We start from the raw sequence: 71465 nt of genomic DNA, 5'->3' as shown, positions 1-71465 counted from the left end.
GAAGCATTCCAAAGTACCCCATCCACTGTCTCTGCTTCTAGAACACCTGCTGGAATAAGGAAAAGTTCAGCCAAATACCTCCACCCATTCAGTACTCAACATCTGAGGGTTTGTAGAAGCCTCCAAGGCTGGTCCGCAGGTTCAAGGAGAAGAATTTTGATTTATTAGATCAGTGTGTTTGGGCACTCTGGATGGGTCTCTAGGCAGCCAAAGCAGGATCCTTGATCCCCCAGGGATACGTGGCCTAGGTTCTGCCTCCATCATTCCAACTTTGTTCTGGAGTAAAGAAAAATCCTCTCAAAAGGGAAATAGCTTTTATTTGCTCCCTCATTCTTCCTTAAGATGTGAGAAACAATGACAGAAGGAAATGTAAATAAAATTAAATATCCTTATAATCTTGCAACCCATTGACAAATACTTGAGAGAGTCAGATTATAACATTCTCCCAGGAAACTCCCACCGGTCTTAACGTTAATACTTTGCTGGAGAGAAAAACACCCTTAGCTTGACAATAGCCAGGCCTCCAGGATCCTGTGAGTCTTCTTTAACATATTAAAGTCCTTTTGGAGCTTCTCTTATCTTTACTTCCCCCAACACCCCCAAAGTACAGAATCAGTGTGGCTCCTTACGATTCCTGAGCAGCAGGCAGCAGGCAGCAAGAAGCAGTAGCAGCTCTTTCTGCCCACCGGTCCTCTCTCTTTGCTTTAATAAAATTACCTTTTTGCACAGAAGATGTCTTAAGAATTCTTTCTTGGCCATTGGCTCCGGACTGCACCACCATCAACAACTACTCCAAAAAACACATCATCTTATATATAACCCCTGACTTTTTCAGAGCTTAGATACTTGTCCAACAAAATTACAAGTTCCTTGGGTCGGGGAATGATGTTTTAAGTTTTTCTGTGCCTAACACTCCAGACTGAGCAAATGCTTGAGGATGGTGTTGTTTGTTGACTCATGTATGTTTGACCAGAACACTATAGGATATTGATTAGCAACCAGGGCTCTTACATCCTGGATACTGGTCAGGGATGTGAGGAGGGGGACTTGCAGACCCCAGATTAGCCCTTCCTCAAATACCTGGCTCACTATTTATTTCTCTTTCAGTGGCTTTCTCTCTCAACTTGTTCCAAAAAATATTTGAGTCTTCACAGAAATACTCGAATAATTTAACAAGATTTAAAAATTAACAAGATGAGGAAATCTGACCATCATTCTAGAAGGAACCCTGGCCGGCAGAGCCACTGGAAGGGAGCTTCATTCCTGTGGCTGCTGACAGTCTTGCCTCTGCTCTGGATTCCAGATGAGGATGTTTGGGAGTTGGTTCTTGTGCCTCTGTGGAAATAGCAGCCGGTGTGGGTGGGACATGTGCCAGGTGTGCTGCAACCATGCACCAGAGCATGGAAATGGCTGCAGTTCTTGAGGTGTGAAAGAACTGGTGTCTTTTTCTTGATGGAAACAGATTTAATAGGTGCAGTTGTTCCCCGAATTGCATTGCCAACCACATCATGATGGGATTTGGAGTTCAAATGCCAGCCATGACACTCAATTCCTGTATGGCCTTGCTAAGTATATCACCTCTCTGAACCTCAGTTTTTTGGTCTGTAAAATGGGGATAAGGACCATTATCTTACAGAGTTTTGTAAAGAATTTATATCAATCTCTTGGTGATGTGCCTGGCTAATTTCTCTCATCAATTTGGAAACTACAAAAAATTGAAGCTATGCATTTCCTGTCAGACAGCCCTTGTTACTTCTCTGCCTGCCTTACTGCCTCCTCCCTGGCTAGAGTAGAAGCCCCCTGAGGCCAGGGACCGAGTGGAATGCTCCCCACCTCTCTCACTGGAGATGATGGGTGTTTGTTGAATGAGAGCTGAGGCACTGGGGAGACCAAAGGGAGAAGTCTCCCAGAAGTTCCAGGGGATGCTATGCAAATTATTTAGAAATAGTGACCATGTGATTAATCATCAAAACCAGGACACTTTTCATAGTAAAGGGGGATGCTACTAATAATCACACTGGAACAATGGGCATAAACCAGACTCTCCTCTCTCCAAGCCTTGTGAAGTACACTTGTCACCTCCTCAGACTAAGTTTGCTAAGGTCTGGGAGGGGGTGGTTAGTCGCCACAGGGGTAGGACTCAGCGAGGTCATCACCAAGGTCTTGATAGACACAATCAAGAAGCTCCCAGACCCAGCACCTGCTGAGGGAGGCACATTTCTTGCCTTCATGAAGCCTCAGTCTGATAGGGGAGATGATAACCTTGAGCTTAATGAGTCCCTAGTCTAATGGGGGCAACACTGACCTTTGCTTTGGGGAGTTTACATTTGTCCTGAGTCTGCACAGACCCTGAAAGACCTTCTATCCTGTTAGCCCCTTCCCCAGGTATAACCACTGGAATCCGTTTCTTACGCATCTTTTTCTAAGTGGGCATTGCAAATACAAGATGACCCAGTTCTATACTTGTTTTTTTTTTTGGTAGAATCTCCTGCAGTATGGTCGGCTGCTGGCCCTGAGCACTCCTGCTGGTGTCCATTGAGATTGGCCAGCCCCACAAAGTCCTGCCACCCTTGTCACTGTGCTCAAAGACCACCAATGCCTTCAGAATCAAGATTCTACCCCCTGGCTTTTTGTCTTAAACCCAAGCATTTCTCAGTGTCCAAGTCTGGTCTACTGGTGCCTCCATAGCTCCTCGTGGTCCTGTGAGTGCTTTCTCCACAGCACACTGGGATCTGTGGGATCTGAGGACTGCTCTCAGGTTTACATACTTTTCAGATGGGGCCCCTGGTCACTCCCAAGTCAGGGGAGACGTGACGTATGCTAAAGCCTTGTCATCTTCATAGCCCTATCCCGGAAAAGCAGATCAAGAGCCCCAAGATGATCGGACTCCCCTATCTTATCTTCATGCTCTCTGGATGGGGAGCCAGACTAGCTCCTCTGAATACTCACTCTACCCAGCTACTTCCCTCTCTTCTCCAGTGCCTCTTTGCTGACTGCTTCTTGCACTAGGCAAGTGTCACCCCGCAGTCATTCATTATATGTCATTTTATTGTCTTTCATTTTGTGGCCTATCCCCCCAACCCTGGTTCCGAAAATAGGAAAATCCAGCTCTGAGAATTGTGAGAAATCCCTTTTCTATTTTAGGAGATGGCGAACTTTCAAGATCATGGCTTCTCCCTGAACCTTATTAAGGTCCAGAAATCAAAGCTGAAAAATGACTTCTGTGCTCTAGGCTGCATCAGCCTTCCCTACCCCGAGGCAGTATGAGCACCTCTCACAAACCTGGATCTCCAGGCCTCACCTTAATGGCCCAGGCACAGAGAAGGAAAAAAGGAAAAGAAAAGAAAAAAAAAAAAAAAGGAAGCAGGAAAATAAATACACTGGGTGATATTTCAAAATCATTATTATGCTACAGTAGGCTCCACTGTAGAAATGGATCATAATTTATTTAACTGGTTCCCTAATGAGGGACGTTCAGGTTCTTTTCAGGCTTTTGCTTACAAATACTTTCTGTGACTATCCTTGTACATATGTGCAAGAATATCTGTAAAATAAATATTAGAAGTGGAATTACTGAGTCAAAACAGAGCTATCTTGACGGACAGTGCCAATTTGCTCCTCAGAGAAAGTGCAACGATTTACACTCCAGTCAATTTTGCGTGAGAGTGACAATAATGACAGTACTTTTGACAATAATGTTTTGTCAGATTTATTGATGTTTTCCAATCTGCCACTTAAAAAATGGAAATCTGACTTGCATTGTCATTTATGACTCATTTTGCACCCTTTAAAATGCTTGTTCATGTGCTTCTTCCATTTGTCTCTTAGGATTTTTTAATTTATTTGTAGACTCTTTACATATTCAGGAAATTAGCTCTTTGTGAAATGTGTTTTAAATATTTTTTTTTCTTGGCTTTATCCTTTTATTTTTATTTTTTAAAAAGATTTTATTTATCCATACATGAGAGACAGAGAGAGAGACAGAGAAAGAGAGGCAGAGACACAGGCAGAGGGAGAAGCAGGCTCCATGCTGGGAACCTGACATAGGACTCGATCCCTGGTCTCCAGGATCACTCCCTAGCTGAAGGAAGTGCTAAACCATTGAGCCACCCCAGCTGCCCTTGCCTTTATCCTTTTAAGATGAAAACAATTTTTTATGGTATGTCTCCCCCTATAGCTAATTATAACTTTGATATGGTGAAACTGCCCCTGTGCTTTGGTTTTGCTTGAAAAGTTTTTCACTATTTAAAGAATGTTAAAAGTATACTACAACAGATCAGTCTTCCTTCTGGGACTGTCAGTTTTTAAAATAGTTTTTACACTTACATCTTTGATTTATCAGCATTTAGTTTTTTATTTTATTTATTTATTTATTTTATAAGATGTTATTTATTGAGGCACACAGAGAGAGAGAGAGGCAGAGACACAACACAGGCAGAGGGAGAAGCAGGCTCCATGCAGGGAGCTTGATGTGGGACTCGATCCCAGGTATCTGGAATCAGGCCCTGAGCCAAAGGCAGATGCTCAACTGCTGAGCCACCCAGGTGTCCAAACCTATTTTTTTTTTCTTATATGAAATATACTCTTTTTTGGGATGCCTGGTTGGTTCAGTGGTTGGGCATCTGCTTTTGGTTCAGGGCATGATCCCCGTCTTGGGATCAAGTGCTGCATCAGGCTGCCTGCGAGGAACCTGCTTCTCCCTCTAGCTGTCTCTCTGCCTCTCTCTCTGTGTCTCTCATGAATAAATAAATAAATAAAATCTTTAAAAAAAAAGAAAGAAAGAAAAGAAATATACCCTCCCCCCCCTTTTTTTTAAGATTTTATTTTTTTATTCATGAAAGACACACAGAGAGAGAGAGAGAGAGGCAGAGACACAGGCAGAGGGAGAAGCAGGCCCCATGCTGGGAGCCTGATGTGGGACTTGATCCCAGATCTCCAGGATCACACCCCGGGGCCAAAGGCAGACACCAAACCGCTGAGCCACCCAGGGATCCCCTAAGTAAACCCCTTTTTGTACCCTGAATTTCAAGGTACATTTTCAGTATTTGTGGACTCTTTTCTCTTCCACGGCTATTGCTTAGTCATAGGGAGACAAGGACAAACTCAATTATTACACTTTCATGATACTTTGTGATAAAGATGAGTCCTCCCTTGTAACTCTTAATTTTCATTTTTCTGGCAACTCTTGCCTCTTTATTTTGCACATAAACTTTAGGAACAACTTGTCTTAATTTCCCATGCTTAAGAAAAATCCTGTTCATATTTTTATTGAGCTTGCATCAGATTTATAGATTCATTTAGGGACAATTGAACATTGTCATAACATTGAATTTCTTATCCAAGGCATTTATTCAAGTCTCCTAAAAATATACTTCAGTAGAATTTGAAAGTATTTTTCACATAAAGCCTTAATATTTTTAAAAATATTCCTAAGCATTTCATCCTTTTGTTTGCCATATGTATGAGATATTTTCCTATGTTTATTATATTTTCTAACTGATAGTAGTTTATATAAGGAAAACTACGATTGCATGTTAATTTTGCCATCAGCCACCTTAGTGTCTTTATTATTTTGTTTGATTGTTTTGAGTTTTCCTGATATATAATCACAAATCTGCAAATAATAGTCATTTCTATGGAAAATTTTAATTTTTTTCAGATATAGGACATTACCCAAACTGTGTTGTCCCCATCCCTAAATCCATCTGTAATGGACACTGATGTTGCCTCAACATGCCCCTTTTTTCTAAAAGTTACCTCAATTTATACTTCACCTTCCCTAGCTGGTGTGCACAGTCCATGCACATTTAGGGAAGTGGTTGTCCCTTGCCTCTGGTGGTAAAGCATGTGGCTCATACTTACAATAATCATAATTGCTTCCTAACTGCTGTCTACTGCTGTACACTCAGAGTTAGACATGTGGTCCAATTTGGGATTTGATAGGGGCTTCTAGCCAGCAATCCCCCTTTCTCACTGAGCTCTGAAAAGGTGAAGGAAATCTTCATGTGAGCCAAGAAGCATGCAAATCAGGAAGCATCTGACAGCAGAGAATCTGACCTTGGTGGCATCACTGAGCTGCTGAACTAAACCAAACTGGTAACCTACCTAACTTTAAGCTTGAAGTTGATAAACCAACAGTTACTCTTATTGATTAAGTCAGTTAAAGATGTTATTCTGATACTCCCAACTGAACACATTGTAGTCTACACACAACCATCAACAATCACTCAAGCTCATTGAGCTAAAAAGTAAGTTGTCTTGGCTGTGAGATCAAGATCACTTGAAAGGGACATAGGCTTCTCAGTTTCTCCAAATGTATTATAGACTTTAATTCAAGATCTTAAAGCTATAAAACTTCTGGAAGAAAACAGGGGAAAATCTTTGTGACCCTAGGTTTGGCAAAAATTTCTTAGACATGATGCACTAGCACTATCTATAAGAGAAAAATATATATATAGATTGGCCTTGGTCAAAACTAAAATTTGTGCTCATCAAAAGACACTCTCAAGAAACTGAAAAGTCGTAGGCTAGAAAAAGAAAAAAATTGGACATCAAGTATCTGATAAAGGACTTGTATCCAGAGTATAAAAGAACTCTCAAAACTCAATAATAAAATAAGCAAAAGATTTGAACAAGCATTTTGTTAAATTGCAAACCTAGCACTGTCTTGATTGCTGTAACTTTAAGATTAAGATGAGTCAAAGTCAGATAGTGTACATCTTCCAACTTTGTTTCTTTCTTCAAGCATTTTTACCTAATTTAGGTCTTTTACATTTCCATATACATTTTAGAATCAGCTTATCAATTTTGACTGAGATTGCACTGAATCAATAGACCAAAAGAATTTAAGAAGAAATTTCTTTAAACTTAAGAAGATATAGGGCTGCCTGGCTGGCTCAGTGGTTTAGCACCACCTTTGGCCCAGGGCATGATCCTGGGGACCCGGGTTCAAGTCCCACATCAGGCTCCCTGCAGGGAGCCTACTTCTCCCTCTACCTGTGTCTCTGCCTCTCTCTGTGTGTGTCTCTAATGAATAATTTTTTTAAAAAAGTATAGGTTTTACTCTATAGGTCTTACACAAATGTCAGATAACGCTGTTACCCTTTGTATAATTTATTTTTTTAAAGGTTTTATTTATTTTTTCAACCAGGTATCCTTTCTCATTGTATAATTTAAAAATTTTAGTTCCTGATTGTTAGTTTCCAGCATACAAAAATGTGATTTCATCTTTATCTTATAATCTGCACCCTTGCTAAATTCATTTTTTAGTTCTTTTTTTTTGTATATTTTTATTGGAGTTCGATTTGCCAACATATAGCATAATACACAGTGCTCATCCTGTCAAGTGCCCCCCTCAGTACCCGTCACCCAGTCACCCCATCCCCCCCACCCACCACCTTTTCCACTACCCCTTGTTCGTTCACCAGAGTTAGGTGTCTCTCACATTCTGTCACCCTCTCTGATTTTTCCCACTCATTTTCTCTCCTTTCCCCTTTATTCCCTTTCATCATCTTTTATATTCCTCAAATGAATGAGACCATATAATGTTTGTCATTCTCCGACTGACTTACTTCCCTCAGCATATTACCCTCCAGTTCTATCCACATTGAAGCAAATGCTGAGTATTTGTTGTTTCTAATGCTGAGTAATATTCCATTGTATATATAGGCCACAGCTTCTTTATCCATTCATCTGTTGATGGAAGGCTCCTTCCACAGTTTGCGTATTTTGGACTTTGCTGCTATAAACATTTGGGTGCAGGTGACCCAGCATTTCACTGCATCTGTATCTTTGGGGTAAATCCCCAGCAGTGCAATTGCTGGGTCATAGGGTAACTCTATTTTTTAACTCTTTGAGGATCCTCCACACAGTTTTCCAGAGTGGCTGTACCAGTTCACATTCCCACCAACAGTGTGGGAGGGTTCCCCTTTCTTCACATCCTCTCCAACATTTGTTGTTTCCTGTCTTGTTAATTTTCCCCCTTCTCACTGGTGTGAGGTGGTATCTCATTGTGGTTTTGATTTGTGTTTCCCTGATGGCCAGTGATGCAGAGCATTTTCTCACGTGCTTTTTGGCCATGTCTATGTCTTCTTTGGTGAAATTTCTGTTCATGTCTTTTGCCCATTCATGATTGGATTTTTTGTTTCTTGAGTGTTGAGTTTAATAAGTTCTTTATAGATCTTGAATACTTGCTCTTTATCTGATAGGTCATTTGCAAATATCCTCTCCCATTCTGTAGGTTGTCTTTTAGTTTTGTTGACTGTTTATTTTGCTGTGCAGAAGCTTTTTATCTTGATGAAGTCCCAATAATTCATTTTTGCTTTTGTTTCCCTTGGCTTCATAGATGTCTTTCAAGAAGTTGCTGAGGCCAAGTTCAAAAAAGGGTGTTGCCTGTGTTCTCCTCTAGGATTCTGATGAATCCATGTCTCACATTTAGATCTTTCATCCATTTTGAGTTTATCTTTGTGTATGATGTAAGGGAATGATCTAGTTTCATTCTTCTGCACGTGGCTGTCCAATTTTCTCAGCACCATTTATTGAAGAGACTGTCCTTTTTCCAGTGGATAGTCTTTCCTGCTTTGTAAAATATTATATGACCATAGAGTTGATGGCCCATTTCTGAGTTCTCTACTCTGTTCCATTGATCTATGTGTCTGTTTTTGTGCCAGTACCATACTGTCTTGATGATTACAGCTTTGTAGTACAACTTGAAATCCAGCATTGTGATGCCCCCGGCTCTGGTTTTCTTTTTAAATTTGGGGTCTTTTCTGATTCCACACAAATCTTAAGATGATTTGTTCCAACTCTCTGAAGAAAGTCCATGGTATTTTGATAGGGATTGCATTGAATGTGTAAATTGCCCTGGGTAACATTGACATTTTATATTAATTCTTCCAATCCATGAGCATGGAATATTTTTTCATCTCTTTGTGTCTTCCTCAATTTCTTTCAGAAGTGTTCTGTAGTCTTTAGGGTATAGATCCTTTACTTCTTTGGTTAGGTTTATTCCTAGCTATCTTATGCTTTTGGGTGCAATTGTAAATGGGATTGACTCCTTAATTTCTCTTTCTTCAATTTCATTGTTAGTGTATAGAAATGCCATTGATTTCTGGGCATTGATTTTGTATCCTGCCATGCTGCTGAATCTCTGTATGAGTTCTAGCAATCTTGGAGTGTAGTCTTTTGGGTTTTCTATGTATAGTATCATGTCATCTGCAAAGAGGGAGAGTTTGACTTCTTCTTCTCCAATCTGAATGCCTTTTATTTCTTTTTGTTGCCTGATTGCTGAGGCTAGGACTTCTAGTACTATGCTGAATAGCAGTGGTGAGAGTGGACACCCCTGTCGTGTTCCTGATCTTAGGGGAAAGGCTCCCAGTGTTTCCCCATTGAGAATGATATTTGCTGTGGGCTTTCCAGATATGGCTTTTAAGATGCTGAGGAATGTTCCCTCTATCCCTACACTCTGAAGAATTTTAATCAGGAATGGATGCCATGTTTTGTCAAATGCTTTCTCTGCATCTATTGAGAGGATCATAGGTTCTTGTTTTTTCTCTTGTTGATATGATCTATCACGTTGACTGCTTTTCGAGTGTTGAACCAGCCTTGCATCCCGGGTATGAATCCCACTTGGTCGTGGTGAATAATCTTCTTAATGTACTATTGGATCCTATTGGCTAGTATCTTGTTGAGAATTTTTGCATCTGCGTTCATCAGGGATATTGATCTATAATTCTTTTTGATGGGGTCTTTGTCTGTTTTTGGAATTAAGGTGATGCTAGCCTTATAAAACCAGTTTGGAAGTATTCCATCCCTTTCTATCTTTCGGAACAGCTCTAGTAGAATAGGTATTGTTTCTTCTTTAAACATTTGATAGAATTCCTTGGGGAAGCCATCCAGCCCTGGACTTTTGTGCCTTCGGAGGTATTTGATGACTGCTTCAATATCCTCCCTGGTTATTGGCCTGTTCGGGTTTTCTATTTCTTCCTGTTTCAGTTTTGGTAGTTTGTGGTTTTCCAGAGATGCGTCCATTTCTTCTAGATTGCCTAATTTTTTGGTGTATAACTGCTCATAATATGTTTTTAAAATCGTTTGTATTTCCTTGGTATTAGTTGTGATCTCTCCTTTTTCATTTGTGATTTTATTAATTTGAGTCTTTTCTCTTTTGTTTTTAATAAGGCTGGCTAATGGTTTATCTATCTTATTAATTCTTTCAAAGAACCAACCCCTGATTTTATTGATCTGTTCTAAACTTCTTCTGGTCTCTATTTCATTGAGTTCTGCTCGAATCTTTATTAACTCTCTTCTTCTGCTTGGTGTAGGTTTTATTTGGTGTTCTTTCTCTGGTTCCTTTAGGTGCAAGGTTATCTTGTGTATTTGAGTTTTTTTCCAATTTTTTGAGGGATGCTTGTATTGCAATGTATGCAATGTATTTCCCTCTTAGGACTGCTTTTGCTGTATCCCAAAGATTTTTAATGGTTGTATCTTCATTTTCATTAGTTTCCATGAATCTTTTAAATTCTTTTCTAATTTCCTGGTTGACCCTTTCATCTTTTAGCAGAATGCTCTTTAACCTCCACATGTTTGAGTTTCTTCCAAATTTCTTCTTGTGATTGAGTTCAAGTTTTAAAGCATTATGGTCTGAAAATATGCAGACCATATTAGACAATCCCAATCTTTTAGTATCAGTTGAGACCTGATTTGTGACCCAGTGTGTGGTCTATTCTGGAGAAAGTTCCATGAGCACTTGAAAAGAATGTGTATTTAGTTGCATTCAGATGCAAAGTTCTGTATATATCTGTGAAATCCATCTGGTCCAATGTATCATTTAAGGCTCTTTTTTCTTTGAAGATGTTGTGCTTAGAAGATCTGTCATTTGCAGAAAGTGTTGTGTTGCAGTCTCCCAGGATTAGTGTATTATTATCTAAGTATGTCTTTACTTTGGTTATTAATTGATTGATACATTTGGCAGCTCCCACATTAGGGGCATACATATTCATGATTATTAGGTCCTCTTGTTGGATAGATCCTTTAAGTATGATATAGTGTCCCTCTTCATCTCTTACTATAGTCTTTGGGATCATCTTTAATTTATCTGATATGAGGATTGCTACCCCTGCTTTCTTTTGAGGACCATTTGAATGGCAAATGGTTCTCTAACCTTTCATTTTCAGGCTGGAGGTGTTCTTAGGTCTAAAATGAGTCTCTTGTAGACAGCAAATAGATGGGTCTTCCTTTTTTATCCAGTCTGAAACCCTGCGTCTTTTGATAGGATCATTAAGCCCATTCACGTTCAGAGTTACTATTGAAAGATATGAATTTAGTGTCATTGTAATACCTATTCAGTCCCTGTTTATGTGGATTATTTCTTTGGACTTCCTCTTTCTTTTACAGAGTCCCCCTTAATATTTCTTGCAGAGCTGGTTTGGTGGTCACATACTCTTTCAGTTCCTGCCTATCTTGGAAGCTCTTTATCTCTCCTTCTATTCTGAATGAGAGCCTTGCTGGATAAAGTATTCTTGGCTGCATGTTCTTCTCATTTAGGACCCTGAATATATCCTGCCAGGCCTTCCTGGCCTGCCAGGTCTCTGTGGAGAGTTCTGCTAATAGAGTTCTGTTCTAATAGTTCTCCCCATATATGTTAGGGATCTCTTGTCTCTTGCTGCTTTAAGGATTTTCTCTTTATCTTTCATTATCTTATAGTGAATTTGTAAGTTTCACTATTAAATGTCTAGAAGTTGAACAGTTTTTATTGATTTTAGGGGGGGAACCTCTCTATCTCCTAGATCTGAATGCCTGTTCCCTCCCCAAATTCGGGAAGCTTTCAGCTATGATTTACTCAAATATGTTTTCTGGTCCTCTGTCCCTCTCGGTGCCCTCTGCAACCCCAATTATATGTAGATTTTTCCTTCTGAGGCTGTCATTTATTTCCCTTAACCTTTTCTCATGGTCTTTTGTGTTTTCCTCTTTTTTCTTCAGCTTTCTTCCTTGCCATCAACTTGTCTTCTATGTCACTCACTCGTTCTTCTACTTCATTAACCTTCGTTGTTAGAACCTCCAGTTTGGATTGCATCTCCTTTAATTGATTTTTAATTTCGGCCTGATTAGAACTAAATTCCGCAGTCATGAAGTCTCTTTAATCCTTTATACTTTTTTCCAGAGCCACCAGTAGCTTTATAATTGTGCTTCTGAATTGGCTTTCTGACATTGAATTGTAATTCAAATTCTGTAACTCTGTGACAGAGTGTACTGTTTCTGATTCTTTCTTTTGTGGTGAGTTCTTCTTTCTAGTCATTTTGCTCAGTGCAAAGTGGCTGTATGAGTGGGCTGCATCAAGAATATCAACCACGACCTATGTAAATTTCTCGCTAGATGATTCTGCCAAGGTCAGATACCAGAAATTGAAAACAAAGATCAGAATGAAATAAAACAAAAGGAGCACTAAAGTGAAAAACAAATTTTATTTATTTTATTTAAAAAAAAACAAATTTTAAAACAAAGTAGTAAAAAATAAATGCTAGGAATTCTAAAGAAGAAGAGAAAAAGAAAAAGAAAAAGAAAAAAAGGAGAAGAAAAAAGGGGGGTACTGCGAGATAGTGGTGGTGAAGAAGTTGTAGTGGAGGCATAATGTAGTCTACCTGAGGGGTTCTAGAGGGTGGTCCTCTTCTTTCTAAGTATATTAAATTCTGTATGTTAGAAGATGCTCAGTCCCAAATTTATATAAACCAGAAATACTTGTAGAGGGCCGCAACATTGACCACCAAAACATAAATGAGATAAAAGAGGGGGGCAGAATGGGAATGAGGAATCTCACAGAATGAACCAGCATGATATACTGCTTGGTTCTGGGTGCATACGGGTCATGTTTTAGTAGGTATTAACTTCCCCCATTGTAGAACAAAATGAGGCAGAGAAAACAAAAAAACAGAAAACAAAACGAAACAAAAAAAGCATATCTTGTATATCTCCCAAAATTAAGTTGCGTACGTTGAAGGGAATCTAGAGGTGGAAAGTATATCTAGGACCTGTAATTGTAGAAATATGAAAGTCAAAAAGGAAGAATCTTAAAAATGAAGAGGTGGTAAAATATTGTAGTTAAGGTGAGAAAAGATTAAAAGAAATGGAAATTTACAGTCTGATATGAAAATGAGTTGTACTGGAAAAAGGAAGGAAAAAAAAAGGAAGGGTACCCTCTGGTTCTATATGCTATAAATCCCTCGATTTCCAGCACTGGAGCTTTCCAGGGCTGCTCCTCCAAGAACTTGCTCTTCCCTTGTCCTTCTAGCTGGTCTTCTGGGGGAGGGGCCTGCTGTGCTGATTCTCAGGTGTGTGCACCTGGGGGAGCTGCCCCGCATCCCGCCGGGGGCTGGGCTCAGTGGGAGCTGCTTACCCCGTGAGGCCCCTGCTCCCTGGCGGCCCTGCTCCGTCCCAGGCACAGGGTGACACCAGGAGGAACACCACTGGCGGGGCCAGCTCTCCAGCCCTGGAGTCAGCTCCCGCAGTAACTCCCGCAGCTCCCAGTCCGCTCGGGCCTGGATGCTCCAGGGGCGGGTGCGCCGATCTGCGCAGCTCGGGGGCGCCCGGGGCAGGAGGGTCCTCGCTGTCCTGGGCCCTCCCGGCCTCCGCCTGTCCCGGGGGAGCTCAGGATCGGGGGCTGTGTCCCCCTGCGCCCTGGGCTCCCGCCCCGCAGCCCCCTCCATGCGGAGCCGCCGCCCGAGCTGCTCCCGGGGCCCCGCCCGGCGCTCCAGCCCTTTACCCGCTGGGCCCGCGGGGTGCGGGGCGCCCTCCCCCGGGCTCACCTCCTCTGGTAGTGACCCTGGGAACCTGGGGGCTCCACCGCGCCTCCTGCGGTGCTGCCCGAGTTCCCTGCCAGCGCCTTTCTGTCCAGGAGGAATCCAGTGCGGATTTTTCAAGTCCCTGCCTCTCCGGGGCTGGGCTCTCCTGTCCCGAGGCTCCCGCCGCCCCCCTTAGCCCGGCTCCTCGCGGGCCCCTCCCCCACTGGATTCTTTTTTATTTTTTTCTGCCTTCTTACCTTGTTAGAAGCCTTGTTAGAAGATGGAACGCTTCTCTTTGTAGCGTTCCAGCTGTTGTCTCTTTAAATCTCAGGTCAAAAAAAAAAAAAAAAATCTCAGGTCAAATTTGTAGGTTTTTCAGGATGATTTGAAAGTTATCTAGGTAAGTTGATGGGGACGGGTGACTTGGGGACCCTACTCCTCTGCCATCTTGCCCCGCCCCCTCATTTTTTAGTTCTAATAACATTTACATAGATACTAGTGGATTTTCTGTATAAGTGATCATGTTGTTTGTGAATAAAGACAATATTACTTTTTCCTTTTCAATTGAGATTTTTTTTTTAACTTTTTTCTTAATAAATGGCTAGACCCTCAAGTACAGTGTTGGATAGAAGCAGTGAGGACAGATACACTTGCCTCATTCCCGATGTTAGGAGGAAAACTTTTGTCTTTTATCATTAAATATGGTATTTAATTTAGGAATTTTATAGGTGCTTTTCCTTAGGTTAAAGAAGTTCCCTTATATTCCAAATTGGTGGTGGGAGGGTGTTTCTTAGTAATTGATGTTGGATTATTTTAAGTGCTTTTTTTTTTTTTTTTTTGTATCTGAGATAACCATGTTTTGTTTTGGGTTTTTTGTTTTTTGTTTTTTGTTTTTTTTTTTTATAGTTTTCCTTTTTCTAACTCTTAAAAGAGTGAAAAACAAGCCAAGTCTGGGAGAAAATCCTTGCAAGCCAGGTATCTGATAAAGAACTTGTGGTAAGAAAATATAAAGAACTCTCAAAACTCAACAATAAGAAAACAAACCACTCAAATTAAAACCATACAGAAATTTGAGCAGACCGTTTATCAAAGATCTCTGGATAGCAAATAAGCACTTAAAAGATACTCAGTATTGGGACACCTGGGTGGCTCAGCGGTTGAGTGCCTGCCTTTGGCCCAGGGCGTGATCCTTGAGTCCCAGGATCGAACCCTGCATCAGGCTCCCTTCATGGAGCCTGCTTTTCTCTCTGCCTCCCTCTCTCTCTCTTTCTCTGTATCTCTCATGAATAGGTAAATAAAATCTTAAAAAAAAAAAAGATACTCAATATTATTAATCATTAGGGCAATGCAAATTTTTTTATTAAAGATTTTATTTGACATAGAGAGAGAGAGTGCATAAGCAGGGGGGAGGGGCAAAGGGAAAGGGAGAAGCAGATTCCTCACTGAGCAGGGAGCCCAACGTAGGACTCAAACCCAGGACCCTGGGATCATGACCTGATCCAAAGGCAGATGCTTTGACTGAGCCACCAAGGCACCCCAAGGAAATGCAAATTTAAACTACAATGAAATATTATTATTATATTAGAATAATATAGCTATTAGAATGGCTAAAATTAATGAGTGACCATGAGTGACCATAGCAAGTATGTTGGTGTATTAGTTAGAGTTCCCCAGGGAAACAAGACCAATCAGGTGTATATATGACATATGGGAGGATATTTCTTATGGGAATTGGATTGTGCAGTTCTGAAACCTGAAAAGTTCCACAATCCACCATCTACAAGCTAGTGAAGGAGGAAAGTCTGTGGTCTAATTCAGTCCTAGTCTAAAGGCCTGAGAACCAGGAATATCTAAGGGCTCAAGAAGATGCATGTCCCAGCTCAAGAAAAGAGAGAGGGAATTTGCCCTTCCTTTACCCTTTTATTCATCCCCACCATCAGTGGATTGGATGATTCCTGTCCACTTTGGTGAGGCTAGGGAAGATCTTCTTTACTCAGTCTACTGAATCAAATACTAATGTCCTCCAGAAACACTTTCACAGACACACCCAGAATTTGTTTTACCAGCTCTCTGGGCAGCTCTTAGCTCTGTCAAATTGACACATAAAATTAACCATCCCAGTTGACAACGACATGAAGGAACTGAAACTCTCATATATTGCTGATGGGAACGTAAAATGGTATAATTATTTTGGAAAATTGTTTTTTTTTTAAATGTTAAACATGCACCTACCATACGATCCAGGCACTCCACTCCTAGATACTTATCCGTAGGAAAGGAAGTATGTGTTCATACAAAGACTCACATGCAAATGTTTATAACAGTTTTACTTATAATAGCCCCAAACTGAAAACAACCCAAATGACTGTCAAAAGATGAATAGATAAACAAATTATGATGTATCTATGCAATGGAAAAGTACAAAGTAAAGAAGAAGAAGAGGAACAACAAGAAGAAATTATTGATATATGCAATAATGTGGATGACTTTCAAAATAGTTATGCCAAATGAAAGAAGTCAAACAAATGAAGGACATGCTGTATGATTCCATTTATAGAAACTCTAGAAAATACAAACAAATCTATAGTGATAGAAAGTAGATCAGTGGTTGCTTGGGGATGTGGGCTATGAAGATAAGCAGGATGGCTGTCAAAGGGGCCCAAGAAGACTTTCTGGGGTAACAGACATCTTGATTGTGGTAATTGTTTCACAGATGTATACATATGCCAAATGTCTCACATTGCACACTTTAAATATGTGCAGTTAATCACATGCCCATTACACCTCAATAAACTTGCTTTAAACCCTTATTTAGTATTGTTAATGCAGTATTAGCACATGACAAAAAATTCAAACAGTATATAAAATTAATTTAATTTAATTAAAAACTTCAAGAGAGAGTTCTCTCAGAAAAATAGACTTCCTAGAATATTGAATATATATGGTTGCTTGAAAACTAATATTTACTGTTTTTAAACAGATCTGATTGAACATTTAGAAAAATATGAGGATGGATTCATAGGAAGTTTAACAAATGAAAAAAATAAGCCAACTATTAAGAAAGACAAAAAAAGGCAAGGCAATTATAGCTGATGGCTTGGCTAAACTGTGAAAATATGTACATGGTCATGGAAATTCAAGCATTCAGTTAAATCTGGGGGAAGGCAGCATTGGAGGAAGTAAGGAATAGCAGTAGAAGAGAGCTAAGTCCTTATCTTCCATAACATGACATCAATAGATTATTCTAGAATTGGTAAATCAAAAACAGCAACATACACATATAAAAATAGGGAGATAATAATCAGAAGAGATAGCTAGAAAAATTTGAAAATTTTGTCCCTCAGGAGGTAATGTGGGGGTCAGTGGACTACTCCTCCTTAGGTTTATCCTTTTATCAATATTTCCTTTGTAATTTCTGAACATGTATTATATTATTCTGGAAGGCAGTGTATTATAGTGGTTATAAGCCTCAACTCAGGAGCCTCAGTGCCTGAGCTCAAACCCCCCTACTCTGTCAGTTAACAGCTAGGAGGCTTTCTTTAGGGAAGTTTTTTTAAGATTTTATTTATGTATTTATTTATTTATTTATTTATTTATTTATTTATTTATTTATTTATTCATTCATGAGAGACATAGAGAGAGAGAGAGAGACAGAGACACAGGCAGAGGGGGAAGCAGGCTCCATGCAGGGAGCCTGATATGGGACTCGGTCCCAGGACTCCAGGATCACACCCTGGGCCGAAGGCAGGGGCTAAACTGCTGAGCCACCCAGGGATCACCATTGGGGGAAGTTATTATTTTTTTTCCATTGGGCAAGTTATTTAACTTCTCTGAACTAGCTTTCCCTATGTACAAAATGGACCTAATAATACCAATTTCATAGTGATAGTATCATGTGGATCAAATACATTAAAATATACGAAAAGCTTGGGACAGTGCAAAGATGATATAAACATAGCATAAATGTTAAGAATTTTTATTATGAGGGATGCTTGAGTGGCTCAGTGGTTGAGCATCTACCTTTGGCTCAGGGCATGATCCTGGGGTCCTGGGATCGAGTCCTGTGTCAGGCTCCCTGTGGGGAGCCTGCTTCTCCCTCTGTCTATGTCTTTGCCTCTCTCAGTCTCTTATGAATAAATAAACAAAGTCTTTAAAAAAAAAGAATTTTTATTATGAAATGATGATTAACAATGATTTAAAAATTATAGCCTTTCCACTTCTGATCTCTTATTGCAAAGATAGCCACTGGTGAAAGATCTCTGTGCACTATTCTACGTCTTAAAACTTTTATAGGGAACCCTGGGTGGCGCAGCGGTTTGGCGCCTGCCTTTGGCCCAGGGCGCGATCCTGGAGACCCGGGATCGAATCCCACGTCGGGCTCCCGGTGCATGGAGCCTGCTTCTCCCTCTGCCTGTGTCTCTGCCTCATTCTCTCTCTCTCTCTGTGACTATCACAAATAAATAAAAATTAAAAAAAAAAAAATAAAAACTTTTATAAATGACTTATCATGTAGTGTGCCTATGCTTATGCTTCTTAATTTGTATCATTGGAATCAAACTATTCATTTATTCTGCCCTTTTTTCCCCCTCCTTAATGATAACTCTTGTAATTCTCTCCTAATTAACATAATCAGATCTATCTTGTTCTTGTTGATGGCTGCATAATATTCTCAGTGTTCCCTCCTCAAGGCCATTCAGATGATCTCCAGTTCTTTGCTATGATAGACGATGTGGCAGTGTGTTTGGATCCAGTGCATTCTGCAAGCATGTCCTTAGGGTTAGTTTCAGCTGAGGACACAATCTCTTTTAGAGGGACAGCCAGAACCTCAAGGAGGGGAGAGGGCATCCTGTGTTATTTTCCTGTAGGCTCACCAGCTTTTTTTTTTTTTTTTTTTTTTTTTTTGCAGTGAGTGACATCAGCTCCACTGCTTCAGGCAAAAATTCTCTAACGAATGCATCGTTTAAACAACTCTGGCCCTCTTCAGTGCCCGGGAGTCCAGGATTCAGGGGACATGTAATGGTCACTTTTGGCTCTAGAGTCAGACAGACTTGATTGTATGACCTTCAATATACACTTTGACTGGTCTTGGGTCTCAGTTTCTTCATCTGCAGAAAAAGAAAAATGACATTTATACTTAAAGATGATCGTTGTGAAGAATAGCCTATGTAATTGCCTAACTGTGCCAGGCCCAGAGTGGGAACTAAAATGTAAACATTCTGGGTACATCTTGGGGAAGTGATTCTATGAAATCGACCATTCTAGAAGTCAGTCTACGGAAATGCAATCAATTCAGCTCCTCTCCACCCAGCCCTTAAAACCTCTGCATCAGGACTTTGCTTCCCTTCCTCTTCGTATCCAGTTTGTACAATCACCGCTAGTTAACTCTTATCTGTAATCAGAAATGACACAAGTGAAATAATAATAGCCTGGGAATTTTATAGACTAATAGTAGAACTACTTGCATTTGTATTTTTAGATAGTTTTACCCCACCCAGCACGGTGCTTAGACTTGAGTTCCCAGATGGCAGCTTCTTTTAGGGGAAAGGGCAGAGTCAGACCAAATGATGAAGGAGTCAGCACTGTGTTGCATATTGCACATCTTCCTACTAAAAAAATGATTAAAAGGAGGGAGGGGTAGAGTTTGGCTAAAAATGCCCTCATGTGAACACTTTATTTCCCAGCCAGGACAGGGCAGAGAAGAGGTATAGCTTCAGCAAAAGCCCCCAGTGTCTCTCCTCTGCAGAAAAAAGCCCCCAGTGTCTCCCTTCTGCAGAAATTTCACCAGTGGATAGTGTAGATTCCTTGTTAAGTTGTCCCATGCTGGGCAAGATAAATACCAAGGGTCAGTAGTTAACATCTAGGCACCGAGGTTAAGGACCCTAAAGAATAAATCTCAGATGGAATTGGCCATAAAATTTACAGTTTTTGCAAACAAGCTTTGTGCCAGATTAAAATAGCCATAGAAGGATGCTTGGGTGGCTCAGTGGTTGAACGTCTGCCTTCGGCTCAGGTCATGATCCCAGGATTCCGAGATCAGATCCCACATCAGGCTCCTGCAGGGAGCCTGCTTCTCCCTCTGCCTATATCTCTGCCTCTCTCTCTGTGTCTCTCATGAATAAATGAATATAAATAAATAAATAAATAAATAAATAAATAAATAAATAACATACCCATAGATTCCCACAGTATTTCTTCATCACCATTCTTTGAGATCCGATCTAACAGAGCCCATAAGAAAAGAAAAGGGGTTCAGGCCTGTACTTTTCTCTCCTTTTTCCACATATCACTGGGCAATGCACAATTCCCGGTGCGGCTGGCATGCTGCGTGGGGTTTGCTCCTCAGTGTCTGGATAATTCCCACTCATCCTTTCACTTCTTTATTCCTGCTTGAACTGAGGTTTAAGCAATGTAATGTGTGGTTCCTGCTCTTGGGGAACTCACAGTCGGGAAGAGACCAATAAAAGCAACCACTGGGGCACCTCGGTGGCTCATTCAGTTAACCATCTGCCTTCTGTTCAGGTCATGGTCTCAGGGTACTAAGACTGAGCCCCGCTTTGAGCTCCCTGTTCAGCAGGGAATCTGTTTTTTCCTCTCTTGCTGCCTCTCCCTCCCTCTTGTGTTCTCTCTCTCCCTTTCTTAAATAAAATCTCTAAAAAAAGAAAGAAAAAACAACCACTTGTAGAGTTATTTGTGCTATTGAGGAATCTCTGTGCAGAATATACATTGAAAAGATGGATTGGGAGTGTGAGGGGTCAGTTCTACTTGGCAGTAGGATTCATTGAAAAGGTGCCCTTAGGATGAGTGATAGTCATTCACCAGAAGGGATTTGGGAGTGAGAAAGTCTTCAACTGAAGGAACAGCATTGATAAACTGTAGGAATTCAAGATGACCAGAGAAAGGTGAGTGAGTGGGTGGAAGAGAGGGCAGCACCAGCCTAGACGAGGCATTGGCACAATCACAGAGGCTCTTCTTTGCCAAGCAATAAGATACTTGGACTTTATTTTTCTCCAAAAGTCTTAGACTTGAGCCTCCCAAAGGTCTGGATTGCTGATCACATCTTTTGCTGTCTGTACCAGTCTGCATTATCCATTGCAAGCAACCGAGATGAAAATCTGACTCATTTAAGCCGAGAAGAAAATCACCGGAGGGCTGCTGGGAGCTCACAGAATTGCCGATGAGACAGCAGAATCAGACCAGGACAAAGGTCATTTCAGGGATATGAGGCTGCAGCCCAGATCATCCCACAGAACTCATCCCGTGAGGACCCATCTGCTGCTGCCACCTTCCTGCTGCCTCTGCTGCTCCTTGGCATTGCTGGAGCTGCTGCCCCTTCCCTGCTGTGCAGGGATTCCTTGCTTCTCCTTTGAAGGAATGTGGAAGGTATGGTTGGCCACATGCCTATGCCTGGCTGCAAGCAAGGCTGGGAACTCATGCAACTTGACTCTCTGCTGTCTCTAGTTGGCATGGTTTCTTCCATTAAATCACCAAAGGTGGGGATGTCTGGGTGACTCAGTGGTTGAGCATCTGCCTTTGGCTCAGGATGTGATCCCAGAGTCCCAGGATCAAGTCCCGCTTCGGGCTTCCTGCGTGGAGCCTGCTTCTCCCTCTGCTGTGTCTCTGCCTCTCTCTGTCTCTCATGAATAAATAAATAAAATCTTTAAAAAATAAAAATAAAAATAAATCACCAAAGGTGGGAAAGACCTTAAACATTGAAAGGGGCTCAAATGCAGGTCAATTGTAACTAAATGCCTCAGTAAATGCCTCATCCAGGGCCTTTGGAGCATTCTCAACTCCATACCAAGTCATGAGCTATATAAGAAGGAGAAGAGCTGCCTCTAGGCCTTTTCTTGGGGACTTTTGGAGAGGGATGCTCTATTCACTGACGGTTGATTGTTTCTGGGTTGTTCTGTTTTTTTTTTTTTTTAAATCTGTTTGCTATTTTGTTGTTGAAGATATTGTTTCTTCCAGAAATAGGTAAAATTGAGAACTGGATAAAAAGGATCAATAATTATTGAATTTAAATCTGAACATAAGAGAGGAAAAATGAGAGGCAAACCAGAAAACAGATGGTTAATCCTAGAGAACAAACTGATGGTTTGTTCAGAGGGGAGGTTGGCAGGCAGTTGGGTGAAATAGATGATGGGGTAAAGAGGGAACTTGTGATGAGCAACGGGTGTTATATGAAACCATCGAATCACTATATTGCACATCTGAAACTAATATACAACTCTATGCTAACTAACCGGAATCTAAATAAAAGCTTGAAACAAGAAAAAAAAAATCAGAGAGTGAATTAGTGGGGAATGAATCAACGGTGTTATTTCTGATAGCTGTGAGGCTACCTTTGCCTGGGTTGTGTTCCAACGAGTTGGGTCCCACAAAGCTCCAGCTGATGAAGGAAGTAGGGATAAATGGGGCTAGGCAGGGCTAGGTAGGGGGCCAAGAATCAAGCTCACAAAAATCCTCAAAATGTGGAGATGAAAGTAAACCAGAGATAAATAAACCAGACAATCCTGTTCCCGGTGCCAGAGGTGGGGTCTTGTTACAACATCTACTTGTGACCAAAAAAGAATTGCTGGACCCTAAAAAGGAAGTAAGCCATTAAAAAATGTTATCACTAGTCCTAACTATCAACCCAGTGGTGATATCAATAGATATGTTAAAAGGATTTAGGTTCCCTGGTTGGCTTCCAATAAAAGACCAACTCTAAAAGCCCTCAGTGGCAACCCATGTCAGGACCCCTCTCACTTCTGAGAGCTTCCTCTGTGTCTTTACTTAATAAACCTCTGTCCCTTTACTCACTCTCCTGTGTCCGTGAGATGCATTCTTCAACTCTGTGAGACAAGAACCAAGCCCCCCCATCACCAACACAAATGACCATCAATGGGTGAATAGATAAATAAATGGCGGTACATCCATTCAATGGGTTACTAATCAGCAATAGGAAAAAACAAGCACATTTCCCAGAGCACCCCAACGTCCTTTATCAACACAACCTCTTCCTTATTGTCATTCAGTTCACTACAGTTAGAATGAGGAACGTGCAGTAACTCGGCCAAGGGGAAGGCAAGCAAACAGAGCTAAACCAAAGGCATAATCCCTTACTGGTATTTAAATCATAGGCAGAGAGAAAATAGCCTAAAAAGAGTTGGGGCTTTACTCCTTCCTAGTGGTATTGTCCTGAGCAGGCCATTTCTGCTACCTGACCTTAGCCCTGCTCTGTTTCCTTCCCCCATCCCAACTACCTCAGTTTTTCTCTTTTCTAAACCCAATTCTTTCTGTCAAATCTCGAAGTCCTCTACATTCTTCCTCTAAATGTCCTCTAGCCAACCTGGGTAGATGTGGTTTCTACTGCACCAGAGAGCTGAAGAACCCAGGCTCCCCTAACTCTGCACACAGGGCTTCCAGCCCTTCTTCTGACCCTCTTTGCTTGCCTGTCAAGTCTGTGTGCCCCACGATTCTGGATTCCCACTGCCTCGGTTAAGGGAGAGCAGGAATAAGGAGTAGCTTAGGGTGAGAGATAAGCAGACAATGTGCTGAGCCGGGAGCTGGACATTGGGCTTGGTCCCACTGAGTAGGGGACAAACCAGGCTAGGCAGAGCTAGGTAGGGGGCCATGGAAGCAGGCTCACAAAAGTCCCAAAAATGCTGAGGTGTCAGGAAACCAGACATAAGGGAACAAGCCAGACCACGCTGCCCTAGATGTGGGCGGGGAGGATGTCTTTTTATTGCAGTCATCTGTGACCAACAAAGAATAAATAACCAGACCCAAAGAAGAAGTAAGCCATTAAAGATGTTATCAATAGTGATAACATTGATACTTACTCAATGGTGATATCAATAGATGATGTTAAAAGGATTTAGGTTCCCTGATTAGGCTTCTAATAAAAGACCAATCCTGCAAGTCCTCAGTGGCAACCCTGTCAGGATCCCTCTTACTTCTGAGAGCTTTCTCTGTGTCTTTACTTAATAAACTTCTGTTCCTATACTCACTTTCCTGTGTCTGCGAGATTCATTCTTCAACTCCATGAGACAAGAACCAAGCTCTCTCATATCATCACCCTGAGATCATGTCCTGAACCAAAACCAAGAGTCTACACTCAACCAATAGAGCCACCCAGGCACCCGAGAGTTTTAAATTTTTAATATTAATCAGCAGTTGCTAAGCTTCATTGGCTTTCCCACTTGCCTGCTTGCTGATGGGGTTTTGTTTGTTTTGAACACTTGGGTTTGTGCTGGTGATTTTTACATCATGCAAGACATGATTGCCCCAATTTCAGCTGGAACGAGGTTGCTCAGGAGTTCTTGGTCTGCCAGGTGGCCCATTGACTTAAACCAGTTTGAGGTCCATGAGTTCATAGAAAGTCCAGCTCTATGCAAAAAAAAAAAAAAAAAGAAAGAAAGTCCAGCTCTGCAGAGACCATCAGGCTTGGGGTCATATTTGCTTGGGACTCCAGCCTCCTTACCCTGTCTATCTAAAAGAGCACTGCGAGCCACTTGGTTGTCACTCTGGAGAACTTCACATAACTACATCAGAGCCACTCTGAACACACATTTAAATTCTGCAATCCAATGATATGCACTTTGCTAGAAAAATAAAGCCAAACCCTTCATTTCTTGAACAGCATGGTCCCACATGCAAGTTGACCACTTCATCTGGTGCTTGAGAGAAGAAACAGCTAGATCCTTATTACTGGAGATAAAAGTGTCTGAGTGGAAGACACTAAGGAAGAGACTGTACAATATTCCCCAAACTGTGTTTTGTACTTTCTGGGAGATCTAAGGGATTTTTAAGGGTCACATTGACAATGCAGGAGTTTCACATTATGTGCTGGCTTGATAGAAGATGCTATTCTACCGAGAGCCCTTTCATTTATAAACACGCTTACTTACACCTTTATTATTTTGTTTGACCCTCACACCCACCCTATGGGCAAACAGGGGCAACTTCTGGTGTCCTATTTTGCAAATTGGGATGCTGAAACAAGGCCAGGACAAGGGGGAGCAAGTGATGGGTCATTGCAAGTGTACCGTGGATCCCGTCTTTTTTTTTAAGATGTTGACATTTTGTCCTGCATGGATTTTTTTGCATTAGCTTTGATTTTTAAAATAATGTGTTAAAATGTTACCTACCTTGATTTTCGAATCTTTTGCACCTCAAGCTAGTGCCTTTATTGCCTTATTCTAGTCCCAGTCCTACAAACTGGATGGTTTACCTTGGATCCTAGGAAGTATCCATTTATTGCATGTCAAGAAGGGATGAAAATCAGTAATTTCGTGTGGTTCAACCTAATGGATCCTTTCAGGAGGGAGTCCTGAGAGCTCACATGGGTCTCTGTGCTGTATGTGACTGCTTCATTTTTTTGGTATGTGACTGCTTCATTTTTTTGTGCAGAGGTCCTCAGCCTCATTGCACATTTTTTTTTAATTTTTATTTATTTATGATAGTCACAGAGAGAGAAAGAGAGAGAGGCAGAGACACAGGCAGAGGGAGAAGCAGGCTCCATGCACCGGAAGCCCGATGTGGGATTCGATCCCGGGTCTCCAGGATCGCGCCCTGGGCCAAAGACAGGCGCCAAACCGCTGCGCCACCCAAGGATCCCCTCATTGCACATTTTAACCAGCCTTGGGGCTCTTATTAAAACCGGGATCTCAGGCTGAGGGTGGAGAAATGTTATGTGTGTTTTCAAAAAAACTCCGGTGGGAACTCTGGATTACTGCCTCTAGATCAAACTAGGTTTAAACCAGGCTGTAGGCACAGAGTACCCTGGACTCAAATTCTGATGGCATCACTTTCTAACCATAAGATCTGAGGCTGGTTACAAGTTGTTGTGAGTGCCCAGTAATGTGTGTCAGTGCCCAGCACGGTGCTTGCTTGACAATAAATCCTGGATATCGGTTAATGGTTCTATGTGCTATTTGTGCTGAGACCCACAGAAGCGAAGTAAGACACCCCAGGTTCCCCAGGAAATTCCTGAAAGAGTTGGGTTTCTGCTCCAGATAGGTCTGGCCTGCTATCTAGAGTCAAAACAATCACATTTGTGTCCACTAAATCCCCCCTCCAAGGCTGGTGGCACTCGATAACTGGCCCACAGCATTTCCAATGAGCCCGGTCCTCCACCCTCCTGGATGAGAATTGCCCTAGGCCAGAGCTGAGCTGAGCAGGCAGAGTGGAGGCCTAAAGAGCAGGTTCCTCTGTATGTGGAGGGGGAGGGGGGATATTCCCCTCCCATCAGGAAGCCCCCTGCAGCCTCTATTACCTTGAAGGGCCCCCACTTCAGACTAGAGCTGCCAGCAGCTTTCATTTTCTCACTTCCAATTCCTTTAACCTTTTCTGTGCTGGCTCCTGCTCCCAGTATCTCAACCCAAGGCAGGGACTTCATGAATGTTGAAACCGTGGGCGCCACAGTTGGACCTCTGCCGGGGTGGGGAACGGGCGGTGCTGCAAGTAACTCATTTTTCTGAGTCTCTTTCCCTTTTTGCTTCCTGCCATGCCACAGGCCAAACAGAGTGAGTGAGTGGGGCCTAGCTTCTTCTCAGGCCACCTCTCCTCACCTCTCAGGTTCCAAACAACCCAAAGTCTCGTGCCTCCTGAGCCCTGAAGCCACCCTGCCTGTGACCCATCTCCACTCTCCAGGTGAAGCCCTGCTCATCCCTTGAACCCAGAGCTCATCAGCAAGCTTTCTGGGGAGTTCCCACTGGGGCTCTGCTGCCTCCCAGCCACTTCCAGCTCTTCCAATGCTTCAGGTTACTACCTTATGTAACAGCAAGTTTCTAGAGCTCAGTTGTATCCACATCCACCCTGTGTGCCACACTGTGAGCTCTTTTAAGGCAAAAGCTGTTGCCTTCATCTCCCTGGTAATCAAGATGCTTACAAGGTCTCTAGTGATAGTAGCCACATGACCCTAGTGCACGCTGCCCGCCACCAGGCGCCATCCTAACCACAGTACATGATCTAATTCATCAGCTAACACCACATATAACACCATCTTCCTTATTTTACAAAAGAGGAAACCGAGGCACTCAGAGCTTACATGATGTTTCCATGGTCATGGAGCTGCTATGTGGAGCAAGTGGAATTTGAATGCAGGTGTTTGAGCTTGTAGGGTCTGTGTGTTCACCACCACCCTATGCATCCTTTCTGGTATAGGGAATGCTAGACAAGAAGGAGCTGGGGAGCAGGTTTCTCCCCTCAAGGAGCTCAGGTCTTACTGGAGCCAGAGCAAGCACACAGGTGTGCACCCACACAAGGAGAGCAAGGGAAGATACAAAGGGAAGTATAAATAAATGCTACACTGGGTGGTATAGAGCAGTGCTTCTCCATAGTGTACATACATCACCTGGAAATCTAGTGGAACTGTAGATTTGGATTCACATGGGATGGGATTCTGCATTTCCTTTTTTTTTTTTTTTTTAAAGATTTTATTTATTCATGAGAGACACACAGAGATAGGCAGAGACACAGGAAGAGGGAGAAGCAGGCTCCCTGTGGGGAGCCCCATGTGGGACTCAATCCCAGGACCCCGGGATCACAACGTGAGCCAAAGGCAGACGCTCAACCACTGAGCCACCCAGGTGCCCCACTCTGTATTTATAACAAATTCCCAGGTGATGCTGCTGCTGTCCAAGGTCCACATTTTGAAGAGAAAAGATGAACCCTAAAGCCAAAGTAGGTCAGAGGAGAGAGATTTCAGTGTGAACTGCAGAGGTCCTGGGACAGCGTCTTGGGCCTAGGATGATGCCCACTTGGATGGGCAGAAGGCAGAGAGAGAGAGACATTCACACTCTCCCTGGCGCTATCCAACTCCCCACTCTTGGGGGTCTGGGGGAAAGCAGTGGTTCCAAGGACCTGTGACTTATGCTCCAAAGCCACCTCGACCCCCCCTTAACAAACAGCTGGGCCGAACAGGAGCTCCACATGTGAGTAATCTGTTTTTGAGACATGCTCAATTCTGATCATGTCAGGAAACATTTTGCAAATTCAGAAGTCAGAGCCAAAGGGAAGTGCTGTGTGGTCTACAACTAGTGGCCGTGGTTAAATGGGAACAATCTTTCCCCAAGTGGTTCCTCTTAAGGACAGCATTTCTGCTGGCCCCAGGACTTTTGGCCATTTATAAAGCTTCACAATGGAAAATAAGGAAATTCTCAAGGAGGAAGAGTTCTTGGCTAGCACCGGAGAAATAGGGGCCGTCAACCAAACCATGTTCCCTGCAATGGAGGCCTTTGAAATCAACGGTAAAGTACTGCTTCTCCGTAATGACATTGCCTGGTGATATACTTTTTCTGTTGGCAACATAAGAATAGACAAGGCTGTAGAAAGCGTAGATTTGTTCCATAGACTCTCACTAATATATTTCTGGAACACTTCAATCTGGAATTCATGTAATGTTAGTGATAGACACTGTATCCTTAGCAAATAGTTGGATTTCTTTTTTCCTTAGCTTCTCAATAAATTGTATTAAAATATTTGCCCTTAGATTAATGCTAATACTTATCATATGTCCCTCCTTTTTACTAAAGTCATGTGCCACATTTTTATTTAATGTAATTCCTTTAAAATTCTTTAAGGTAAAAAAAATAAATAAATAAAAAAAATAAAATTCTTTAAGGTGACTTCCGTTATAACTCATGTGCCGATCAGGGAGTGCTTTCTCCATTTCATGCTGGCTAGGATATGTTCACGGCTTCCTAATTAGTTTGTCTTAGATTCAATTCGGGTCTTAAAAATTCAGGCAACTCTGTCATCTTTATTTTCTCCCTCATCCTTTTTTTTTTTTAATTTTTTTTATTTATTTATTTGAGACACACAGAGAGAGAGATAGAGAGAGGCAGAGACACAGGGAGAGGGAGAAGCAGGCTCCATGCAGGGAGCCTGACGTGGGACTCGATCCCGGGTCTCCAGGATCACACCCTGGGCTGCATGTGGCGCTAAACCACTGCGCTACCGGGGCTGCCCTCTCCCTCATCCTTAATACAGGTAATGCATTTTTTAAATCTTCTAGAATTTAAAGTCACCCGTGAGTGCTTTCCACAGGGGATCTCTGATTTCCTGTACAGAATATCCTCTAGGAATTGCATTCCAAGTTGATGAGTCATTCCCACTCCCAATCTTTTTTGGAAGTTGTTTGCTCAGAAGAATTGCAGTCCTGTCCCCCAGCCTGACCTGTCCCTCTCACCCAGCATTTGTGTGGGTCACTGGCTGGAACTGAAGGGCATATGAAGATGAAGGGTTGAGTGCTCTGTCTGTAGGAATTTACAGTGTGGTCACAGAGAACGTGTGTGTGCAAATGACTTTAATAATTGCTGGCTATTATGAACCTTGGGAAATGCAACATTCTGGATATATGACTTTTTAAGATACTGAAAATATGCAAGCCAAGTCAACTGATCAAATATTCAGCAACTGCTGGGCACTGCTCTTGGCACCAAGGAAACACATAAGAATAAACGGGGAGTCCTCAGTCATGTTGGTGGTGGGAGGAGGATGGCAGGAGGTGTCAGGGTCAGGCAACCTGGAAACTATCTCTATACAATTTATTGCCGGATGTATGGACAGATCTAACTTGGTCTGACCTGGAGGTCAGAGGTGAGACCTCTTCTAAAGTTTAAATGATAAAGGGAATTAATAAAATAAGATGCTGGCTGGGACAGGAATAGAAAACCATGGGTTTATGATATATCCATAAGGAATATTTAGAGAAATACAAATAGTTCCATGCAATGGGGCCAATATTGAGTGGGGAAACTTCAGTGGGGATTGAGACTAGGACCAATTAATTTAGACTTTTCCTGAATGCAATGAGGAGCTTTGGAAGTTTGGCATTGGGCTAAGAGGCATCGGTTTGCATTTGAGATTACACACTATCATAGATGTGGGATGATCTAGAAAGAGCAACTCTGGGGACAGAAAGAAATGTAGTAGCAAGAGACAGTAAGAGGCAGTGGGTATAAGGAAGGAAAAGAGAATGCTCTGGAAAGATATTAGAAGTCAAGTCAGTAGGACTATAATGGCGGGATGAAGCAACTCTTCACTTGCTGGGAGGCCAGCCTCAAGGGGGATTTGTAGATTTCTGACATGGGTTATTGATGCCACTAACTAAAAATCTAACCAAAAAACAAAACAGCTTGGTTAGAAGGAACATCTTTCTTTTTTTCCTTAGAGATTTTATTTATTTGAGAGAGAGCAAACATGAGGGAGGGGGTCAGAGAGAGAGGGAAAAGGAGAGTAGCCTCCCCACTGAGCAGGAAGGCCCATATACGGCTAGATCCCAGGATCCCAGGATCATAACCTGAGCCAAAGGCAGATGCTTCACTGACTGAGCCATCCAGGTGCCCCGGAAGGAACATTTTTCTAAATGCGTTCACAACTTCCTATCTTCTTATACAAAGATCATGGAACATATAGAACTTTCTAGATGAATGCCGTTACAGACAGTAATCACTGTGAGGCTCTGTAACATAATGACCACCTCAGGACTTACTGAGATGTACAAAACTACTTGCTTCAGCACTAAATGGCTCCAAGTAGCTTTCTTTCTTCCTCCCTTCTTCCCTCCTTTCCCTTATGTCTGCTGAAGATTGCTTTCATATTCTGAAGAGGCTCAACATACCACTGCTTTTGCGCCCTGAAGGCTCAACAAAACCCAGCTCTTTCCTCAGCAACCAGTATCAGCTCCATCTTCCCCCTCAACAGCGGAGCATTTGGACTTGAACAAGAGACTCTACATTTGTCCCAGATGACATTATCCTTCTGGGAAGCACTCCTGTCCACCTGTTTGAAATTTATGAACATTTTTTCTGTCTTGAGCCTTCCCGTCTCTTTCCATGTGTCTGGTTTCTCAAGAATGGGTTCTGTTAGCACATCAGGAAGCCTTTGCGGGTCTGTGGCATGTAATCTGTCTGGACTCCCGCACTCCCACCCCAGAGCCCTCAACTATTTCAGTCTTCATGTCTTGCTTCTTGACATGTCTTCCCACCATTTTCAGTCTGAAGAACATTCTTCTTGACAGCAAAAACCCCCAAAAATACAGATAGAGAAGTTGTTGTTTAATTTAACATTAAGCCCTGGCTCCCAGCTGTGGATCTAGCTGTCTCTTCTTCCTGCTCTAAAGATAATTTGAAACATTCCCCTAATAGACCTTAACCCTGGAATTTATTCACGGTCACCCTTGTTGGCATGACCACTGTCACTTCAGGTCCTTGTTCTGACTTTGTTTTTTTGTCATATTACTATTTCTCAGCATTTTAAAGATATCCAGCTTTACCCTAGAGTTATTTTTCTCACTTTTTATTATGAAATAATTAGTGATTCACAGAAACTTGCAAAAAAAAAAAAAGTATGGGGAAGTCTCTGTGACCCCCACCCAGTTTCTCCTAGTGAGAACATCTTGCGTAGCTATAGTGCCCTATCGCAACCAGGAAATTGATACAGCTACAATTTAAAGCTTATTTAGATTTCATCAGTTTTACATGCACTCATTTGTGTGTGTGAATACAATTCTCTACAACTTTATCATATGTGTATATTTGTGTAACCATCACCAATATCAAAATACCAAACTTTTCCATCACCACAAAACTCTCTCTCATGCTACCTTTATAGCTACACATGCCCGTCATTCCCCCACCACCAATAACTGTCCCCTGACAATCACCAATCAGTGGCGTTTCTATAATTTTGTTATGTGAAGAATGTTATATGAATGGAAAAAAGTATGTAACTTTTTAAAGATTGGCTCTTTTTTTACATAGCATGATGCCCTTGAGATCCAACCAAGTTGTTGTATATATCAATAGTTCTTTTTATTAATGAGCATTTTTCATGAGTATTGTTCCATGATATGAATGCATCACGGTTTGTTTAACCATGTATCCACTGAAAGACATTTGGGTTGTTGCCAGTTTGGGGCTGTTACAAATAAAGTTGCTGAGATCATTTATGTAAAAGTTTTTCTATAAGCCTAAGTTTTCATTTCTCTAGGATAAATGCCCAAAAGTACACTTGCTGGGTTCTAAGTATATGTTTGGTTTTATAAGAAACAGCTGATCTATTTTTCCAGTGTGGTTGTGTCATTTACATTCCCACCAACACTATACAACAGATTCAGTTTTTCTGAGTCCTTGTCAGCAACTAGTATTATCACTATTTTTATTTTAGCTGATTCTGATAAGTGTGTGATTGTGATATATTATTGTAACTTTGATTTTCATTTTCCTAATGGCTAATAATGTTGACTATTTTGTCATGTGCTTTTTCCCCCCATTTGTATATGAAATGCCACTTCATGTCTTTTACCAATGTTTTAATGGGATCATTTGTTTTTCTAGCTATTTAGTTTTGAGAGCACATTATCTATTCAAAATACAAGTCCTTTGCTGGATACATGATTTGCAAGTACTCTCTCTCAGTCTGTAACATGTCTTTTTATCCTCTTAACAGAGTCTTTTACAAAGCAAAAGCATTTAAACCTTTGGAGGCCTATCTAGAAATTTTCCCTTTCATGGATTGTGCTTTTGGTGTCAAGTCACCTGGCCCTAGGTCCCCCAATTTTTCTCTTATGTTTAATTCTAGAAGTTTTATAGTTTCACATTTTATAGTTAAGTCCATGGTTCATTTGAGTTGATAGATGTCTGTATATATATGTTTATATATATAAATAGACAAATCTTGACCTTGTTTATTTATTATTTATTGTTTATTTATTTATTTATTTATTTATTTATTTATTTTGCCTATGGGTGTCCAGTTGCTCCAATACCATTTACTGGAAAGGCTATATTTCCTTCATTAAATTAATTTTGTAACTTGTCAAAAAAAAAAACTAGTTGGTTATATCTGTGTAAGGACTATTTCCGTGTTCTTTATTTTGCTCCATGAGTCCATGTGTCTATCCCTCCACCCATATCACACTGTTTTGATTACTGCAGGTTTAAGTGAGCCTAAACATCAAGCTGTAATTCCTCACATTTTTCCTTCTTTTTTTTTGTTAAGATTTTATTTATTTATTCCTGAGAGACACACAGAGAGAGGCAGAGACATAGGTAGAGGGAGAAGCAGGCTCCCTGTGGGGAGGCCTGATATGGGACTCAATCCCAGAACCCTGGGATCATGACCTGAGCTGAAGACAGAGGCTCTACCACCAAGCCATCCAGATGCCCCTATTCTTTTTTCAGGATCATTTTAGCCATTCTATGGCTTGTACCTTTCCATGTACATTTTAGCATAAGCTTATCAATACCTACAGAAAACCTTGCTGGTATTTTGCTGGAGCTGTGCTATGTTTCCAAATCACTTTCAGAGAACTGACATCTTACTTTCTGTAGTCCTACAACCTACACTCAGTGTGCTTCCACATTTACTTAGGTCTCGGTTTTTGGGGGGATTTTTTGTTGTTGTTTTTTGTTTTTTTTTGGCTTTGTTTTTTATTTTTATTTTTTTATTTTTTTGGCTTTTTTTTTAAATCAGGGTTTTATAAATTTCAGCATACAGATCCTATATACATTTTGTTACTTTTATATCTAAATATTTCATTTCCTTTAGAGAGACTGTAAATGCCATTATGTTTTAGTCGCAATTTCCACTTATTTGCCAGTAGTATATCAAGATGAGATGGAATAAGAGAGTGAGAACAGACATCCTTGCCTCGTTCTCAATCTTCAGAGGAAATGATTCTGTGTCACCATTAAGTATTGTGTTAGCTTTAGATATTTTTTAGATGCTCCTTTTTCTTTAAAGATTTTATTCATTTATTTATTTGAGAAAAAGAGAGAGAGTAGGGGGACGAGCAAAGGGAGAGGGACAGACTCCCTGAGGAGTGCAGAACCTGGCATGGGGACCACCCAAGCCACAATCAAGAGTCATATGCTCAACTGACTGAGCCACCCAAGCATTCTGATGCTCATTTTTTTCAAGTTAAGGAAATTCTCTTTCATTTCTAGTTTGCTGAGAGTTTTTATTATAAATTTATTATTGCATATATGAGTTAGAACTATGAATTTTAATTATGAGAGTTTTATTATGAATTTAATTTTGTCAAGTGCTGTTTCTGCATCAGTTATATGGTTATCTGATTTTCCTTCTTTAGTTCATTGATATGATGGATCATATTGATCAATTTCTGAGTATTGAACCAGCCTTGTATACCTGAAAATATCATTTAGTTATATTATATAAATTCTTTTTATACATTGCTTGGTACAGCTTACTAATATTTTGTTGAAGATTTTTGTGTCAAACTTCATGAGAGATACTGATCTTTAGTTTTCTTCTTTTGTGCTATTTTTGATTTTCATTTCAAGGTGATCCTGACCTCTTAAAATGAGTTAGAAGTGTTCTCTACTCTTCCATTATCTACAAGAAAGTGTGTAAAACTGGTGTTGATTCTCCTAAAGGTTTGATAGAGGACTCCATCTAGGCCTGTATATTTCTTTTTTAGGGGCTTTTTAGTACAAAATAAATTTATTTAATAGCTGTAGATGTAGATATTATCTATTTATTATTGGTTGAGTCTTGGTAGTTTGTAATTTTGGAGAAATCAGTTTATTTCTTGTAAGTTGTGCACATGAAGTCAGTGACAGGATCTTCTTACTCTCTTATTAAGGGCTGCAGGATCTGTGGTAATAGCACCTGTTTCATTCCTGATATTGGATTTGTGTCTTTCTTTTTCTCTTCATCAGTTGTGCTTTATCAATTTTACTGATCTTACTAAATCAGCATTTTGTTCTACTGATCTTCTCTTTTGTTTTCCTATTTTAAATCTCATTAATTTCAGCTCTCATCTCTATTATTTTGTGGGGGGTTTTTGTCCTGGTTGATGAAGGTTTATTTTGTTCTTCTCTTCCAGTTCCTTGAGCTGGGAACCTAGTTTATCAGCTTGAGACCATTTCTCATTTGTAATGTAGCCTTTAGTGTTGCTATACATTTCCCTCCCACTACTACTTTAGCTGAATGTAACAATTCGGTATGCTGTATTCTCATTTTTGATTAGTTCTTTTTCAAAAAATTTTAAGACTTTATAGTCAATGCATTATTTAATTTTAAAAAAATTTCCAAGTGTTTAGAGGTTTTCTTATTGTCTATCTGGTTTTTTAAAAGATTTTATTTATTTATTCCTGAGAGACACACAGAGAGGCAGAGACAGAGGCAGAGACATAGGCAGAGGGAGAAGCAGATTCCTCACAGGGAGCCTGATGCAGGAATCTGTCCCAGGACACCAGAATCATGCCCTGAGCCAGAGGCAGATGCTCAACCACTGAGCCAGCCAGGCATCCTTCCCCTTGTCTATTTGTTATTGACTTCTATTTTGATTCCATTGTCAGGAAACATTCTCTATGCAACTTCATTCCATTTTCATTTTGTTGGGGTTTGTTTTATGACCCATTGATATGATTTTTTTATATGATTTATCTTAGTGAATATCCCACTTGTACATGGAAATAATGTGTATTCTGCTGTTGTTGCTTGGAGTATTCTTTAATTGTTCATTAGATCCTGTTGGTTTATGATGTTATTCATTTCCTCTATACTTTTGCTGATTTTCGCTCAATTTCTGAGAGTAGTTTGTTAAAATCCTCAATATAATTGTGGATATATTGATTTCTCCTTTCAGTTATATCAGTTTTTGCTTCATGCAAATAGAAGCTCTGTTGTTTGGTTTCTTGGAGATAGCATAGAGTTAAGTCATGCTTTTCAATCCACTTTGCCATACTATTTGCCTTCTAGTTGGTATAATTAAACCATTTACATTAAAATGATTATTGATGTGTTAAGAGTTTAATCTATCATGTTATTATGCATTTTCTCTTTGTCCCTCTGTTTCCTGTTACCAGCTTTTCTTTTCTTACTTTCCTATGGGTTACTTGAACATGTTTTAGAATTCCATTTTGATTTATCTATAGTTTTTTGTTCGTTTTTTAGTCCATCATTTGAAATAGTTTTCTTATATTTTTTTCTGGGCATTAAAATATACATGTATAATTTATTGCAATCTACCAACAACATTCTACCACTTTGAGTCAAAAGTTTTATTTTATTAAATTTTAAGAACTTATTTCTGCTTACGTCTTTTGAGCCTTTCCATTTTTGAAATGTAATTATAAATATTTCCTCTATACGCACTGGGTATGACTTCATTATAATTTTTGTTTCAACCATCAAATGTGATTTAAAAAAACTGTGAAGGGGATGGTCTAAATGTATCTCTATGTTTACCCATTCTTTTTTCTTATTATTCTTTCCTTTTGGAAGTGCCATGACTTCTGCTATTATCTTTTCTCTTTTGTTTGAAGAACTTCTTTCAGCCATTCCTTTTTTTTTTTTTTTTGAAAATTTATTTTTAAAGAATCTCTACATCCCATCTTGGCTCAAAATCATGACCCTGAGATCAAAAGTCACATGTCCATTGACTGAGTCAGTCAAGTGCTCCCTTTTTAGCCATTTTTTCAAGACAGGTCTACTAGCAAGAACTTCGCTTAGATTTCCTTCATCTGAGAATCTTTTTATTTCCCATTCATTCTTAAGGGATATTTTTACTGGATATAGTTGATAATTCATTTCTTTGAGCACTTGAAAAATTTCATGTCACTTCCAATTTCAGATAAGAAATCTGTTGTCACTCAAATTGGTATGTCTAAAATTGGTATGTCTATTAATGGTAATGGCTATTTTCAAGATTTTTTCTTTTTTTTAGATTTTTAATTTTCTGGGTATGTAGGGTCTTTTTTAGATTTTTTTTTACTCATGATGTGTCTTGTTATCAATTGCTTGAATTTATGATGTTTGGGGTTTGCTCAACTTCTTGAGTTTGTAGGTTTATGACTTTCACCAAATTTGAGAAGTTTTCAGCCACCATTTTTTCTTAAAATATATTTTTCAGTTCACACTCTTTCTAGGACTTTAACAATATGAATATTATGTATTTTTTTATTGATACATAGATCTCTGAGTCTTTGTTCATTTTTTTTAGTTGATTTTCTCTGTTTTTCAGAAAGGGTAATTTCTATTGTACTATCCTCTAGTTCATTTATTCTTTCTCTTATCACTTTTATTGCACTATTGAGCCCATCTAGTGAGGATTTTTTTAAAGATTTAATTTATTTGAGAGGGAGACAGAGAGAGAATGAGTGAGTGAGAGCACAAGAGGCAGGGGAAGGAGAAGCAGACTCCCCTCTGAGCAGGAAGTCTGACTTGGGGCTTGATCCCAGGATACTCAGATCATGACCTGAACCTAAGGCAGATACTTAACTGACTGAGCCACCCAGATACCCTGGTGAGATTTTTTTAATTGGTGCTTTTAAGTCCTATAATTTCCATTTGTTTCTTCTTTATATTCTCTACTTTTTTTGTAGATTAAAATTGTTTTGTTTTAAGAGTGTTTCTAACTGATCATTAAAGTACTTTTGTTATGACGGTTTCTAAATCCTTATTGAATAATTCTAATGTTTGTGTCATTTCCATGCTGACACCTATTGATTTTTTTTTAGGATTTATTTATGAGAGAGAGAGAGAGCAGGGGGAGTGGCAGAGGGAGAAGGAGAAAGAGAATTCTCAAGCAGACTCCTCTCTGAGTGTGGACTGTGATGCAGGGTTTGATCCCAGGACTCTGAGATCATGACATGAGCCAAAGCCAAGAGCTGGTCACTTAACTGACTGAGCTACTCAGGTGCCCTGTTGTCTTTTTTCATGCAAGTTGTGATTTTCTATGCTCTTGATATGATGACTAATTTTCCATTGTACTGTGGACATTTTGTATAGTATGTTAGAAGACTCTAGATTCTATTAAAATCTTCTACTTTAAATCATACTGTTTAGGTTTATCCCATAAAGTTCTGGCCCACTTTTGTGGGCTGTGTTTTCAAAAACAATTTATTTTTCAGAGCCTTGACTGTCCTGTTCTGGTCTGCTTTGTTCAGCTGATATAATTGGTCTTCCTTGCTCTCTGCTGGTTCTGCCAGCAGGGACAGAAGGTGTTTCTTCAGACTGCCCAGTGATCGTGGGTCAGGGGTGGAACACATCAAGCCAATAGGGCAGAGACCACTTTTCTAGGCCTGCTCACCAGCAGCCCAGTGCCAGGAGCAAGAAGAGGGGGTTTCTGCACCCACCAAGCTACCTGCTGCTACTAGGCAAGGGGCCGGGAGATTGCAGGTCTGGGGGCCCTAGAGTTTGTATGCAGACTGGTTTTCTTCATTGAAATCTTTTATGGAATTGAAATTTTATTTCCCTTTGGAGCCACATTTTCACTGTGAGTCAGACAATAGAGCTGTCATATTTCTGAAAACTGTTTTCCTAAAATCTTCACGTGGACTCACCATAGTTTACTCCAGGGATGCTCATTCTAGTTTACTCAGCTCTAGTTTATTGGATGCTTCATTCATTCTCTCATGTCAGACTACTCTTCCTCATTGGAGAAATCCACTTTGGAGTAAACATTCCTTTACAGGTTCTTCTACCCTCTTAGACATCAACACAGAAGGTAAAATGTTTATCAGATTTTCTGCTTTGTAAGTGAGTTAGATAAATGCTACAGATTCAAAATTCCCAGTTTCTAAAATACCTTGTCTCTATGTTACATGATAGCTCTGGCTTAAAAAAGCATTCTGGGCCTGAGTGGATACCTTCAAACTATTCCCATTCATACTACCAGGATGGCTTTTCCTCTTACTATCCTCATTCAAATGCCTTCCACTTCTCCTACCATCTGGTTTGAAAATATCTATATTTTCCATGCTGGCTCTCATTGCCATCTCTGACCTCTATGTAACTTGTGCCTCTGAAGCATATTATCTTTCTTTTTCCATCATTTCCTCAAGTTTAGTACTGTCTAAAAGATCATATTCATTGTCCACCATCTTCTGTTTAACATGAGGCTTCCCTGTGTGTTACCCATCCTCGCCATGATTGTATGCTTGCCTGAGTTCTGAGGTTGCATTCCTGATGCTTTTCCAACACTTCTAAACTGGCACTGTTCCACTCTGCACGTGTTCAGGACCCAAACCTCTGCAGCCACTCATTCACCCTTCCATTTATCATCTTTCCAGCACATTGTGAGGTAGACACCATGTTAGTGCTGGAAGGCAGCCCTGGAAGCTTCCAAGATATTGGGGGGAACTGAGACATAAACAGACATACTTCAGGATGATGGGTGCCATATCAGGTGGAAACACAGAGCGACGTGGGGAAGCAAAGCAGGGTCCCACCTAACCCAGGGGGGTCAGAGAATGTATCTTGGGGCAGGATAAGCACCATTGTGCTCCCAAAGGATGAGGAGGAATTAGTCATGCAGAAGGGAGGAGGTAGGGCTGTATTTCAGAGAAGATACATGCCCCAGAGTGAGAAGGCTATAACAACAAGTGGTCTGGTCTGTTGGTTGGGGTTCATGTTGGGGGTGTGGTGTGGAAGTACAGCCAAAGGAGAACTGGCAAGCAGCACGTCTTCCTGTGCCAGCAGATGAGTTGTTTGTCCCAAGGACAGTGAATGACCACCAAGGGCTGAAGGCAGGGAAGTGACTTGGCCAGGCTGTGTGTTAGAGAGTTCACTCGGGCTTCTGTGTGAGTCCCAATTTGGGAGGTGCAGTGCAGGGATACTGTGCTAGACTGAGAATAACCAAATGCCACCAAATAAAAAACCATCCAACCAAGAAACCATTCCTCCTGCTGCCTGCCAAAGTCATCTTGAGACCACCATGCATTAGACAATGCTAAAGCAGAGCTTTCTGTTCTGCAGGTGGCTGGAAGGAATTTCAGCAGAATAATGAAGTTTCCACAGCTGATAGAAAACAGACTCAAGGTTCACACACATCTATTATAAGAGTTAACCGAAAACCCACCATCAACTACCACAAAGCCAAAAATGTGTTCACATGCCCCTATTCCCTCCCATGGGATGCTCACCTATGATCACTTTTCCTTTCACGCCTGCTTATTTCAACTGTGTTTTTCCACCTGCTAATGTCAGCATAGGCTAGTGAGGCAAGTTCAGGCCTTGGGGTTAGATGGACCCAGGGACATATGCCTGTTGTGTTGCCTTAACTTCTCTGAACCCCAAGTCTGTCTAAGAGGATGATCACACTTACCTTGCAGGATTGTCAGAAGCATTATAGATAATATCAGACAATGCCTGGCACCGAGTAGGTACTCTGTCAATGTGAGTGGTGGGAACCACAGTACCTTCTGCAGGCTGGCTCCCTGCCTTTGGACACCCCAAAATGGGGACACAGCTGGCATGAATGAAAGACTGGAATGGGAACCACGGTGGCCTCTTTTATAATGCCCCAAACTGGAAACAGCTTGCCAACAGGGAAATGTCAGCATGAATTGTGACTCTTGCCTTTAAGGGACATTAGGCAGCTATTAAAAGAATAGTTAAATCTTTCTCTACAAAATAAAAAGACCAAACAAACAAAAAACTAGAGGAATGTCCACGGGAAATCATCCACTGCAGAACGCAGTGTGCTGTATTATATGTAATATGATATTATTTACATAAAATAAAAAGAAAAAATATATCTAGTAGTGGAAGGGTTCATCAGTTTCTAGAAGCCAACAGTCTAGTAGGAGGGCCACACCCCAGAATGCCATCAGAGCTTCTGTCAGCAGGTTAGGACACCAGGGAGCTGAGGTCCCTTGAAGTCTCTGATTATAAGATTATTAACCCTTGTAATGTTCTCTATATTTTTTGATAAATCATATCAAGCATGTTTTATTTTTATAAGTAAATAATCTGAAGACAAAAGAAAACAAATGTCCAAATCTGAATTCCAGATCTGTGTCTCATAACTGAGTAGGTATTTCAACGTCTCTAAATATCACTCAGAGTTTATCAAGTGCTGACAATCATCCTCCTCCCAAAGTTTTGAAATTTAAGTATGTACATTCATTAATTCACCTGATAAACATCTCTTGAGAGCTCTCTATCACGGGCACTACACGAGGGCTTCGACAGTGCACCTGGTTTAAGAACCACACTCTGCCAGCTAGCGATGCATGACACAGGTGTTTGCCCAGCCACACAGATGAGTGACCAAGAATGTCATTTCTTGGCTTGTGAGAAGATGAGGATCTGAGGGAGGATTCGGGGATAGTGGGACTTTGTGTCTTTACCCTCCACCTCACAGGGAGCCGTCTGCTCATGCAGAGGGGATTCTGACACAGGTTGAGGCACCCTTGGTCTCTCCCTTCTACAAAAGCCACCTTCTGCTGTGGTTATGTTTCAGATCCAAAGCCCAAGAAGAGAAAGGGGGTGAACTGCTTCATGGTCCTAGTGGCCATCTACCTGATTCTGCTCACTGCAGGTGCTGGATTGCTGGTGGTAAAAGGTAAACAAGTCAGGCACCTGTCTGGTGCCTCCTGGGGTGACACAGGGCTCAGGTTGAGTGGAGAGCCTTGGAGTCACAGCTGCCCCCGCCTGCTGAGAGTTCTTAGCTTCTGGATAACCAGGTAGCCACATTGATGGGGTCGGTGTGGGGAGGTGGACAGGGGAGTGTGTGCATGTGTGTGTGTGTGCGTGCACGCGTGAGCACTCATGTGCATGAGAGGGAGAGAGAGACATAGAGACAAACAGAGAGAGGGATAAAGCACATGATCTTGTGTGTGTTAGAGCAGTGAACAATGCAATAATTTCACATGAGTTTGCTGTATGCATCTTTCATCAAGGATCCCCAATGTCTGAGTGGGAGGGGGCTTTATTGATCAGTGTTCATGTTAACATCATTTTACTTCCGAAGTGTTAAGATCATGAAGCAATTCCATCTGCAGACACTGAAGTCACTCAAGAACATCGTGTGGTGCCCAGCTGCCATAAACATATGTCACATGTCTATTAAGGTCACATGTGATTAGATCAGACCAGCATATTCGTCATCATACTCTCATTCCCAGAGCATGCAGGAAGGTTGAAGATTGATCATGATGCTGTGGGTGCATCCCTAGGCCATGAAGGAATAGTCTATGAACATATAACGTCATGCCTAAGTGCAGAGTTTACACATGCAAGATATAGAAAGAGCTCTATGCTCATGCTAGGTCCTCACAGCACATGAAATGTTGCGTCCAGTATTCAGGACCCACAGAAGTTATCCACATATGACACAAGAGTGTTGGGGATATCCTCAAATGCCTGGGGCTCTAATGAGGTTCCTAAAAGAATGCTTTGGGTGGGGGTGGGGTGTCCAGTTCTGAATCTGCAGGAGCGGCTCTGGGCCATAGAGATTCACTTCACCAATGGAACGCTGGCTGCCGAGGACAGCCCATCTTTCTCTTTGCTCCAGTCAATGCCCATCCCGCATCTCACTGGGGGCACCTTGGGGCTGCAAGTCCTGCAGGCCCAGATCATCCAGGTCCGCACCAAGCAGGAGCACCTGCTACGGAAGGTGGATAACTTCACTCGGAGTCCAGGTTTGGCCCTCTCCCCTCTGCACCAGGATTTCTCAGGGGATAGGAAGTAGGAGCTGCTGGTTCATGGGCAAGGGGATCCTTGGGCCTGAATCCCCTTCCCTAGCAAGGAGAACATTCCAGAATGCTGGGCGCAAGGAAAGGGGTGAGAACCATATGGAGTAGGCATGAGATGGATCTAGAATGTTTGGGAGGCTGGGTCGAGTCCTAGGACCACTCCCATGCTGCCGACTAATGCTGGCCCATGGCTGGGGAGACAGAAATGGCAGGCCACGGGGAGACCCTGGGGGGAGGGGGCTTCTGCTGGGGAAGCACGGCAACTTGGAAGATGCGGCCACAGGCAGGAGAAAACAGAGCCAAAAGTGGAGATGCCAGGGCCCCTCCTTCCCTGGGTTTTCTCAGAGCCTTGGAGCTGGGTCACGTGAGATTGTCCTACCACTACCCCCACTACTCTCTCGGTCTGCCGGAACAGGAAGGGCTGACTGGTCCAAAGCAGCTCTGAGGTGCTACCTCATTGTTGCAGAGTTCACACTGTCACATGGAGCTCCAGCCCCAATGGCTGGGGTGAGCTAGGAGTTAAGGGGTGATTCCATGACCGTGGTTCTGTGCCCATGGGACCAAGTGCTGAATGAGAACAAGGTCCAGGTGGGCAAATCCCCCAGAGGCTGCGGTCTTCCCAGTGACCACAGATGAAGGCTGAGCCACCATGTGGGTGAAAGAGGTAATGGCTGTGGCAGAGGGGCAGGGTCCAGGCTCAGACACAGAGACCACCCCTCCCTTCCTTGAGATGTGAAGGAGCTGGCTGTGATCCGCACGAGGGGCCTTGCCCTTAACCCGAGGCTCTTCCTTAATGGGTTTGGCTCCCAGGGATCTCTAACCTCCGGTGTAGACCAGAGATGCAACTAAACATCTGGCTTTTTCCAAAAACTCATTCCTGGAAAACACCTAGGCGTTTGTCTCCCATTAATCCCCCAACTGCCTGAGGCCCTTGCTCTTCAGCCTGGAGGACACAGCCTTGGGACTCAGAGCCAGGTGCTCTAGATGCATGTGCTCACACCAGCCTACAACACTCTCTTCTCCCCTTGCAGAGCTGTTCCGGATCAAGGGAGAAAAAGGCACTACAGGTACGTTCATTTCCACTCTGACCCATGCCTCCCACTGCCTACAGCCTTCTTTCATGGGCTCCTGGGCTTGTGCCTTTCTGGGCCTTGACCCCAGCTTACCTTCCGTGGTCCTCCACAACTCCCCACAAACTCACTGGTCCTCAGTTGGGTCTGCTCTCTGTTCCCTGACCATGTTGGAAGTCCTGGCTTCTGGGCCTTTACCCTGCTCCTCGCCTGAAGTGGGAAATAGCTTCCCCATCCTCCCCTGCCACACACACACACACACTCATCCCCAGCAGCCAAATCTAAACTACCTTCCAAGGCCAGCCCAAGGGCATCCCCCTCAGGTGCTCTCTCCCCCTGGCATCCCAAGTGTAGGACTGTCTGCCATAAGCACTGTTTCCAGATGCCTCTTACCCAATACCTAGCTGGTCACCCCATCTGGCTGTGATCATGTCCAGGGGTGCATTGTTTATGTCTCCTAGAGCACGTAATGGGAGGGGCAGCCTCTATGACCTGAGTTGTTTTTCTTTTATTTTAAATTTTTTTATTTATTTACTCATGAGAGACACACAGAAAGAGAGGCAGAGACACAGGCAGAGGGAGAAGCAGGCTCCGTGCAGGGAGCTCGATGTGGGACTCAATCCCAGGACCCCAGGATCATGACCTGAGCCGAAGGCAGACACTCAACCACTGAGCCACCCAGGCATCCCACAAGTGCCCTCTTTAGTACCCATCACCCACCTAGCTGACGTTTATTTTTTTATTCTTTTTAAAGATTTTATTTATTTATTCATGAGAGACACAGAGAGAGAGGCAGAGACACAGGCAGAGGGGGAAGCAGGCTACATGCAGGGAACCTGATGTGGGACTCAGTCCTGGTACCCCAGGATCACGCCCTGGGCTGAAGGCAGGTGTCAAACTGCTGAGCCACCCAGGCATCCTGTAGCTGACATTTAAAGTCTGCTCCAGTGCCTGCCCCAGGGCCTAGTGCTCCAGGACCAGACACAGAGCCCAGCTCAGCCCTGGGTGGGGAGCAACCTCCCTGAGGTCCCCCTCTCTCTGTCTCTGTTTTTCTGTGTGTGTGTGTGTGTGTGTGTGTGTGTGTGTGTGTGTGTGTGAAGGTACACGGTCCCTGACTTACAGCAGCTCCATTTGTGGTTTTTTGACCTTACAATGCTGTGGAAGTGATACCCGTTTAGCAGATGCTGTACTTGAGGTTTTGAATTTGGATCTTTTCCCAGGCTAGAGACTTGCCGGGGACGATGCTCTCGTGATGCTGGGCAGGGTAGCTCGGGGTCAGCCAGGCAATCGCAAGACCAGGGAACTGTGATACACTGACAAGCACTCTGTCCCCCGACAGCCACTCTGCTCTCACCTTCAGTACAGGGGTCAGTAAGTTACATGACAGTCACCACCGTATCACAAAACAGGGTTTGTGTTACATGAGTTTGCGCACCTGTAGGCTAATGCCAGCGTTCCGAGCATATTTAAGGTAGGTGAGCCTGAGCTATGATGTGTGGTAGGTAAGATGTATTAAATACATTTTCGACTTAAAATATCTTTGATTTCTGTGTGTTTAATTAACAGTATGTAACCCCGTGGTAAGTCGAGGAAGATCTGTGTGTGGAGGGTATATATATAATCTCTAGCTCCATCTCTGTGTCTCTCTCCATCTCTCTCTGTCTCTGCCTTTGTCCTTCTCTCTCTGTCCCTCTGTCTCTCTGTCTCTCTTTCTCTCTCTCATTCTTAAAGCCTAGAAACCAGAGGCAGGAAACTGATTCTAGCAGCAGGGGTTCAGCAACCCCCCAAAACTTTCCCAGGTTCCCCCATCACCCTGGCCTGCCCAGGGGAGGCCTCAATCTCTCTCCCTCTGGACCATGGCCTGCCTTCCCTGGTCAGGGCTCCCCAGAGGCACATTTTCCTGCACAGGCCCCTGGAGACCAGTAGGTGGGTCCCCAAGGTGAGTGGTTTGGCCCCAGGCAACCTCCTGTGAAACTGCACACTGGCCTAGGCTTCCAGAACATTGGAGGGGGAGGGGGAACTTTGTGCCTAAGTCAGGTTTTGGGAGAGGGTAATGTGGAATCCAGCCATACCTCTCTATTCCTCCCCTGTGGGTTCTGGGCTTCTCAACAAATATTTACTGAAAGCCACTCAAGGATCAAGAATCCGCCCCCGTCTCCCACCCCCCTCAAACACTGGGAATGCAGACTTAAGAAGGCAAACAGAATCTTGCCCTCAGGGAAGCATGATTTGGTGACATGATTTGGTGACAGCCCTGGCTTCTGCTCTGAGAGATGGGGGCAGCTCCCTTGGTAAGGAGAGCGTGGGGGAGACCCAACCCTCTCGTGTGCCAGGGAAGGCTCCTGGAGAGACCTTTCAGCCTTGATGTGAGTGTGAGTGGAAGGTGCCAGGGAATATGGATCCCAGGCAGAGACCCACACATGCAAAGGCCCTGAGGTAGGAAGGGGGTTTGGTGAACCCAGGAAGGCAAAGAAGGAAAACTCACATGCTGGAGTACAAGCATGAGAGGAGCGGAGGTGGGAGACAGGCTGGGAGCCGCAAGGATGAGGAAGCCCTGGATCGGGGGACATGAAGGCGCTGCCCCAAGCTCCATGCAAGGCACTTTTATCCATGCCTTGTTGACTCCTTACCCTAAACCCAAGAGGCTGCTATTATCCCCATTTCATGGATGAGGAAACAGCCTCAGAGGGATGCTGACTTGCTCAAGCTAACTCAGGCAAGGCTGGAGGAGCAGAGTCAGACTGTGGAGGCAGCCTGAGTCCCCTCCTTGGCCCGGGGCCAGGCCACCACAGCAGAGCTGGTACAGCCTGTGCAGCCTCGGTGGGAGGGAGCCATGCGATCTTAGGGGCTCACCCTGAAAACCCCTCCGAGGGACTGGACTGCTTCTGTCAACAGTGAGGCACTACTCCTGAAGGCCCAGGGGCAGGAGTCTCTGACCTTGACCCCTGCACCTGGGGGTCTCTAGGGTTCTTGCCTCTTCCCTCTGGCTAATACAGGCAGCGAGAGCGTACTTTCCCTGGGTTTCTATTGTGTCCCATGACCCCATGTGGTCCGAGGCCCCTGTGAGGCAGGTGTTGCTGTTCCCATGCTACACAGGAAATGGGCTGGGCCAAGGGAAGGCTCTCATACAGGCCGCACAGCTGGTGAGTGGGGCCTAGCTGTCAAGCCCTGAACTGATTCTCAGCAATGCCCTTTCCTGAGGCTTGTCTGAGAGGGACTCTAGTTACCCATCCTGCTTCCATCCCTCTGGACCCCAGTCCTGTGCACACAAGATTCATATGACATCATGAATTCCACAGGTTGGACTGGGGTTCTACTCTGAAATAGAAAGCTCGTCACGGGCTTTGTCATCATAGTGTCCTGACACGGGTACAGGATTTGTCACTGGGAGACCTGGACTCTCCAAATGAGTGACCTCAGGCAAAGCCATACCCCTCGGAAAGTCGCTCTCCTCCATGGCCATGTCGGGGAACACGCTATGGTCTTCCCCCAGTTCCTATGCTGCAAATCTAACCCCCAAGGTGACTATATTAGGAGGTGATTCGGCCACCAGACTAGGGCCCTCTTGCAAGGGATTAGTGCCCTTAGAAAAGGGACTCCAATGAGGTCCCTCACCCCACCCCTTCTCCGTGTGAGGACACAGCAAGGAGTCAGAGAGGTCTGCAACCCAGAAGAACTTGACCACACTAGCACCCGAATCTTGAACTCCAGCCTCCAGAGCTGTGAGAAATGAATCTGTTGTTTCTAAGCCACCTGCTGTGTGGTGGTTTGTTATAGCAGCCCCAATGGACTAAGGCAGAGGAGCCCTGTCCTGCCCTCCGGGGTTGCTGAGTCTCAGTCTGCACAGCAGCCCTCGGGAAGGGAGAGAGCTGTATGTAAGTGACAGCAAAACCAGGTGCCATGTATCCAGAGTCGGCCGCTAGGTAAAATGGCCCCATTTTACTGACAAGGAAGCTGAGGCTCAAAACGAAGTAATTTGCCCCAGGTCACCCTGCTGAAGGGGTAAGGCTGCTCCTTGAACCCAGGTCTGCCCGACACAGCCTCCCTCAGAACACATCACCTATGCATCTGTGGCTCACCTGTTAGGCCATGAGCTTCCTGTAGGAAGGGGCTCTGCTTTTTTTTCTTTCCGACCTTCCACACAGTTTGGCTCATTCTCGGGGCTCAGTGACAGTTTGTTGAATAAATAATGGTGTGGTAAGCGTGATAGGTAGCTCGTCTTCTTCAGGTCTTTCAGGTCAAAAGGGACCCAGGTCGGGGCTCCCTGGGTGGCTCAGTCGGTGAAGTGTGTGCCTACGGCTCAGGTCATGATCTCAGGGTCCTGGGATCTCTGGGGATCCAGGCCTGCGTCCTTGAGCCCCCTGCTCAGTGGGGAGCCTGCTTTTCTCTCTCCCTCCACCCTTCCATCCTGCTTGTGCTCTCTCATGTGTGCTATCTCTCTCTCTCTCTCTCTCTTTCTCAAATAAATAAATAAATAAAATTTTTAAAAAGAAGCAGATGGTTAGTGTCTGCCTTCAGCTCAAGTCATGATCTCTGGGTCCTGGGATTGAGCTCCGCATCCTGTTCCTTGCTCATCTGGGAGTCTGCTTCTCCCTCTGCCTCTCTCTCTGCCTCTCTCCCAGCTCGTTCTCCCTCTCTCAAGTGAATAAATAAAATCTTTTAAAAAATTTTTCAAAAAAGGTGCCCAGGGCATGCCTGGCATCCCCTGTCTGCCAAGGCCACCATCTGAGAAGGGGGCCAGGGGGCCGAGGCATGCCACGGAGGCACAGATACTGGCACTTGTCTACTGGCCCTGCAATTCTTTTTCTCCTTCTTGTTCAGGCTTTGTTCTGAATCTCTCTTCCTTTCCAGGCCCTCCAGGACTCCAAGGCCCACCTGGAATCAAGGGAGAGGCAGGTGAGTAGGGGCTGGACGCATGCACACTGGGCACAGGGTCAGGAGGCAGGGGCCTCAGCTCTAAGCCTAAGAAACTCAGCATTTTATTTTCTCTCTTTTTTGTTGTTATGAAGAGTGAAATGTCTCTGTCAGTGCGTGTGTATGGGGGGGGGTGAGACGAGAAAGAGAGAGGCTCCTCTCCTCGTGCCAGGTGCCTTGTCCTCCTACAGAGCTCTAGAATATCAGCTGACCCAGGAGCCAAGAGCACTGTGACTGGTTCTTCTTTCCTTCTCAGGCCTCCAAGGACCCAACGGTGCTCCCGGGAAACAAGGAGCCCCTGGTAATGCGTTCTTCCTCTGCTTGGGCTCAGCTATGTCTTGGCTGAGGTGCTGAGCCAGTCGCTCAGTCCCCCCTCCACGTGGCCCCACATGCAGACCCACTGTTCGGTCACTGTTCGGTGCTGTCACACAGTCCTCTGCTCTGGAGTCTTACTGTGCCTCATCAAGACACCCGAGAGATGACCTAACATCCCCCTGGCTTCCTCTGGGGACCCCTTTCTCCCTGGATGCCCCCTGCCCCGTTGCCTAGGAGTCTATCCCAGGAGGACAGTGGGAGCCTACCTCGTTGGCCATTCTCTGCCCAGGCACACCAGGACAGCGGGGAGAGAAGGGCAGCAAAGGTGATGGGGGTCTCGTTGGCCCGAAAGGGGAACCTGGAGCTAAGGGAGACAAAGGAGACCTGGGCCTCCCAGGTAAGCACCCTGGGGGGGCATCGGTGCTTGTGGGGGGACCTGAGGGCTGGGCCCCAACCCTTTGGAAGAGTGTCTGTTCTGTCCCACTGAGGGCAAGGCTGTGCTCTGCCTGCCAGCCTCCCGAGAGCACACATGAGGTCCCTTCTATCCAGACCAGCAGAGGCCAGGAATGTGAAAGCTGAGCAGTGTGTGTGTGTGTGTGTGTGTGTGTGAGTGTGTGAGTATGTGCAGGGTGGGGGTGGGGGAGCCACAATCTCATGCCAGGCATGACCTGTGATGACAAGGCCATGCCAGGAGCTCAGAGGAGAAGAAGGCAAGGGACAACAGTAGGACCTGACATGGGCAGGGAGGGTAAAGGGAGGGTAAAGGTTGATTCCTGAAGCAGATGCTACCTTAGAACCAGTTGGGACACTTGTTCAAAGTCCAAGAGTCTGTGTTTCAAAGGCCTGGATGCTTCTGAACACCAGCAATCCAGGGGGCACGCTCTGAGAAGGACAGCCCCAGGGGCTCTGGTCATGACTGAGCGCCTTCATGCCCCTTGTCCCTTGGCCTCTTGAGGACCCGTCAGGTGGCTCTGAGGTGTGGTAAGGAGAATGAGGACTGTGCAGTTAGTGGGCTTGTTTGTTTTTTTTTTTTAGATTTATTTATTTATTTATTTATTTATTTTAGAGAAAGAGCATGAGTGGGGTTGGGGAGAGGCAGAAAGAGAGAAAGGGAGAGAGAACATCAAGCAGACTCCCCACTGGGCACAAAGCTTAACGCAGGGCTCAATTTCAGGACCCTAAGATTACAACCTGAGCTGAAACCAAGAGTCTCATGCTCAACTAACTGCACCCCTCAGGCACCCCAGTTCCGTAGGCTTGTTTGCGATCCCTACTATGCACCTGTCCACTTGTGTCTCTAGGCACATTTCTCAAACAGCTGAGATTTGGTGTGTTCATTTCAGAAAAGAATGGCAATTAAAATACCAATAATTAAAGCATGCATACCTTGTAGGACACTTATGAGGGCTAGAGATCATGTTTTCAAACCACCTGCCGCATGGTTAAACACTAAATAAAGGATAACCGTTAGTATTGGTGATATTAGTGATCCTTTAACACAGAAAGGGAAGGATTTCAGTTCTAAGATCATATCAGTCTGGATCCTGATATGTCTCACTAGCTGTGTGACCTGGGGCAAATGATTCAACCTCCCTGATCCTCAATTTACTCACATAGAAAAGGGGCATAATAAGAGTAACCTCTAATAAGGATTAGTTAAAACAGGAATATAAGACATGGGATGGATGGTGAGGTACCTGCGAATAGGAATATTTATGTTATAAGAGACTAGGGTGCTTCGAGAAGAGGGCCCTTAGGGGGATGTGTCAGCCATGCTCCAACATTAGAAAAGCACTTGTGGAAGAGAAAACAGACTCGGGGATGCCCAGCAATGGAACAAGGAGCAATGACCTAGAGTTTCAAGAGAGCCAGCTGTGTGGAGATAAGAGAGGAAGAAGGGCATCAGGACTTAGGGTGGCCCTTCGAGGAAAAGGGCTCGCATGCGCAGGTGTCGGGGCACCTGCCAGCAGGGGATTGGACTGCGGGATTCCCCTTGGCAGAATCGAGGGGCACTTTTGCACCAGGCAGATGGTGAGACAGTTGACCTCCCGGGGCGCCTCCAACAGCGCCAGTCTGCAGTTCCTCTCTCTGTGGCAGGAAAAGGAAGGCCAGACTTTCTCAAGGTGGCCCTGTGAGCCCACAGACTCCGGCCCAGACCACGCTCCAGAATCTTCATGCAGCCAAGCAATTCCCATAATATGATGGTTCTGGCCGGCCTAGAGCCATCTGGCACCAACAGATTCCTCTAGGAAAGTCATTCCTGGTCCCTTCTAACAAATGCTATTTGTCCCTTCGGCGAAAGCGGCCACCCTGAATGACCAAGACCTGAGTTCATTGGTCCTTGCCGCTGAGGCTGGCTCTCAGAGGTCTCATCTGTGACCAAGTTCTCTCTGGTTGTTTTGTTTCCTATCAAGGAAATAATCATCCTTCCGGTATCTAAACCACCTGAAAGAACCTATGTCCCAAACCTTGTCCCTAACATCACCCTAAGCTTAGACCCAGAAAGCTTTGCATGACCGATGATTCTTCCCTCTGCTTCAGATCATTTTTTTAAAAGATTTTATTTATTCATTCATGAAAGACACACACACACACACACAGAGAGAGAGAGGCAGAGACACAGGCAGAGGGAGAAGCAGGCTCCACGAAAGGAGCCCGATGTGGGACTCGATCCCGGGTCTCCAGGATCACAGGCTGGGCTGAAGGCGGGCGCTAAATCGCTGAGCCACCCAGGGATCCCCTGCTTCAGACCATTTTGTCTCCTTTCCTGATTCACTGGAGAGAAGGCTGGTATCCCTCTGAGTCCTCCCAGCTCTGTTATCATGAAAATAATGGAATGGAGCCTTTTAACCAAATTGCATCCCACTAAGCCTGTCCCAGGGCAGAGGGAGCTGCTCCGGGTGGGACTTTGACTTTAACTCCCAGAACACCAGCCAAGCCAGTGGGTTGCTGATGCACAGACCCAGCAGGGGCTTGCAGCTGGCTCCGAAGTCAAACCTGTGGATTGGGAAGGGGTGGCCAGATGCTGCTCTGTGAGGAGCCTCCCTGGATTGATATGCGAGGAGCAGTGGCACAAAGGAAGAGGGAGCAATGGAGGACCGAAGAGAGGACAGGCTGGGACGAGCCTCGAATGCTGATAACAAGTGGAAAATTTGAAACCTCTAGCACCAGGAGACGCCGTGACTGAAGCACTGGCAGGAATCCGAGCTGCTGTAATGTTCTTCTTCCACCCGTGCCTTTGAGTCTCTACTCTCAGCATTTGGAATCGACTTTCTGGAATATTCGGATTCCAGTTCAGGGTGGGGGCTTGAAAAATAATCCCCCAAATGCACACATGAAAATGATGGGGGCAGCGCTGGCTAAGCCTGGGCTGTGGTCCCTCCCCAGGGCAGCATGCTGAGGAAGGAGCTGAAAGTCTGGCTTCTCCCACCTGCCAATGTTCATCAGCCAGGCCAGGGGACCTTGGCCATTTCTCCAAGAGTTCACATCTTGTCTCTGGGGCAAGGTGGTATGCTCCTTGAGGGCAGCTATTGTATCTTCCACTTCTGGGCCCCAGGTAGGAGGAGCTCAAGGAGTTTGAGTTTGGAATTTGGGTGGGACGACAAGTGTCAGTAGGACACGGGAGGGGAGTTTGCCCTTTTCCTGTCCTGACCACGACTCCTTGATTTTTCAGGAAGCAAGGGAGACAGGGGCATGAAAGGAGACACAGGGGTCATGGGACCCCCCGGAGCCCAGGGGAGTAAAGGTGACTCAGGGAAGCCAGGCCCCCCAGGTAAGAGGCTGTTCATTGACCTGTTGGGCATTTTCTTGTCCCCTGGCAGACTGAGCTGCAGGGGAACAAGATCCCTGAAAGTCCTTTTTCCTTGTAGGTGTGGCTGGTTTTCCTGGAACAAAAGGAGATCAAGGTGAGAACTCGGAATCCAGGGATCATTTGGGCTGCTGCTGCTGCTGGGCACAATCAAACCCAGGACATGACTCCACTGTCTTTTATTTCATTGTACCATTAGCCCAGAGTCCTTGAGGCCTCTTAAAACCTGGCCCTGCCTGAGAGGAACAGGCTTTGTTGTTGTTGTTGTTGTTTTTTAAGATTATTTATTTGTTTGTTTGTTTGTTTATTAATAAGAGACCCAGAGAGGGAGGCAGAGACACAGGCAGAGGGAGAAGCAGGCTCCCTGTGGGGACCCCGATGTGGGACTCGATCCCAGGACCCCAGGATCACAACCTGAGCCAAAGGCAGATGCTCAACCACTGAGCCACCCAGGTGCCCTGAGGAACAGGCTTGATTGGTGTTCTGTCTCAGAGCTTCGCCACACTTTGCCACCCAGGGGTGTGGAGCAGACATTCACAACCTGGGGTGCCTGGTGGGTCCTGACACTGCAGAATGGTGGCAGAGATGAACAAACTGCTCAAGTTGTAACTTTTCTCCTGCTGATTGGACTAGTTCATGGCTTCTAAGGGAGTTGGTTAAAGCTGCCCCGGGGAACATATCAGATGGTGGGAGGTACCTGTGTCACTGCTGAGAAGAGGGACCTGTTGAGGGGTGGGCAACGAGGCTCTCTGGCGACCACACCAACCTTGCAGTTGTCACTTGCAGGACAACCTGGAGAGAAGGGTCTTCCCGGGGCCCCCGGCACGGCAGGATCTCCAGGTGCCAAGGGTGAGCCTGGCACCGCTGGCTCCCCTGGCCTAGCAGGTGAGGTCCTCGGGCCTGTGGTGGGCGTGGGGAGGGATGTCTGAAGATCCATGGAGCCCGGCCCTCATGTGCTCCGGGCTTCTGTTGTACAGGACCACCAGGGAGACCCGGGAGTCCTGGAACCAACGGCAAGAATGGAAGCAAGGGGGAGCCAGGTAACAGAGGGTGTGGGTAGGCTCTGGGTGGGGTCCTGGGTGTCAGGGAAGGACAGGGAGGAGGGCTGCCTCCCAGTGGGCCCACCAGAAGGAGGCAGAGCGTCGCTTGTGCTCTGGCCCCTGAGGTACCCTGGTTAAGGAGAATGCTTTCTTCCACCAGGGCCCTTTGAGCTCAAAGCCCTAGGGCTGTCCTCTCCTTGCCAAGGTCCCTGAAAGGCCCCAATGTCATGACCAAACTTCTACCATTAAAGAGAAGTGAAGGGCAGCTGCCTCATATTGTCTCCTGGCCTGCCTTCCAGCTGTGTTCACAGTTTCCGTTCTCTCCAGCTGACTTGCAATGGGGCCCCAAGGGTCAGGGCTCTGGAGATTTGGGCAGGGAGGTCAAGAAACCCCTTCTTGCATATTCTCCCAAAGGGGCTCAGGCTGAGAGGAGTGACCCACAGTAACCAAACTCACAGTGACTACTGTATAAACATTCATGCCAACTTAATCTACATTACAAACCATTGTGCCAACTTAGTTTAGGTTGTAAACCATCAGACCAGTGTGGTCGACTTTATAAACCTCAATGCCTATTTTGTCTAGTCACCAAGTAAGTCTGAGCACCTACAATGGTCTAGAAAGTCTGAGCCACTGTGTGGGTGTTGGGACACCATGATGCATTAGACCCACTGCCTGCCCTCATGCATATAGGTCGGTGCAGAGACAGGCAGGCGGACTTGCCAGACTCTGTCTGGCACACTCTGTTGTGGGCTTTTGCGTGGAGAAGTGCAGAATGCCCTTTAGAAAGTCAAGTGCAGCCCGGAGGTGTCTTAGCAGTGTAAGGTCGAGCTCAAGGGCTGTGCAGCTGCCTAGGATGGCTGTGGATCATCTGCTGCAGCCCCTCCTGCCAGAGCAGAAGGTCGTGTGTGTTAGACAACCTGATGGCCCACGCAGGGCTGTGTGCAGACCCGCACTAGGGGCAGGTCCACTCAGTGCTCATTGATCAAGCAGTTGACTGATGGATGGATTGATTCCTTAAACAAATGTGACTTAATTCAGCTAAATGCTTCAGTTTCACAGTGTCCCCTGTCTGGTAGGGCTGGGCAAAGGCAAACAGCTCAGGAGTGATGATTGAGTCTTATAGAATGAGTGGAGCCTGGCCATGTGGAGGAGGAGAAGGGAAACCTAGAGAGAGAGGGAACAGAGCAGGCGAAGTCAACAGAGGAGTGTGGGAGGGCTCTGCAGCCTGCTGTCCCTGGCGTCTGAGGTTGGGATGTGAGAGAGGGTCAGAACTCTGGTCAGAGGGGTGGGTGGGGCCACCTCCTGGATGACCCTGGACTCTGGGCTCAACCATTGTGGTTTTTCCCAAAATTATTGGGTGCCAAGGCACAGGAAGCTCTAGTACCCTCTCTCCTTCCAGTCCATCCAGCTTCAGAGCTGATTTCTTTCTCATGGACTGTGTGTCAGCGTGAGCCAGGAATCTACTACCTGATACCATGTAGACTCCACCTGAAGGCAGCCGGCAAGGTTTCACATTCTGGGTGTGGTGGTCACATGGCCCTGACTTGTTGGCCACTTCCTGATCTTAAATGTTTTTGCCTTCCTTGGTCCCAGATAAGATCTAGGGGTCTGACTTAGGGCCTGAGGCTGCCCTACCCCCATGTTTTCTGCTTGGCTTCATAGTGATGATGGCTTTCGTCCCTCAGTTATAGACAGTGAGTCTCTCTCCCCACCCTTCCCCAGCCTCCCCCCACTCCCAGACTAATGGTTCTTAACTAAGTAAAGGACATTAGAGGTAAAACACGATTTTACCCACAAGGGACACTGTGTCCACTCCCCAGGCCCTCAGCCTGTGTCTCCCACTGTGTGAGGGTAGGGGATTTTGCCCTCCACTCCACATCCTGGGAGGGTTTGCATAGCAAGAGCCCGCTGCTCCTGATAATGATCATTTCCATGACAACCCAGTGAGATAAGCACTCTTGTTAGTGCTATTTCACAGTGACTTGCCCAGACTTGAGGAACCAGGAGGTGGTACATCCAGAGTTGGAATCCAAGCCTGGCTGACCCAAAGCTGGGGGCCTTATCCATTACCCTCTGTCATGCTCTCTTCCTTCCCAGGCAGCCTGAAAGTGCACCCTACACCCATCAGGCACTCTGATGAGCGACCCCTTTTCTCTCCATCCCAGTCCAGGAAGAATTAGAGCTGAGGCTACAGCTCTAATCCTTCATCCTGAGACAGAAACATGATGTTCTCAGGCCCTGCTATGGCTCTTTGTTATTTATCCCAAAACCCACCTCCCTTATAGCACAGAGACCTTTGGCCCACAGCCTGGGGATCATTTTAAATCCATTATCAAGTTCCTGTATATGTGTTGAGCTTTTTGGGGGATCTCCATCAATCAGGCCTAGCGGTGAATACCAACCAGGCAAATTCTAAGGGTTATTCCTTACTGTCTACCCAAGTAAATATGGTGATCACATTTTCAATTTGGAGCATGTCATGATTACGACTTATGTAAAATTGCATAGGTCTTCCACACAAACCCACAGGCTTGTCTTGATCTAGTAGCTAATGACTCACATGGACATCTCAAGAAGGAATTCCCATAGGTCCATAATCTGGCTGCACATAGGCAGGTCTATATATCATCCCAAAGTCAGAGGTTAATGAACCCTTGGAGAGGTTAGATTTCTTATTTATTTATTTAATTTTCTAAATTTATTTATTTACTTATTCATTCAACAGGCTTTGATTTATTTATTTATTTATTTATTTATTTATTTATTTATTTATTTATGAGAGACACAGAGAGAGAGGCAGAGACACAGGCAGAGGGAGAAGCAGGCTCCATGCAGGAAGCCCAATGTGGGACTTGGTTCCAGATCCCAGGATCATGCCCTGAGCCGAAGGCAGATGCTCAACCACTGAGGCACCAATGCGCCCTCCTTTTATTTATTTATTTATTTTTTGGGAAAGGTTAGATTTCTCAAGTGAGAAAAGGAAGGATGGGTGGTGAGAGTCAGACCTTCTCATCATGGAAGATAATACATACTTTTCAATGTCAGAACATTGGTATTCCCCAAACTAGAGGTACTATGATGTTTGTCCAATTTAGGTTATATCAAATCAGTTTTTCAATCCAATGTACTTCCCATTTTGTAAATAAAGTCATTAATCTCTCAAGAGAATATCCAGCCTCACTGGTGAAAACAGAGAAATTACAGTGCCTTCATTTGACCTGGGTAACAGCCAGATCCCATTATTGAGCATTCATTATTTAAAAAAAAAAAAAAAAGATCAGTCTGTTTAGAGTAATGCCCCTTGGCCGGGCACTGTGCTTGGAATTTATTCCCATGATCTGAGTTCATCTGCTCACACCCCTGAGTTTCATCATCACGATCTTACAGCCGAGGGAGCAAACACTCCCAGAGGGTGAACCCTCCCTTTGGGAGTTTCACAGTTAATATACTCTGAATCTAGGAGTTAACCCCAAAGTCAGATTCCAAAGTGATGCTTTTCCAGATTGTGTGAATAACATAGAATGTAGGACTCTAGAGAAGTTGGAATCGCCTCCAGTTCTTATTCCACAGCAGATGGGTAAATCTTGGCTCAGCCACCACACCCTCCTATTATTGTGAACGGTCACTTACTGCACCCCAATACATTCTGGTGCAATGTTTCACTGTGTTGACACCCCCTTGAGGGAAAGGAGCCATCTCAGATTAAAGATGCTGAAAAGGAAAAAAAAAAAAAAAGATGCTGAAAAGGAAATTTTTTTCATTCTGTCGGGAAGACAAACCACAGTTTATTACATAGGATATTACCACTCAGTAGAGCTTTCTCCAATGGTCATTTCCTTCACCATTCACAAAACAGCATTTTACCAACCTTCTCCCCACCAAATTTAGTTTTTTCTAACCTTTGGTTTTTTCAAAGGATTATGAAATCCTTTGATTTGGGAGGGGGGAAGATTGCAAAAAAAAAAAACCCACAAAAAATTAATTTTAGCTCTGAATCCCTTAGCCATCTCAAAGTTTGTTTGTAAATGAGGAAGGTCTTACTTCCTCTTGTAATCTTGGCATTTCTCTTTCTATCATCCCATCTCATGAAATGACATTAGAAGCTGCCAAACTCTTACATTTCAAAACACCAGATCAGAATTTCTGCATTTCAACAGCCTTCATATCTAAAACATAACAGGAATCGGAATTTTCTGTCCTTTTATTTTCCTCTTGGGCAAAGCCAAAATGAAAATAACCTGAAGTCCATTTTCTCACCTGTATTTTAAGACATTTTACTTTGAAGGTAAGCAACAAAGCATAATTCATAATAGCAATTAAGCCCTATATTGTGAATATAATTTCTCAGTTCGTTCCAGTCCCAGTATCTAAGTACTGAGTTACTTCCACAATTTATTAAATTCTACCAATTTCCATTACTAAGTTGTCACTTATAAAACCTGTTCTCATTTTCCTCTAAATTTCTCAGAGATACCTGCAAACGTCTACAGGCATACCATTTTTGGTCTCTAGCCCACCATCTTACTTTTTGCCCCATAGCTTAATCTGGCAGTTATTAAACTCATCCTCAATTTGCGAGGCTGCACTTAGCCTGTATGTCAAGATGGTATTTAAAGAGTTTCCTAATGTACTGGAAATTTCTACATTAAATCAGAGTTGGAAGACTTGCTCTTCAACTTGCCCTGGGCTGGAGTTTCCTCCCCTGTAGGATATGAGGAATAGTCTAGAATAATATCCAGGTCCTTGCTAGCTTGACAACACTCTGGGTTTGAAATTGGCAATTTCCCCTCAGAGCAAGAACGTTCTAAGATTTTAGGCAAAACACCAGCTCAACACTAACCAATAAGGAAACCTGTGCTTTCTTTCTTTTTAAAGATTTTTATATATTTATTCATGAAAGACACAGAGAGAGAGAGAGGCAGGGACATAGGCAGAGGGAGAAGGCTTCCTCTAGGGAACCCGGATGCAGGACTTGATCCCAGGACCTGGGGATCATGCCCTGAGCCGAAGGCAGACGCTCAATCATTGAGCCACCCAGGAACCTCGGAGATGTGTGCTTTCTAACTAAATGATTTTCTCAGAAGAAAGTCATTTCTCTAAATAAACACCTCACAAATAATTATTTGGGTCCTCTCAGCTTGATACGTGTGTGATATCCAGGAAAACCCAGTTAGCTGTGGTTAAGAGGAGAAATCAGCATTTGTTTGCCTCTAAGACAGGAAGGCTGCTCGAAGTAGGTGGGCTGGGAGTGGGTACTTAAAGTGCCTGTGAGGTTTGTTTAGGGTGGTACCCCTCAAAATGCGGTCCCCAGGGCCAGCTGCATCAACATCACCTGGGAACTTGTTACAAATGCAGAGTCTCAGATCCCTATCCCTGATCCACTGAATCAGCAACTCAGGTGGAGCCTGACAAGCCCATTTATTTCACAAGCCCAGTGTAGATAATTCTGATGCACCCCTTGCTTGACTACTCATTTAGAGGAAATGGATGGCCTAGGGTGGGCTGGGAGTATCTTTGGACAGCCCGAGTGAAACTCCAGGAAGGTGTGAAGCCATGCTAATGGGACACAGGGAACTATAGCATTCAGTGGGAGGCCAAACCGGGGTGACAACCCAACCTCATTGCTCCCTCCCTGTGTGACCTTGAATAAATGACCTAGCATCTGTGACTGTGGACTTCCTTCTCTTCTGTATAAAGGAAAATGGCCCTACCTTGCAGGGCAGGTGAAAGGTGGAACAAGGGTGTATATAAAGTCCCTGGCAGGGTGCCTGGCACAGTGCAGGGAGCAGCAGGTACTGGGTCCCAGGTTGGTGCAGAGTTGGGAAGGAGGCTGTGAAATGAGGTGGGGGAGTGTCAGTCCATGGGGACCACGGACCTAGTGAATAGGTGAGTCTCTATGATTTCTCTCTGTACAAAGTATGATTGTTATTTGGTGCTTTGGGGACAGCTGCAGATGGGCACTTGTTTGGGAGGGGACAATAAAAAGAGGTCACAAGGGCCTGGGGTCCCTGAGCCATGCTTTCAGGGACAGACTCTTAAGGTAGAGTTTCCCGAAATATGGCACTCTCTAGGATGCAGACAGAGGGCCAAGGGTCAAGGTATGGATTGTTTTTTCTATTTACTCACAGCCAAAGACAGATTTCTGAGTGTGGCTTCTCCTCTCTAATCTTGACATGTGCAATTCAGATGCTGATGAGTGGAGGAAACAGGTGCTACTTCTGCTGGGCCACCTCAGGTCACAGCAAACAACGATGGGGCTTGTTGAGCATTAAGCCCAGAGCTCATGTGGGCCAGGGTCTAAGGCGGGCCCCCCAACCCCCTCGCTGCAGAGTGGAGACAGATGCAGGGTCCATGGGGTCCCCGTGACAGCGTTTACTGAGCACTTAACCAGACACGAGTCTTAGCACGTGGCACAGACGACTTCATTTCAGTCTCATGACCACTTCTGAGGCAGCCAGGAGACCTAGAGCAGAAAAGTGAGGCTCCCAGAGGGCAGCACCTTGCTCAAGGTCATAAAGGCAGACGCCAGCCCTTGCTGCCTGACTCTGGCCACTTTGCTGTCTTGGGAGAAAGTACACCATCCATAGGCGAGCCTAGAGAGGGCTTCGCAGTCATGTGACATCAGCCAACTTAGCAGGTTTTATAGACTTGATCTGAGGTCTCCAGGGGACAGAAGCAGGGAGGCATTCTAAAAAGAGGGACTGGAGTGTGTGCAAATGGCCTGTGTAAGCTGGGGCCTGCCTGCTAGGGTCTGACCTCTGAGTTTCCTCCAGCTTTTAGAAGAAGTTTGCTGAGCCTCATGCTGTCCCCTCCTTCACATGAAGGGCTGAACTAGGTATCCTCTCAGATTGTTCCAGTGCTTCCTGGTTTTCTGGTGCCAAGGTCTACAGTAGTAACCCTGAGCTCCTGGTTCTTCTGGCCTACTTCCAGGCAGCTCCTGGCCTGGAAGGAGAGTCATCAGAAGGGCTGCTGGCAGCCAGATTCCCTTGCTTATTATTTCAGAAAGGGGTCCCGAAGAGGCCCCCCAGGCCCCTCGCCTGCCCTCCATTGACCAGCACACAGTAGGTGCTTAGGAAAGTCAGGAATTGAACTGGGAGGCAGGAATTTGCTCGGGTAGGAACTTCCCCCTGGCAGGGGGCAAGGTGGACCCCCTCAGGGTGGGCTGGCACCATGGGAAGCACACCAGTCAAGGGTGTGGTAGTGAGCACAGGGCTCCCCTGGCTGCCCTCTCCTAACTGGTATTTCACAGTCAGTACCGAGCTTTCCTTTCCCCCAGTTTGTGTGTCTTGGAGTCTTGTTTCTCTGAAATAAAATCAGTCTTGGCACTTAAAATTAAGAAGCCACAATGTTGCCAAACCAAGAAAGTATATTACTTCACTGTGACCCAGCACGGTGCTGGGAACGGGGCCTTCCGTGTAGGTCAGTGAATAAGGGGATGAGTGGGTAGAAGGATGGAAGAAAGAGTAGGAGGGAGAGAAGGAGAGAGGAGGGAAGGAGTTTTCATATTAGAACCACGAATAGGATCATCGCCGATGATTTTGGTGATTATTTTTCTACTTTCTGGACATGAGACCCTTTGGCCACACAAATCTTTAGCCATTCTGGGGCCACAGTGAAATGAACCAGCAAATGCTATGGGACATCGGCTGTGGCCAAGGGGCCGCCAACACTCCTGATAGCCAGGGAGTCCCCTCCACAATCTTCTGAAAATAAAGATGACTTTATTTTCAAAACATCTCTTGCTTCTTTTCCAATAACATGCAGCAGGGAGGAATGGGATTGGATTGATACGCCAAGTCAAGCTATAATCGGACAAAGAAGGCCAGCCCATAAATCTGGAGTCCGTCTGTCTGTCTGCCTCCGACTTTTATCCACTACATTTCTACTTCACCCTAAACACGTGTCCCCATTTATCTGCGGTCTGTCTCCTTTTATGCTCTGCTAAGGAGGCTTTAAACAATTGTGGAGAACCGATGTATCTTTCCATCTGCATTAATCAGACAAAAGGTAGAGGTTGTCTAAGATTAAAAGTGTCTAATATCTAAGTTTTATTATCTTCCTCCCCCCCCTTTCCTGTATTTCCATCTTAGGACTTCAAGGACAAAAAGGAACAAAAGGAGAATCAGGAGTTCCAGGTAAAGGGCCGGCTTCATTTTAATTTTTCCAAACGATGTCTGGAAAGGCTCGTGCTCGGAGAACAGGTCTTGCTGACTTTGAACGTGCTCCTGTCACCTTACCCTCAAGTGGCCTGGGCCCACTCTGTCCCTCAGGACTCAGATTCTTCCCCTGGAAAACCCAAAGAGCAACAAAACTCAGTGACTGGAGGCAGTAGAGAGAGAGGCCGAGCTGAGGGTAGAGAAAGGGTGACCACAAAAGCCGATGGTCAGCTGGTGGCCTCAGGCCATGCAGCCTCCACGGAGCTGGGCAACCTTCTGCTCCAGGTGCCAGGTTGGCTGCTAAGCCTCTATCTGCTACCCCATAGCTGGTTGGTCCATCTCTGTCTTGCCTTGGGCTCCTCAAGCTCCTTCTGTCCTCCTCCTGCTGCTTGCCACTGGCTTCTTAGGATCACCTCAGTTTTCCAAGCCCTGGCCTGTGGTCAGTCACTGAGCACACTTCCCACCTAGCACTTCTAGTCTTCTCCACAGCCCTGCCCTCATGAATGCCAACACGAAACATCTCAGACGCATTTCTTGAACTGTCTTTCTCCCTTGTGAGCTGGGTATTCAGTTCCTATTTGAACTTTATACTAAAGGAGATCTCAAGGTCCGGAAACATTCTAGCAGGTTCTCCCAGAATGGCTAGAACTTCTACCCAATTAGGTGGTCTGAGGAGGACCAACAATGTCTGGGGAATCCTGTCAGCTGTTTTTACCTGTGTGCTTTCAACCAGCATCCACAGGAGAGTCAGTAAAGAGATCAGAGCAATACCCACCTCCTACACACCCACCCTCACTACCCCTCCCAGCTGGACCAAAGACACAGGCTGAACATCCAAAAAGCCCCTTCATGATGGTGGGAAAGTTTGGTCATTAAAGACCCAGGCCCTTGGTCCCCCTTGGAAAGCAGAGCAGGGCATCTGACTGAAGTGGTCTCTCTCCTTACCAGGCCCTGCCGGCATGAAGGGAGAAATGGGAAGCCCAGGCCTGGAAGGCCCCAGGGGTGCATCTGGCCTGAAAGGTCAAAAAGGAGAACCAGGAATGAAAGGTAAGGCCTCAGTCTGTGATTTGTGGGTTCCAAGGAGAGGCCCTGTTGTAAGGGGTTTGGGGGTCTTCAGAACCAGAGGTGTAGAGGTTTATTGGCTCCCTGATGAGTTCCGTGCTGAGATTGACCTCAGCCTTGAGCACACAGAAGTGAGCAAGGCACAGCCTGGGCATTCAGAGGGGTAGATGCAATGCCCAGCCATGCCCTGGCCACCAGATCTTTCCACAAAGGAGATGCTTCCCACTCCCTGTCTCTTACCTGCTAAGTGCTCCTCACTGATCTGGCTTAAATCCTTCCTGTGGGGCGGTATAGCTCAGGGGTAGAGCATTTGACTGCAAATCCTTCCTGCGGTACCTCAGGCCTGTTTCATCTTGCTCAACCACTGGTTCTCATGATACATCCAGTCCCCATGATGCCAGGTCACTGGCACAGCTGGAGGAGACCTCCCCAAACCCCACCCTCCTCCCCATCGCTGGCAAAGAAGGGTGAGAGGATCCTGGCTTGATTTCCTTTAAATTGTGTGGGGTTGGGATGCCTAGGTGTCTCAGGCAGTTAAGCGTCTGCTTAACTTCGGCTGGACTGAGATCATGATCCCAGAGTCCTGGGATCCAGTCCCACATCAAGTTCCTCTCCCTTTGCCCTCCCCACTCCTCCCCACCCCCAGCTTCTGCTTGCTCGCTCACTCTCAAATAAATAAATAAAATCTTTTTTAAAAAATAAATTGCATGGGTTTTGTTTTCTTCCTTTGTGACAGGATCTCCTGGACAGCAGGGAACACAGGGCCAGAAAGGTCAAAAATGTAATTAGTATTTCTATTCTCTTTAATTTGTGTCTTTGAGGGAACTCTGCACTTGAAAACCAGAGGTGAAAAAAAAAAAAAAAAGAAAGAAAACCATAGGTGAGGTAGGGGAGAGACGCCGACTCTCAGAGAGATTCCTCATTTGGGGAAAGAGCTACCAGGCTTGGCCTTGGACTAAGCCTGCTCACGGCCCAGAGATGTCCCACCCTCTCCTCCCTCCCCCTGCTTCTCTTTCTGTTTTCTTCCCTCTCTCCATCCCCTCCCTCCCTTCTTTCCCTCCTTCCATTTCCCCCTCCACTTTTCCTTTCCTTGTCACCACAAGCCAAGGCAGGATGCGGCCGGCTGGATGTGTGAGTCCAGCGGCAGGTGCACAGAGGCTGCTCGCCGGGTTGCGTTGGTGCCGTATATGGAACATTCTGGGCTCCAGTGACAGCCGAGCCTGGGGATCCCCCCGCCCCATGACAGAATTGCCAACAATGAAAAGGCAGAACCGTCACCCACACAAAGCCTCTCCTCACCTCTTCCCCTTCTGTCTTTTATCCAGGTGAATCCCTGGTGAACGTGAGGATCGTGGGCACTAGGACCCGGGGCCGGGCTGAAGTTTACTACAACGGTGTCTGGGGGACAATTTGCGATGACGACTGGGACAATTCAGATGCCACCGTCTTCTGCCGCATGCTGGGCTACTCCCGGGGGACAGCCCTTTTCTCAATGCCACCTGGTGAGTGGGTCCTCCTCCAGGAGCCTCTTCCCTGAAGGCTTTCCCTTTGGTTACAAGTGACTCAGTGAGTCGGAGTTAAAAGGATTGGTTGAAGCAGCTGAGAGGTCCTGCTGCTCAGTGGCCCTGTCTGCCATCCTTCCAGGTTGGCCACCCCAGAACAAAGGAGACCTGGACAGCCAGAGCTTGGCTGGGGCTCTCGCTGACCCAGCTTGGGACACTGCCTGGGGCTGTCCAGAAGCTGACTGCTCCATGGCCAGGGGTGTTTGCAAGCCAATGGCTCTCTGAAGGACAGCTGAGCTGCTGGCCCCGGGAGAACAGGGAAGTGGCAGGGTCGGCAAACACATGTGTTCATCTCAGCTATCTGGAAACCAGAAGCCAGGATGGGCCATGCTGTGATCACCTTTAAGAAGAAGGGGCAAAGGAAAGAGAAAACAAATCAGAGCAGGGACTTCCTAAAATCAGTCTTGGAAAGACGTCTGGGATGCTAGAGACTCGGCCTGTATCGTTCAGCAAAAAGTTCAAAATTTCAACCAAAGAGTTAAGTCCCCAGACTGAGACCATTTCTTTGGACACAAGCGTTGATCTTGCAGGGCCACTAGGCCGGCTTCTCCTGCCCTCATCCCCAGATGCTCTCTGCCCATATTGCACCACCCTGAAGGGCCTACGTGCTTTTTAATCTGAGTTCCAGTTGGATTGTAAAACTCCTTTAAAGTATATGTTTTCCTCACATAGATTACACTTATGTAGATTGCCATGCTGTATATCGTGTGTAAAAGTGTATATTCCTGTAATCAGGTACAGATCTTCCTCAATTTACAAATGGGGTGACATCTCAATAAACCCAGCATAATTTGAAAACATTGTGTCAAAAATGCATCTTATCCACCTCACCTACCAAGTGTCATAGCTTAACCTCGTCTACCTCAGGGGTGCTCAGAACACCTACATTTAGTCCACAGTTAGGCAAAATCATCTAACACAAATCCTACTTATTATAAAGTGCCGACTAGCCCACGTAATTGATTGAATACTGTAGTGAAAGTGACAAGCAGATTGGTGGCCTGGGTACAGAATGGTTGTAAGTGTGTCGGTGGTTTGCTCTCTTGATCGTCTGGCTGACTGGGAGCTTCTGCTGCCCAGCATCACAAGTGAGCATCGACCTACATATCCCTAGCCTGGGAAAGGATCACAATTCAAAATTCCAAGTATGATTTCTACTGGATGTGTATCCCTCTTACACCACCATAAAGTTGGAACCCGTAAATCAAACCATTGTTAAGTCGGGACTATCTGTCATCCTGCTGTTTTCCTCTGTGCTCTTGATCTGAAATCACTTATATCAGAAGGAGGTGGTTTGGAGGAATGTGTGAATGCTGTTGAGCCAGAGAACAGCCTGGTTAAAAGGGCATTTGAGGAAAGTGGGTACAGTTGCAGGGAATAAACAGGAAGAGACAAACACTGGGAGACCCCCAGGAGGAAATATCAAACAGTGCAGAGATTAAGTATTAGTAATCAGTAATAGATTAAATAACTTAATCTATTTCATCTAACCTTTGGATGAGACTTTTGTCAAAGGGTAGAAAGCAGGAGGGAGGCAGAGTCATTATAAGAGAGTAAACCTGCCATCAGCATCTTGGGCCCGAGTGGATGTGAGGGGGAACGGACAGCCTATCCCAAATGGAAGTTTGGCTCTAATCCTGCTCTCCTCTTTTTCCCTGCTTTCCCCATATCCAGGCACTGGGACGATCTGGCTGGATAACGTCGCATGTCAGGGGACTGAGGGGTCCCTATGGAGTTGCAACAAGAGCAGCTGGGGCTCTCATAACTGTAACCACAGTGAGGATGCTGGCGTGGAGTGTAGCTGACACCCCTGCAGCCCGTCCACCACACTGCACCTGAAGCATCTGCACACATGGATGCTCAGCTCATCTGGCAGGAGGCCAACCCTCTCTGAGGGGTCGCTCTGGGATAGGGTCACCAATAAAGCTCAAAGCCCGACCTGGTAACGTCATTGGCTGTGGCTGAAATCACTAGTTCGTGCTTCCCATCTTGTACTAATGAGCCCTACCTGACCCACATATTTCACTGAGCTCTCACAGGGGACAGTGAAGTCTCAGCTTAGAGCCAGGGGGAGGGCGGCCGAGAGGGGGATCAAAATGCCCTGTGGAAAGTGCAGAGCACATGTAGTCAAAATGAGGCAGGACCATCCCTTCCCTTTCAGCTCCAGCAAGGGAGCTGTTTGCCAGCAAATGAGGAGGTAGGCGTGTAGTTGACAGTGGGTTGCCTGATAAATAGGAATTGTGCCTTTAAGCATGAAAATTAGTTTTCGTAAGGTGTGAGTTCCATAAATGGACTGTTGTCTGTTTTATTCACCCATGTGGGGGCTCAGTAAGCATATATTGAATGAGCGACTGAACTAAACCAAGAAGGTAGAGCAGCTCATGTTCTGAGAAACTCAGCTCCCACCTCCCTTTTCAGGCTTTTCCAGGGCTCTAAACTTTCCAAGTACAATCTCTTGTGCTCTCTCTCTCTCTCCCTTTTTCTCTCTCTCCCTCTCTGAACATCTTCTAATTAGTCTCTTCCCTGCACGGCACTCCACCAACCACCTCTTCATTCTCCAGGCGGCAGCCTGAGATATCTTTAGAAATGACAAAAAAACCAAGCTTTAGGCCCTGCCTAAAGCCTTCAATGGCTTGTTCCCCCAGGCAGTAGGCCACACTCAGCACCCGGCTTACCAGGAAGTGCCCCTGACAATGGACCCTACAAAGCTCCCCCTTGATGCTTTTTGTTTCCTCTCTGTGTTACCTACACAGCATGCTAGATTCTTGCTGTTTTCTGATGGACTCTGAATAAATGAAGGAAGGAAGGAAGGAAGGAATGCTGAGAAGAGTGCTCTGCTTTTCTGCACTGGGATTGCTTCAAAGTTTCCTTGCAGCTGGAGGGCAGGTCCTGGTGTATCATATTCTAATTTTTGTGACTAAGGACACCCCACTCAAACAGTTTCCCGGATACAAATATATGGTTTTCTACAAAGGTGAATCTGATCCTCGGTCTTTTATATTTTACAAAGTTAGCTTTCAAAACAAATTCATGAAGCCCCTGGTTTACTAGGTGTATTGTAAAGTTTAAAAGTTCATATCTTCCTGCTGCCTCAACATCCCCACAAACACGCTGCAAGCACCCAGTCCAGGGAACCAGGTGTCCCAGTGCGGTAAGGTGGGCCTCTGCCACCAGTTCCCCTTCCTAGCTCCTGTGACTGTGACCCAGTGCTAGTCAAACACCAAAGGGCATCAATGAAATCCCCTCATGCCCTTTGCCTGTGCACCCCGGCCCCCAGTAAAGGCCCTTAGCCATGGGTCCTTGCTGTCTCTTGGCTCCCTACCTGCATAGCTGAGCCTGGTCCCTTGGTGCCCTTCCCATGTAGCCCCCTCTCAGCCTACAGTGATCTCTCTAGGACCTGTGAGTTTAATAAGCTTTGTTTCCCTGCACCTCTCCTGTGCCCCCTCTTGTGGCAGCTCCTGAGTGACCATCCTCTAAAAGGACAGGGAACACTAAAGCATCACAGGATACGTGATGTTATTCCCATCCTATAAATGAGCAGAGTTGTAGAGAGGTTAAGTGATGCAGTACGTGGCTCTAATCCATCACCCTCATGTCCATGGCCTTGCCAGCATGATTTTGCAGCTCATCGTCAGCAGCTAGGGCTGCTGCTCTTTCACTCTCTGGGAATTCCTATCACGTGATGAAAACTAGCCTGTGCTAGCCCAGAGGGGGACAAGTGAGCATGTGGAGCAGGGTCCAGTCACCCCAACTGAGACCACCCTTCATCAGCCAGCCTATAGCTGGCCACAGTCACAGTTGGGAGTTCAGCCAAGGCTCATCAAGCCTGGCCCACATAGAAGGAACTAACTGTCTAACCCACCCATAAACTCATGAGCAATCACTGTTGGTTGTGGCTTAAAGCCAACAAGATTTCAGTGTGGTTTGTTATATGGCAGTAACCACCTAATAAAATTAACTTAACTAGGGACACACAGCTAGGGCCACCTGGGTGGCTCAGTGGTTGAGCGTCTGCCTTGGGCCCGAGTGGTGATCCTGGAGTCCTGGGATGGGGTCCTGCATCCGGCTCCCCACGGGGAATTGCTTCTCCCTCCCCCTGTGTCTCTGCCTCTCTGTGTGTCTCTCATGAATAAATAAAGTAAAATAAAATAAAGAAGACACACAGGTATTAAGAGGCAGAGAGGGGTTTGAACCCAGGTCTGTCTGACACCAGTAAGATTAAGAGACAAGGGAGACTTGCCCTTGCCCATACCTCCGCCTGCAGCTCCTGCTGTAAGCTCTCAGGCCAAGCTAAGCAGAGAAAGCTCCAGAACCACAGGCGGAAGGGGGAGGGCGCTGCTCGTGGCTGCAGTGTGGGCACACTGGTTTTGTGGCCGATGGTGGGGCTCAAGAGGAACTGGGTAAAATTAGCATGACAGCACCCTCAAGGCCAGAGAGCAGACTGAGGCGCGGCCGCTGAATGTTGGGCATGACCTCCCGACCTCTGCCAGACGCTGCTGTGGGCTTGAGAGGATCGTCCTCCTTCCTGCTCCCCTCCCGCAGCCAGGGTGGCCCTGCCGAGGCCGTGGGGACGGGCACCAGCTCGGGGCAGGCGGGCAGCGCAGAGGCGGCAGGCCCCGGCGGAGCCCTGGTGCCCGGAGCCCCCGTCACTTCTGCTGAGCGGGCCAAGCCCAAGCTTTCCGGGCAGCCCTGGACACGCCGCTGGGGCCGCGGTCCGGGGGCCGGCGGGCTGGGGCGTCCGATGTGCCCCGGATCAGGCTTCTGTCCGGGCCATCGAGGGGCGGACTGTTGGCCCTCGGTTCTTTTTTTTTTTTTAATGTATTTTTATTTTTTAAAAAAGATTTTATTTATTTATGAGAGACAGACAGAGGGGGGGGGGGGGCAGAGACACAGGCAGCGGGAGAAGCAGGCTCCACGCAGGGAGCCCGATGCGGGACTCGATGCAGGACTCGATCCCGGGACCCCGGGGTCACGCTCTGAGCCCAGGGCAGATGCTCAGCTGCTGAGCCACCCAGGCCCTGGGGCCGCGCAGACGGAGCGGGCCGTGGCTCCGGTGCTGCGGGCCAGGCCTGTGACTACGCAGGCGGGAGGGCCAGGATGGGGCGGGGCCGCCCTGCCCGCGCCCCGCTGCCGGCTGCTCGCGGCCGCTGCCCCGGAAGTGCTCGGCCTTGGCCGGAAGCGGAGGAGGACCCGGAAGCGGAAGCTGCGTCCCGGGGGCCACCGGAGGGCGGCTTCTGTCTTGAAGGCGGAGATGCACGAGGCCCTCTGTGCCCGCTGGAGACGGTTTGGGGAAAAGACTATGGGATTTGGGATCAGGTTGGAATGCCGGCACCGATGCCCAGGGGTGTGGCTTTGGGGAAGTCCTACAACCTCAGAGCTCGTGCTTCCCCGTCATGATGAGATGCCAACGGAGGTAATACCCGGCTCGGCTCGCGTGGACTGACTGCTGCGCCGTCGGCCCGGGCCAGGGCTGCGGGACGGGCTCCCCTCCCGACCGCGTCCCCGCCCGCAGCTGCAGCTGCGCCGGACGCCTTTCCCCCCTTACGGCCCAGTTCACGTGCTACTTCCTTCCGGAAGCCTTTTTCCTCCCTCCCTTCCACTCCCGGTAGCCCATCCACGGAAGAAAGGAAAAGCCAGAACCCCAGATCTGAGGGCCGGCTGGGCTATGCACCGTGCTGGAGGCATTCTGTTTTCGTGCTGGTTAGCCACGATCTTATTCATTCGTCACTGCAACCCCGGATGGAATGGGTCCTTAGGATTTCCATTTTACAGATGGAAAAATAGGCCGAGAGAAGTAAAATGACTTTTCTTTGGTCATTAAGACTCATCGCCAGGTCTTCTAGTTCCGAATACATTTTCCTTTGCACCACGCTGGACCCAAGAAGCTTTCAGAAAACGTATATTGTCGCAACACAGGAATCTGCATTAAATCATATGCAAACAGCATCCCTTGGTAGGGATGGTTCTAAGTCTTTGGGGCTCAGGAGGGGATCGTAACTCCAGGAGTTTGTTCATTTCAACACTTGTCCCTTCCCCTTTGTGGCAGAGTAATCAGGTGAATGAGATCAAGTCCAGGAAGATAAACCATCAATTCATAAAAGAGACACCATAGGCCAATAAACATTTTTTTTAAAAGTTCATCCTTACCTTCAATGAAAGAAATGCAAAAAAAGAGAGATCGTTTTTTTAAAAATTTTATTTATTCATGAGAGGCGCACAGAAAGGCAGAGACAGAGGCAGAGGGAGAAGCAGGCTCCATGCAGGGAGCCCGACATGGGACTCCATCCCAGGACCCCAGGATCACGCTCTGAGCCGAAGGCAGGCGTTCTAACGCTGAGCCAGCCAGGCATCCCAAAAGTGAGATCATTTATTTGCATGTCAAATTGGCAATTTAAAAAAAAAATCCTTGCTTTTGGTCAGAACATTCACCCCTCTGTCCCCTCTGCCTTTTCTCCCACCACATTTTCCCTGAGCCCTACATGCCTGGACCCACCTGGCAAGATGGTGCTCAGCATAATTTAGAACAGTTCCTTGCCTCTCCGCTCTGTGGGCAGGAACTGTGTTTGTCTTGGTGTACTCCTATTATTTAAAACAGTGGATGGCACACAGTGTATATATATCATGTATGTGTATGTAAGATGTACATATATATTAAATAATTTTTTAAAATGTATATACCTAGGGAAGAAATTGGAAAGAAACACACCAAAATGTCTCTCTTTTACAGGATTATGATTGATTTCATATTATTTTTACTTTCTCATGGGCCTTTATTTTTTTAAATACTTTTTCATAAGTTAGGGGTTGTCTACCATGAGTATATATTTATAAAGCAGAAAAGAGGTCACTATTTAAAGTAAACAATACAAGTACAATATGCATCATCAAAGAATCCAGAATCTTCCCAGTCCTGGGCTCAGACTTTCAATTCTGGCCCCACTGTGTGCTGCCGTGTGTTGCTGTGGGTTCTGGAGCTCAGGCTCCTTAGAGTATGAGAGGCCTGGCGTCCAGAAAACATCTATACTGCATGGGGGGCGGTGCAGGGGATGACTTTATATTTTATAACAAGACATAGTCAGTTCTGTTTGTATGTTCATGAGAAAGACCCAGTAGTGAGGGAGAAATTAGTAAATCAGGAGAGAGGGCATAATTTCAGCAGCTGAATCCTTACAAGGGCTAGGGGTCAGAGGGGTTCTGAACTATTGGTAGAAGCAAGATAGTTCTTCCATGGTGGCAGGAAGAAAGGCAAAAATATGAGTATGTAAAAGCCAGTGCATTTGGTGGTGGGAAGATGAAGGACCGGTGGAGTTCTCATTGGATT

The 71465-nt window shown here is 45.2% G+C and overlaps 1 protein-coding gene across 2 annotated transcripts; it reads left to right on the top strand.

Annotated features, from left to right (window-relative positions):
* The first annotated feature begins 21014 nt into the window (after positions 1–21014).
* MARCO (macrophage receptor with collagenous structure) lies at positions 21015–66095 on the top strand. 2 transcript variants are annotated; one of them, XM_035702237.2, is made up of 15 exons: positions 21015–21152; positions 40981–41082; positions 41939–42160; positions 43246–43281; positions 48136–48180; positions 48455–48499; positions 48803–48910; positions 52187–52285; positions 52383–52418; positions 53108–53206; positions 53299–53361; positions 61455–61499; positions 62469–62567; positions 63908–64084; positions 65819–66095. In XM_035702237.2, exons 2-15 carry the CDS (start codon positions 41019–41021, stop codon positions 65947–65949), a joined length of 1269 nt encoding a protein of 422 aa, XP_035558130.1. In that variant the 5' UTR covers positions 21015–21152; positions 40981–41018; the 3' UTR covers positions 65950–66095. The 2 variants fall into 2 exon arrangements, with proteins under 2 accessions (XP_035558130.1, XP_025285306.1); XM_025429521.3 differs by lacking the exon at positions 21015–21152 and adding an exon at positions 27770–28006.
* Positions 66096–71465: the final 5370 nt, after the last annotated feature.

Source organism: Canis lupus, chromosome 19 (assembly GCF_003254725.2).
Source record: "Canis lupus dingo isolate Sandy chromosome 19, ASM325472v2, whole genome shotgun sequence".
NCBI classification, from domain to species: domain Eukaryota; kingdom Metazoa; phylum Chordata; class Mammalia; order Carnivora; family Canidae; genus Canis; species Canis lupus.
The sequence above is the reverse complement of the archived record's forward strand: the minus strand, read 5'-3'. Positions and strand labels throughout refer to the sequence as shown.

Coding starts and splice junctions, on each gene's coding strand:
- MARCO (XM_025429521.3), top strand. CDS start 27,898: ATGGAAAATAAGGAAATTCTCAAGGAGGAAGAGTTCTTGGCTAGCACC. Junction 62,568..63,907: donor AGGAGAACCAGGAATGAAAG/GTAAGGCCTCAG, acceptor TCTTTTATCCAG/GTGAATCCCTGGTGAACGTG. Junction 64,085..65,818: donor CCTTTTCTCAATGCCACCTG/GTGAGTGGGTCC, acceptor CCCCATATCCAG/GCACTGGGACGATCTGGCTG.